The 72,089-nt window shown below is 40.2% G+C and overlaps 1 protein-coding gene, 1 long non-coding RNA gene and 1 other non-coding gene across 4 annotated transcripts; 1 reads left to right on the top strand and 2 right to left on the bottom strand.

Annotated features, from left to right (window-relative positions):
• Positions 1 to 25,573: 25,573 nt before the first annotated feature.
• AGGF1 (angiogenic factor with G-patch and FHA domains 1) lies at positions 25,574 to 50,773 on the top strand. 2 transcript variants are annotated; one of them, XM_035553569.2, is made up of 14 exons: positions 25,574 to 25,758; positions 26,306 to 26,402; positions 26,894 to 27,099; positions 27,899 to 28,045; positions 29,591 to 29,779; positions 40,570 to 40,924; positions 42,337 to 42,448; positions 43,630 to 43,681; positions 45,938 to 46,039; positions 46,387 to 46,552; positions 46,799 to 46,881; positions 47,805 to 47,932; positions 49,335 to 49,434; positions 50,047 to 50,773. In XM_035553569.2, exons 1-14 carry the CDS (start codon positions 25,588 to 25,590, stop codon positions 50,245 to 50,247), a joined length of 2,109 nt encoding a protein of 702 aa, XP_035409462.1. In that variant the 5' UTR covers positions 25,574 to 25,587; the 3' UTR covers positions 50,248 to 50,773. The 2 variants fall into 2 exon arrangements, with proteins under 2 accessions (XP_035409462.1, XP_050572360.1); XM_050716403.1 differs by lacking the exon at positions 40,570 to 40,924 and adding an exon at positions 34,050 to 34,119.
• On the bottom strand, positions 45,492 to 53,656 carry LOC118251454 (uncharacterized). Its single transcript, XR_004779820.2, has 3 exons — positions 53,568 to 53,656; positions 50,767 to 52,222; positions 45,492 to 46,527 (listed from the first exon to the last, which is right to left on the bottom strand). It is a non-coding gene; the product is annotated as an uncharacterized LOC118251454 (long non-coding RNA).
• LOC118251537 (small nucleolar RNA SNORA47) lies at positions 52,429 to 52,567 on the bottom strand. The gene has a single exon (XR_004779853.1). It is a non-coding gene; the product is annotated as a small nucleolar RNA SNORA47 (small nucleolar RNA).
• Positions 53,657 to 72,089: the final 18,433 nt, after the last annotated feature.

Here is a 72,089-nt window from a genome sequence, read left to right as displayed (position 1 = left end):
CATGAGACCCCCTCATCGAAATATCCCACTCACTTCAAAACTACCATCACAAAAACTGTAGCATTGTTTAACTCTTAATAACAAGATCACAAAAATGGATCATATGTATGCTCATGTTTCTTGTACAATTCATTAATCATTATGCATAATTAGTTATTGATTACTAGTGTATTAACTACTATTTTGTATACAATTTTCTACACAATTTCTATTTATTATTATATATGAATTATAATTATTATAATATCTATTTATTTTTCACATTATTATCGTTATTATAATAATATATAAAGTATTGCTATTTTCTATATCAGGACATTGTTTCATTGAAGGTTTCTAATAAACTGAGGTGTTCTATAGCATGCAATAAGCACAAAGAACTCAAAAATGCAGTAAAACTAATAGCAGGGTAACTTGGAAGGAAGGAAGGAAGGAAAGAAGGAAGGAAGGAAGGAAGGAAGGAAGGAAGGGTGGAAGGAAGGGTGGAAGGAAGGGTGGAAGGAAGGAAGGGTGGAAGGGTGGAAGGGTGGAAGGAAGGGTGGAAGGGTGGAAGGAAGGAAGGGAGGAAGGAAGGAAGGGTGGAAGGAAAGAAGGGTGGAAGGAAGGGTGGAAGGAAGGGTGGAAGGGTGGAAGGGTGGAAGGGTGGAAGGGTGGAAGGGTGGAAGGGTGGAAGGAAGGAAGGAAGGAAGGAAGGAAGGAAGGAAGGAAGGAAGGGAGGAAGGAAGGGAGATATCACAGCCGAACTAGCATGTATTTGCAATAAGAGCAACAGACAGAAGCAGCCTGGTCTAGAGGCCACAGTGTAAGGGAGGGAACTGTGGCCATGGAGAAATTCTGGTTCTTCATTTAAAAGCAAGGGGAGCCCTTACCTTAACTGAGATGGGGTTGAATGTGTAAATGCCAGCCTCTTGCTGGGATCCTTGCAGGGGTCCCCGTGGGTGACAGTTCTGATGTTCTGCGGCCTCCAAACTCACAAAATTGTTCTGGCTGGAGAGAACCTCAGAAGATCTTCTGGGCATGGGCTTCCAAGTTGCACTAGGTTGCTCAGGACCTCAGCTGATAGAGGCTGGAGTTCCCTACATACAGGGAATCCACAACCCAGGTGCTCCTCCTATGACCAAAACACCTTCTCCATCACAAGTGGACCTGGGAGAAATGACAAGAGAGGTGGGCACCCTGGCCAATGTCACAGATACCACCAGACAGCTGGCATACCAGCGCTAGTTTAGTATCACAGAGAGTCTTGAAGCAGATGGGCAATAACAGTGTCCCTGCTGATCAGCAGCTCACCCAGCTTCACTATAAACGGAGACTCAGTCCACCAGCAGTGTTGAAGAAGGCCTCCTAGACTTCTGGTGTTAACATGACCACTTTCAGTGGAATCTCAGTTCTGACAACCTGATGTAGGACAGTAACCAGATGATGACAGGGAGACTGTCACAACAGACACTGAACTTAAGCTGTAGCCTCCACGTGTGGGTAGTAATATACCATCTATAGTGACTAGTGAAGTGATGCTGTGACATGTGTGCATGTACACGTGACATGCAGGGGAGACACTGGGTATGTAAACACACAGGCCCAGGAGGTGTCCTCTGAGCTAAGACCTTCTCCAGACTGATCACTGAATGATCTCCATGAATGGAGCCATCTGCGGTGTCAGGACATTCTTGCTGGTCATAGGTAGGAGCATTGCCCAGGAACTGTATGGTTCAGACCTTCCTGAAGCAGACATCCCAAATGAATTGGTTGCCAAAACCCTGCCTGTGTGGCTCTATAGACCAGAGGACCCCTGATCATCACCTGAGTTGCAGGTGCTCTGGAGATCACTTGGCTACACCATAGAGATATTTCAAATTCAGGCAGCAGTCTTAAGTAACTTCTGCACAGCCAAAATAAATACAAGGGATTATTTTTCATTTCTGCTACACAGTTACTTTCGCAGCTTTAAGGAAAATGATTCTGGATTGAGATTTTTGGAATATACAACCTGAGGCAAACCCGACCAGTGAGTAAGAAATCTCTGAGAAGAAAGTATGGGAAATGCTGCCCAACTTGTGACTGAAGTAGTATCTTTAGAACGGGAGGGTAAATACAGTCCTGTGAGAAGAGAATCTTAAAGAAAGGGCATTGCGCATACATGGAACAAGAGAACTTACGTAAATTCAAAGCGATGTTCTATTTTTGCTGCTGTTAATTAAATGTTATCTCGCGTGCTTCATGCTTACAAATCACTTCAGCTATTGTCAGACCTCAAGTAGCTTCCCTTCATTTCTTCTTCTTCAATGAAACCAATTTGAAAGTCTCTTTCAGCGATTTGCTTTTAATTGGAAAGCACTCCCAAATGCAAGCCTGAACAATGTGGTCACTGATGTGCATTGATACTGATTATTTGTCAAGTCCGTATTTAAAAGGGAACATCTGACTGGAATCTGTAGTGTGGTTTATTTTCACCATTTTGCTTTTTCCCCCCAAGACAGGGTGAGCCTCAGGAGCGGTATAAAGATAGGCGACTACTGGGAGTCTGCCAGAGAATCACAGAGACCCCAAATCATTCAAGACGAGGTGCCGGGAGCCTACACAAACACATCAGTAAACAAGGCTGACGGGTGGGTTTTATTCATCTCCTCATCATCTCCTCATGGTGGTGGAGACAGGGGGAGGGAGGGTTTAAAGCTGTTTGTTTCATTCTCTGAAAATAAAAGAAGCCAGGAAACAAGTAGTCTTTTACTCTCACTAAACATGTGGCTCCTCTGCTGAGCTGTCAGATGATGGCTGTGGCTGAGGCTGGAGTCACACCGCTCCCCACCGTGTCCCCTCCTCTTCTGCTTCCTCCTCCTTCTGCCTTCTCCATCGTGCTCTGGACTCCCCTTTGTGCCACTCACCTGGCTGTCAGCCACATCAGTCCTCCGCTGAGCTAGGGAAATGACCCAGCTCAGAGAAGGACCCGGTATGGCAGTGCAGGACGGGCAGGCACAGGCAGCCAGGGCAAGAAAAGGGTGGAAACGTGATCTCCCCTTTCTCGCAGGGCCAAGTCACTGCTGCAGCTGGAGACATTCATGGCTTGTTGGGAAGAACAGGGAACGACAAGATGATTAGCGATCTGCTAGTGCTTCAGGTTCATGAAGTGACTTTTGCTTTCAGGGGACAACCCATGAGATAGAAGGGTATAGATGGAATATCTTAGAGGAGAGGATTTCCCTTTGCAAACCTCAGAGCACAGTCTGTGCATTAGACATCCCTTTTGTTTTCTTTGGTATTAGTATGTAGGAAAAAGATTCAGAACTGATATCCCTCTCATCTTCTATTTAAGTGGCCTTCCCAGGAAAGCTGGAAAAACAAGGTGCGACTTGAAGATGTAAGCTGCAGGTTCCATAAGGAGAATAGCTTCACTGGTAAACAGCGTGTTAAATCTGTCCTCATGTTGCACACCTTTAAAAAGAGATATCAAGTGGCACTATCTTAATTGAGCATTAGAAATAGGTCTATTTCTCTAGCTAATATTTCTCCTGGCTTAATAGCCCTCTTGAATAGGTTATCTGGCTTTTTACGATGAATGTGTAGTGAAGATTTTTTTCTTTTTTTTTTCAGGTCTGCCAGGCAATGTATTTTAACCCAAATAATACGTTAACCAAGGATAATTCTAATTACACAGATCGCTTGGTCAGTTTTAATTAGAAATTAAAGCAATCCCTTTATTTGTCATGACATCTAAATTGTTTTTATTAGTCCTTATCTTCTTCATAGACTCCAGCACATGAAGTATTCATGTCTCATGTAGGTCCTCCCTGACCGTAGTGACCACTGCTGGGGAGCAGAAAACCTCAGCTCCTCACGGACTTGCTCTGCACCCACTGAGACCTCACTCTGACTCAGCAGCAATTACTCACTGTTGAGGGATTAATCCCATCTCTGGTTTACCACAGAGTTTTCCCACTGCTACCTTCATAAACCATTTTTATCCCACTGGTATTTGTATTTTCCACATTGTCTGTTAAATAATGAAAAGCAAATTGGTCTTTAATAGGGACCCTGGCAAGGGTCCAAAATCTCCCACCCTTCGTCCCTCAAGGCTGACTTAAAGAGAATGAGCTAAGAGATACAAAGTGAGATCATCTCTTAACTGTAATGGCATTAGGCTTTTCAGTCCATTTATTTTAGCTGATACTTGGATAAGGTTGAAGGAGCCGGTACTTTCAGATGTATGTATGAACAGAAATCCACTGGTACATGACTATTTTTAAACAAAGGGCAAAAATGTTTCAGATAGATAACACAGAATTAATCCAAGCCAAAACATGAGTTCATATACATCAAATAAGGTAATTACAACATTGGAGAATCTATAGGCTAAAACTGTACGTTGAAATACAGCTATTCCTTGGTGGGCAAAACAGAGAGACTCCATTTTTCCCCTTTTATGATATACAGGTAAGTGAATATGCCAGGAGAACATGTGAATGGAATGGCACAGATCTGTTATCCTGGATGCTGACTCCTTGGATTCACTAGAAATATTTATGCTGCTGAAAAGGGGACTGTGAGGCACCAAGCCGGGCTGCCGAACCACCTGCTGCCCACACTGGGCAAGTGCTGCCTGGCTCAGCTCTAGACCAGATCCCTCCAGTGCAAAACCTGGGTGCATCTCAGAGTGCAGTTTTTTTGATTTTATTTTTGTTTTTGTTTTTCCAAGTATATGGACCAGCCTGTGATGTAACTAGATTACTCTGCCAAAAATGAACATCCAGCAGGGTTTGCACAGTTGTACATCTCTCCAATACCACATTTGGGAGCTGAAAAGCAACGCCATGACTACCAGCCAGACTAGCATGCACAGTACTAAACCAGAAAGTGAATATGTGGGTGATGGTCCTCATCCAGCAGAGGCCAGTGAGAGGTGTTGCCTCCATGCAGCCCCATCTCTGCCGTTCCCTTTCTACTAGCCTTGCTGAGGATGCTGTGGGGCTTATGTCCCATGCTGAGGCATGCATGTAAAATGTGGTGGAGGTGTACCAGGTGCACTCTGGAGAGGGGACTGGGCCTCAAGAGCTGGAGACCCATGTGGCCTGCTCTGACCTGGGCACTCCCAGACCTGGGTGGCCTCAGTGACCAAACAAAGCTGCCCAGAAATGGCTATGGAGGTCATTAACATGCTGCCAGCTCCTGTGGATACAGCTATGACCTCAACAGGGTGAGAGGTCACTCTCCTCTGCACAGATGTTTTTCTTTTTCATGTCACCTTTTTTTTTTTTTCTCCTCTGGGCCTGCCCTGGTCTGTATCTTTCAACCAATGGCTGAAAGCCTATGACCCATCAGTCCATAAGACAAGTGGGCTAAAAAGCTTCATGTAGGCTTGTGGGTTCACAGAAATTCACAGAATCACAGAATCACAGAATCGTCTAGGTTGGAAGAGACCTCCAAGATCATCTAGTCCAACCTCTGACCTAACACTAACAAGTCCTCCACTAAACCATATCACTAAGCTCTACATCTAAACGTCTTTTAAAGACCTCCAGGGATGGCGACTCAACCACCTCCCTGGGCAGCCCATTCCAATGCCTAACAACCCTTTCGGTAAAGAAGTTCTTCCTAATATCCAACCTAAACCCCCCCTGGCGCAACTTTAGCCCATTCCCCCTCATCCTGTCACCAGGCACATGGGAGAACAGACCAACCCCCACCTCTCTACAGCCTCCTTTAAGGTACCTATAGAGAGCGATGAGGTCTCCCCTGAGCCTCCTCTTCTCCAGGCTGAACAATCCCAGCTCCCTCAGCTGCTCCTCGTAAGACCTGTTCTCCAGACCCCTCACCAGCTTCGTTGCCCTTCTCTGGACTCTCTCGAGTACCTCCATGTCCTTCTTGTAGCGAGGGGCCCAAAACTGAACACAGTACTCGAGGTGCGGCCTCACCAGAGCCGAGTACAGGGGGACAATCACCTCCTTAGACCTGCTGGCCACACTGCTTCTTATGCAAGCCAGGATGCTTTTGGCCTTCTTGGCCACCTGAGCACACTGCTGGCTCATATTCAGCCGATTATCAACCAGTACTCCCAGGTCCTTCTCTGCCAGGCAGCTTTCCAGCCACTCATCTCCCAGCCTGTAGCGCTGCTTGGGGTTGTTGCGCCCCAGGTGCAGGACCCAGCACTTGGCCTTGTTGAACTTCATGCAGTTGACCTCAGCCCATCGGTCCAGCCTATCCAGATCTTCCTGCAGAGCCTTCTTTCCCTCGAGCAGATTGACACACGCACCTAACTTGGTGTCATCTGCAAACTTAGTGAGGGTGCACTCGATCCCCTCATCCAGGTCATCGATAAAGATATTAAAGAGGACCGGCCCCAGCACTGAGCCCTGGGGGACTCCACTAGTAACCGGCCTCCAACTGGATTTGACTCCATTCACCACAACTCTCTGGGCCCGGCTATCCAGCCAGTTTTTAACCCAACAAAGCGTACGCCAGTCCAAGCCACGAGCAGCCAGTTTCTTGAGGAGAATGTTGTGGGAAACAGTGTCAAAAGCCTTACTGAACTCAAGGTAGACCACATCCACAGCCTTCCCCTCATCCACCAAGCGCGTCACTTGGTCATAGAAAGAGATCAGGTTCGTCAAGCAGGACCTACCTTTCATAAACCCATGCTGACTGGGCCTGATCGCCTGGTTGCCCTGCAAGTGCCGCGTGATGACACTCAAGATAATCTGCTCCATGAGCTTCCCTGGCACCGAGGTCAAACTAACAGGCCTATAGTTCCCCGGGTCTACCCTCCGGACCCTTCTTGTAGATGGGCGTCACGTTTGCTAGCCGCCAGTCGACTGGAACCTCCCCTGATAGCCAGGACTGCCGATAAATAATGGAAAGCGGCTTGGCCAGCTCCTCCGCCAGTTCGCTCAGTACCCTCGGGTGGATCCCATCCGGCCCCATCGACTTGTGTACATCCAAGTGTCGTAGCAGGTCACCAACCATTTCTTCATGGATAGCGAGGGCCACATCTAACAGGATTCTAACAGGATTACGTGTTTCACACCTGCATTTTGCTTGCAGTGAAGCTGAGAGCCGAAGAGAATTGTCACCAGCAGCGGAGCTACGTTTTCTCTCTTTGCTATTCTCTTGCACACTCTCTGCATGCTCATCTTGTCTCAGTCAAAAGGATACGTCAAGTGCCACCCCAGCTTTTCCTCCAAAAACACCCAGCATCAACCATACTACCGCTTCAGGGAGTGGCCAACAAGGGACAGTTCTTTGGTAAACCTCTCCAACTGCTGTTTAAATGAAACCAATACTTGACATTTCACATGCCTTTTACTGCAAGAGATGATGGGAATGAAAAGTGTTCTGCATCTTTTATAAGGAAGCTGTTCTTTAATAGCAATTGTTTTCAGACTACTGAGCTGGTAGAGGTCTTTACTCAAATCCTTAAATTTTACTTATCTTTCAAATGAGATGACCATGTCAGGCTAACTTATCTTATTGAGACACATTGTTGTGTCTTGTCCCGCACCTGATGAATACAAAGCCTAGGACATAAGAACAGAGACAGCTGACAGTTGTGCTAACATTTTGAGCTCCTGCATCCAGTTCAGCTACTAACATAGTTATAATCACAGCTATGACCAAAATGTTTTTGTTTGTTTGTTTGTTTGTTTTTTAACTAGCAGTGAATATGCTTTTATTTTAAGCTGCAAGAAAAACTTAAGTTACTACCCAAACACTCCATGTTTATTTGACTACTTGGGAGTCATGGAAATAGTTTTTTTTACTGAATTGGAGTGAACGAGCTCCAAGCCTGCACAATCAGCAGCAAAAACACTGAAGCACATTTAAAACTTGTGTTTCTTCCTCACCACCCCCCAGTGAATTTCTTAAGAAATGTGGTGGGAAGACACATTTTGAAACTTAAAAGAAACAAATACGTTTTGTGTTTGGGAGAAGGAAGGAGGATGGTATTCAGTGCATCTAAACTGTTATTTCAAATGGCTGAAAGATATTTTATGTTCAATTAGCTCTAATTTTTTCAACTTAAGATACTTTACTTCTGAATTTGGCTGTGTATGACTTTTCAGTGTCAATTTATTTTATTAATTATTTTAGTCAGAGAAGGAGTTAAAAAGTCACAACAGTTAGGTCAGCATTAAAACATTTCCATGTAGGTTTAGGTATGGCATCATTGCAGTTAAAGCCCCATGTGAAAACCACTGGGTTACTGATCAAGCACCAGAAATCACCATTATTATAGTCAATCTAGAGTAGACACGGAACAGGATACAGATAACCCATACACTTGTAACAGGAAATGTTGGTGGTGGCCTTGACTTTATTGACAGGAAATCAGTGTTTTTAATCCTCCATCTGACCAACACCTCATCTTCCTGCATTGCAAACCCACCTAGCACCTGGTGAAAAGCACTTGGCAGTGAAGAGGAGCTAATTTTTTTTTCATTATGACACCTCCCTGAGTAAGGCAACTTTGAGGACCTGCTGTCTTCTGTACCTGAAGTATATCTTAATGTACACTTTAAAGCTGAATAAAATTAATTTACTGAACAGGCAGGCAAGTTTTAAGGAATCAGGGGTGGTATTTGGACACAGCTTCTGAGAGCTGAGGATTATCATGTTCATCACATTCTTCACATTCATCATGTTTACCGTGTTCATGATGTTCATCATGCTCATGATGTACTACTTCCCAGCTTCTCCCCAGCCACACAAGGCCCCTGGGAGGTTCCTCCCTCACCACCCAAAAGCAAGGCAGGCTGCCAGCTCCTGACTCCCAGCTCTGGTCCCTGATATGCATAGTCCCCTGAGCTGAGAGCTTTCCTTCACATGGCTACGACCACAGAGACAAATCCTCTCCTGGGAGAGATCCTGGGGAACACGAAGCATTCTGGGGCTTCCTGCAGCCATCTGCTCTGATAATCGTTTCAGCCATGTACCTGAGCTCGCGCCTAACTGCATCAGAGCAGCAGTGCTTAGGACAAACCACTCTGAAGTCCCCTCTTCTGCTGAGGGAGGGCAGGACTGGGTTCATCATCCCTGACATAAACCTACAACATTCCCTGGAATGGACATACTGGAGACCTCTCCCAGTTGCTTCTTCCTCACTTTGAGTCTTCTCCCCACCCAGCTGTGTTGACACAGGTTTTTGTGGGGCTGCACTGTACAGCAGAACAGGGAAATGGGGCGGGATAAAAGCAACTGTTTTTTCCTTTATCAGAAAAGACCAAATAGACTCACATAAGGGGAGCACAATGGGATGAGAATACACGGCTTCATGTGGAAGGTGGAAACGCTTTATGCTGGCATTGCAGTGTCACTGGAAGCTATGACTGAACCATAAAGACCTTCCAAAATCCAAATTGATTGTTTCACTGTAGGTATGATGAAGGCCTCAGACCCCATCTGAGGTCTTTGCATTCTCTGAAGCATAAATGACTGATGAAGACTGACGTGAAATAACATTCTGCAAATATAATATGAGCCCACTTCTCCTGTGTCATTTCTTGAATGCATCCAAATGTTCACAGCAGACTAACCATTCATAAGTTATTAGTGTTGGCTTTGTATATCTGCTTCTTTCCTCAGGTGCTAGGACAAAAAAAACTAAATCAGACTAGTATTTATTGATATTCAGGCATTCTCCGTCATCAAATTATGCTTGAAACTGGTCTGTTTGATTTTAGTTCTCTAAAGAGCCAAACACAAACAAATGCATACTGGCAGTATACACAGCAGAGAACCTTCCCCCAGGAGAAATCAATGGAAGTGTATTGGTAAGACATTTGTGAGGTTCCCCTGAAAAGACCATTCAAAAGGAAAATGCAAATTCCAAATAGTCATTATCCCCCTGGCAAACACTTTCTAAATCCTTTTATTATTATGTGGAAAAAACAAACAAACAAAAAACACTTCTTTGCTTACATGAAAAAATATGCTAAGGAAAAACTATGATTTTGTCAGCTACTGTAGTTAAGATTTTAGCTTTGCATAATAGAATATAACTTATAACTTCTACAGATGACAACATAATTTACTCACCTTTTGCCCTGTGAACTCTTTGGGTTTAGCAATTGATGCCTTAAAGGTTGAAAGTAACACCAGATGAAGGAACAGGGAGAAAGAATGGAATTTGATCAGTTCAGACTGCAAAGAAGAAGGTATAGAACTCATACCAGGAATGCAGACTTTTGCCTTATTTCTCTCTCTTTTTTTTTTCTTTTTTTTTTTTTGGGGGGGGGTCCTTCTTACTGGTTTATCCCAACAGCTACTAAACACATCTTTCATTATCTTTCCTTTTTGCTCTTTTGTATCAGAATCTTGCAATTCTACACAGCAAAATGGAAAACTGCTACATACATTTGTCAGCTAGTCTGAAATTGAGCTTGTTTTCTTCAGGTTTAGATAAGATCTTGCACAGTAACTTTCAATTTCCACATAGAAAAGCATTTAGAAAAAAATGTAGTGTATTTCTTGGCATGTAGCTGTCACTTTAATATGAATGTCTCCAAAGAAATATATTTTTTATATAACATAATTACATTTTATCACAGTATCTGCTTACGAATTCATTTCACATTTTTGCTGCAGTGCTACCTCCTCTGCTGGCCCAGGTGATAACTTTGTGATGGCATTGGTGAAGCAGATAAGAGGGGAAAAAGGAATCTCTAAAATGTACAGGTTTTGAAAATGATTAGTTACATTTCTGTTATCATACATATTATGTATGGGTTTCTTTTGCAAACAATTATCTTAGTCTCCAGAATTAGGTTTCAGCTTGAATCCTGTATGATTTATGGTTCTTTTTTACCCACTGTATGGAATAACACAGATTGTTTCCACTTCAAATTGTTATTTAAATGCTAGTAGAAGCTGGATTTTATGCAAGGATTTCTATTAAGTTTCTCAGGTACCCATATATAGTGGGTAGTGAAATACATCATGTTTCACTTCTTACAAATGAGCAAAGACAAAAAAACTCTTCTTAACTCTGATTAGGGGAAAAAAAATAGCATTCAGACCCTGATGTTCAACCCAATGAACTGTTCTAGCAATTTTTAATTTTTTTATTTTTAATTTTTAATTTTAATTGCTTTATTTATTTTTTTTCTGGATTTTTTTTATTTATTTTTTCCCCCAGGGTGGTGTTTCTATATTTTATGTCCTCAGGGAATGGTGACAAAAGGCCATGTTCAAAAGCTCAATGGCAAGTGCAACCCACCACATCTCCCTACACCAGCCTGTGACCCCACACAGCGATGTTGCATACAAGCCACCAGCCTAACAGGAAATGGCACAGGCAGCTCAGTGCTGCAGTGGTCTGAAAAAACCTTGCAGGGCCTGTAGGTGTTCAGAGTGATGACATCATTTAAAGACAGTCTTTAGATAAATACAGAGAGAAAGTGATGGCTTGATAAGATTCCTGCACAAAAGGATGGCCCTGTCAACTCTCAATGATTGTGGTCTGCAGAGAGGTAAATGTTTTATAGAAGGCATCCTGCATGTTCTTCTTGCACTAAGTCATTCTAGGTGTATTTTGGTCTTGTCCAGATCATATTTTAGTTAGCCCTGAGTAGGTACACAAGAACTGAGATTTTCCTCTAAAAAACTTTGAAAACTCCCTGACATCTGGTGGAGGATAATGATTAAGACTCATGAGGATCTTGAAATATTTCCTCACATAGGTCTGAGTCATACTTTCAGACCAAGAGGAGAGTGTGCCTGGTATACAGAAGCTGAAGAACAGGCAAAATAAGTTATCTGACTGCTTTCTCCTAACTTCTTGCACGGGTAACTTTTTGCAATGTAACATTTGCACTGGGCCAGGAGCTGAGCTCCTTGCTTTGAAGTGGACTTTGAGAACATCCAGGATGCTTCTGTGCAGAGCTCAGTCTGCACGCAGATCAACTCCTGTTCTGACAGGAAGGACTGTTGTTGATTTAGAAATGTTTCTGCTGGTATTGTGTTAAAGATGTATCATCTGTAGCTTAAAAAATTGAGATATCTCTTTGAAGGCCCCAAAACTATAAAACCATCTGTTTTAAGATCTTTCCAATCAAAATTAATGATGTAGCAGGCTCTGGTGGAAATAGGGTATTGAATTCAGGCAGCCTTGTAATCAACTGCCAAGCTGGACTGTGGTATCCACAACAGACACCTCTGATCACATAGAAAATAAACTGGAAGACTGCATTTGGGAACATAAAAAAAAATACACATGTGAAAGAGCTGTCAAGCCAATTGCTCCAGACTTGCCACCGGTGTGCAGCTCAGAATTATAATTATGCTGTATAAATATATATATATTTCTTCTGAGACATTCGCATTAAAATGACAGCTACATACCAAGAAATACAGTACATTTTTCTAATTTTTTTTTTTTATGCAGAAATTGAAAGCTGCTCTGCAAGATCCTGTCTAAACCTGAAGAAAGCTGGTGAGGCAATTATCAAACCTGAGGATGAACTGAGCATAGCTAAATAGGTATGAATGAGCACAGAGGCAATTTGAACTGTGCTTTCCAGTATCGTGCTAATAAATATATTCAACATGTCAGTGCAAAATTAGAAGAATGCCTTGTTAAGTGTAAGATCTGCACAGGATCCCCAGACTAGGCAGGAGGGAAAGAGGCAAGGGCAAAGATAAAACCAAGGCTGAGCTGGAAAAAAACCTGCTCTCGCAGACAGGTACACGTGGGAGGAAGTGGAAAAAGTTCTGCATAACCTGGCGTGGCCTTGTGGCTGACCCTACTCTGAGCAGGATGTTACACTAAGGACCTCTGGAGGACTCTTCCAATGTGAATTGTCCTATGACCTTATGGTCACACACAGACTGTATGGGTATTAGTGCTCAAAAGTGGAGAGCATCATAGTTTTCTGAAATAATTCCTCACACTCAGTAACCACTTAATTTATAAATGTGATCTCTATGCTCATCCAAGCATCCACTACACTTCTGAGTAACAGTGATGACTTCAGTGACGGCTTCCTCAACAGACAGCATCGTGCTAATGTTGGAGCTGGAGTCAGATTTGCATTCAAATACCATACAGCCCATTAGTACCTGTCATGGCTTGACAGAAAGAGGTTTTACCACATCACAGGATTTTAGGCATCTGACTGCTTTTTAAGGATTATTTTAAGAAAGGAAGACACCTACATTTGGAATCCTCTTTGTACGACATCTTAATTTAAGTTACAATTAAAATAGGCAACTGAGAATTTAGATAGAGTCGTTATAAGCTACAGCAGTGGCCTACCTGTCATCCACAGCCTCGAATTCACTCGTGATTGGAAGAAAATCTCCCCTGCTGGTCTTTGGTTCAAACAGACTCAGCACAAACCGGCACTTTCTTTGGTCTTCCTCAGAGAAGGCAGTTCCCAGCCTGAGCAGCTGGCGTTGGCCTGAGGCCAAAAAAACGGCTGAATGGATGGATTTGGGGACAGAGTCATAAAATGACTAATCAGAACCTCAGTACCTAACTCTCTCAATAGTCACACGCTGGGCTGACATTTTCAGGCAGGTCAACTCTAGATGGCCCAGTTATTCCATGGCATTCAAATCAAACCTTACAATGTGTCCCTATTAGGGGCAATCATTAATACCCAATTTTGCCAATGCTAAAACACTTAGACGAAACACCAGGTGACTCTGCAAGCTCTTGAGACAAAAGCCAGTAATGAATGTGTGACCTGCTGAGTAATGAGCCCATTTCTAGGTAAAGATGAATGTTTATTTGGGAGCAATCTTATGGTTCACTTCACCTGAAAACCTTCTCAGAAAAATGCAGATGCTGCCTTACCAAATTCCAAGGGGAAACATCATATAAGGAATGCTCCAGGGGTCTCAATTTAAAAATGCTTATTTAAAAGGATTTCACAGAGAAATCACTGGGGGAAAGAGCTTTGTAGACATCTGCTTGATCAGATTTTTCCAGGACGTCTATGAAGCCTTTTATTCACAAACTTGCTGAAGTCATCTTCTTAGCTGTAGAAAAGAACACATAACTTATGGACCACTAACATGTATCATTACGGTGGTGACTTATAAGATGGGTTAGGCACTCATCACATCATGGAGCACTGAGCACTAATGATTTGCAGCTTCTCATAGCAAAGCTGGATTCCAAGATGCCCTGCACTTTTATTTTGAACACAAAACCAAACAAAATCAAAAACAATCTTGAGCTGGAATTTTAAGCAATGGAGACAAATGTTTTCAGTGAGACTTGGAACATACAGAATTGTTAGCACTGGGTATGTGGGCTTGCACTAGGCATGTAGTGACAGGCCATGTCTTATCTGCATAGCACATACCTTCTTTCAGCTATGGACACCTTAACTCATCAGCAATGAATTCTTCCACAGATAGCTTTTGTCGGGTTTTTGCCAATCTTCTGCATCTGTTGGGCATTTCAGGGAAATTGATCCTTTCCACAGACCAGATTTCTTGTGATCAATGAAATCTTTGCACATTGATTATAGAAATATCAACCTTATTTTTCCTCCACCTCCTGCCCCAGCCTTCTTTTTTCTCTTTCAATCAGTGACTCACAGATTTTCTAGCTAGAATTGAAAATACAAGCCCAACTATCAAATGACGCTCCCTGCTGTGACCCTATTAGAATTGCTTTGGTCCCACTGGGGCTTACAAGTCACAGCCCAGGGACTGGAGATCCCCTAGGTGCACCAAGCAAACCCAAGTCATCTTGGAAAACCATGCTGCCTGCAGCATGTGCTTACAGTGCAGTCTGCCAGCACTTCATAGAATAGAAAGGTCTTTCTGAACAGCCTGAAGTGATAACATTTCCAGCCACTGTAATCAGGTGTCACAGAGGTATCTTAAGAAATATTGTGTACTTACAGATGAGGCACCCTCTTTCACACACTAATGAAGTTTCTGTGCTGTTTACAGGGCAACTCTGAACGTGAGACATCCACGACCATTACCACATTTATATATCAACTCTGCACACTGATAACATAATCTTCTGTTTTAAAGAAAAGGAAAAAAATTCAAAGACTGCTTAAACTAGTAGGCAAAATAAGAAGACAGACACACTGTCTGTCACACATCTCCCACATTTTAGGGAGGGTTTTCTCATCTGATTAGAGAAGCAACTGAAAGGCAAAGGCGTCTGTTGCCCATGTGCAGTGGATATTCTGTAAAACGTGCCTCTGAAGCTTTATCTGCACTGTGCAGTCAGTCCTGAATTAGCAGTTTATATACTGGTTTCTAGCAAGCAGGTTCATTTACGAAGTGCTAGCACTGTTGACAGACACTAGCCTGGGGTCTTAGAAGTGGCTCAGCTGTGTTAGTGTGATACCTAGCTAGCAGCAACAACTAGCTCTATCTTAAATCTGTCACTAAAGGATATGGATTTCAGCTAAAGGGAATCTTTTTCATCCCTGGAAGAAGATCTGGAGTATATGTGTGTGAGACTAATTATTTAAAGCCAGTAAGTTGCTGGTTATGTCTGTAGCATTTTGCAGTTAAATATATGTATATATATATATATATTAGGAAAAAGTACAGTTATTCATTTAAAAGCTGGTGTTAGTCAGGGATGAAGAAGGGAGACCAAATACTTTCAGAGCCCAGCCACACAACCTTGCAGTGCTAGAATCTTACTTACTTCTTCCCATCGGGCAACCTTCTAGTGACATTAGGCAACCTTCAACCTTCTGTCCTGCCGGATTCTGCACATCACTGTACAGCCAAGGTCTTGCAGCTCTGAGAAGCAACATATTTTCCTCTGAGAGACAGAACATCTCAGCAGCCCATGTGAGTCCTCAAACACTACCCTGCTATATGAGCAAGAGGCAGCCAGAACATTGTGCCTGGGCTGGGGACTGGGGCCAGACAGGATGCAGCCACCACTGCAATTGTAACCTCGGCCTGCTGTGCCAGCTGCCCCACGGCCACTGCAAGAGGGACTGCTTTTCTTTGCAGGCACCTGCCTGGGCCAAGGTCAGTGAGGAGGATCTTGGTCTTGGGCGGGAAACTCATGCTCTCTCTTATGCTAGCTGTGGGCAAACCATAAAGTGGTGGGGAAGGTGGCAATTTTCCCCATGCTGTAGCTGGTTACTGTTCTAATCCTTTCTCCTGCTCCTTCTGCTTGTTTGAAGGAGTAGCAAAGAGTAGCTAGAGTCCCCTAAAGAACATTTCTCGCCTCCTTTTCGCACCAGTGTCACCAAGGCTTTGACCCCAGAAGAAGCCATATTCCATCTGCAACCTCTTCTTCCCGTCTGCCAGCCTCAGGCCCATTTCTCACTCACCAGACCAAGGCTTGAGGGCTAGATTCTTGATTGCTGACAATGACTTTCAAAGAGACAAGCCTCTAGCCCCAGATATCAGCCCTGAGGAGTTCGAAGAATGTTCTTTCCCTCAGCCGTCACCGCCTGCAGTCTGGCCTGGCCGTCCACCTCTAGCTCCTACACACAGCCCTGTAGGGCACCACAAGACTGAAAAGAGATAAAGGATCAATATGGTCAAAGAAAGCTTCACCACCCAGCAACACAGAGTGGGCTGTGGGGCTTGATTACGAAGAAAAAAAAAAAGAAAAAAAAAAGTGTGCTGTGAATTTGTCCAGATTTCTCTGGAGATTCATTAAACAAAGTCTCAGACCTTTGCTACCAGTGGCCTGTTTGGCAGCCATCTGGCCCCTCTGAGAGTTTTAATGATTTGAAAATGTATTTCTTTCTCAGTACACTATAGCTGTTGAAAAAACTTCCTAATTCTTACCCAGTTTCATATTTGAAATTGCCCAAAGAGTAAAGCAATGCTTTTGTACCTCTGTCCCTAATGGCTATTCTGGAAAACACAGACACTTCCTATTCACATACCCTGAAAAAATAAACTAGCATAGGACAGGATTTTTTTAGCTGAAAAGCTATTATTATATTCCTGAGGGAGCAGGCAATTATTTTGTATGTGCAATGTAGTAACAGAATTCTCCCCTAAGCCCTCTCATTAGTCAGAGCAAAATGTAGAAGTTTTACCCCGAATTATGATGCTGGGACTAGTTAATGACTAAGAAGTCACTTGAACAGAGACATGACAATGAATAGCATTACACTTTTATGCTACAACATTCATGATGTGAGTAGCAGGGCTAGGAGCATTGTTACAGATATGAATAGCAACTTTTAGATGTGTTTGTGATCCATTTGTAGTGAAAAAAGGGGTTGGTGAAACATCCAACCCAGTCAACACGAGCAGCAGGGACCAGAAGAGTCAAGAAAGAGTGAGGAAAAAAAAAAAAAAAAAGTTGTTAGCATCACGTATATTTTAGGTCTTGATTCAGTTTTGGTACTTTTTCAAAGTTGTTTCATCATCACTAATTCAGCAGCTGTATCAGCTATCAAACACACCAGTAATGGTGAGAATCCTGGTTTTATTTCAGCCTCACTTGTAGCCAGTCTGTGAGCAAACATACGTCTTCAAAAACTATCCTTGCAAATTGGAGCTCTGGGGTTTAACTGATAGGTATCTTCATGGAAATTTTCTGGTAGACACGTGCATGTGAGTATACATACATAAATTGTAATGAAGGTTTAAGAGAACAATACAATAGAAAACAAGCAGTATAGGTTATTCATTATAAAGATCATTTTAAGAAAACAGGAATATCTGGTAATTCTGTAATGGAAAACTGGGGGAAAAAGGCCATGACCACTGGGGGAAGCTTTTAACTTTCTCCTGTATATTCCTTTGTCATCCTTGGACACAGTTGTTACATTCCCCTCCCTGTGAGCTTGGAGGCTAGTGAAATAGCCACTGTGAGCTACTGCACTGTACATATTTGCAGGAGAACCATAACAAGTTTAAGTACTAAAACAAACAAACAAACAAATAAATAAATCTACATATGGAATATTCATTACCTGATGTAATAGATTCGTACAGTTTCCATTTACCACCTTTACATAGAGCAACAAGCCTCTGTTGCTCTGTCTCCACTGTATGTCACCAAACGAACAGGATGACAAAGAAAGATTTAACCAGGATTATAAAGTTCTGGTGCAATGGATCCCACTACAATCAAGAAAAAACATCCAAGAAATACCACTTAAAGGTAAGGGTCTGAATAAACCAAAGGTTTGGAAGCAACTGGTTTGCAAGAAAAGTCTCAGGGGAAAGAAACCATTGTTACAGCTTCAGAGGAAGAGAGAAAAGGTTTGATCTGAGAAATGCCTTAAACCCATGGTCTTGGGAGAATTTTCACTGCTAACTTTTCAGCTTTGGAACACAGACACATTCCTGTTTACTTGCAATGCTATTCTGACAGACAGCAAGAAGAGAGTGCCTTCTCTGAGGGAAAGGTAGAACATCTACCTGTGAACTGACAAACTTGAAATGCTAATTTCTGTGGTTTATTGATGTTTGGGAAAACAGCTAAGCAGGGTGCTGGGAAAATAAAGCCATGAGTTTCACCACGATGCAGAACGATCCCTCCAAAACCATGGTATCATATCCCCTGCTACACCTCCACTCTTGTTTTTCAGAGACATCTTCAGAGGTGAGCTGAACCTCATCTGTTGCCCTCACAAATATAATTTTAAAGTTTATACTGAAAGACTCCATTCCAGAAACTCTGAATAAACTACAGTCCAAATGCTTTCTTCCAGTGCACACCAGCCACCAGAGAAGAAGCCACAGGAGAATCATAGGGGCGTAACTAGAAACAGGATATCATGTTGAACATTGCTTATTTGACACAACTTTTGTTCCCTTCCAAAGAGATGGAGGCTGTTCTGGATGTGAGGAATGAATCAGACTCAAGAGGCTGCTGAGAATGATGAAGAGCTAAAAACCTGCAATCTGAAATGTTACTTTACCCCAGAATAGAAAAGATAGTAATTTTTGCAAGGAAAAAAAATACATACTAGATAAAAATCAGATGTGTTGCCTATGTCTCAGCTCAAAGAAATGCAAAAGTTAAAAATTTGGCTTCATATCAAAACTGCTGACAGCCTGGACATTGATTTTCATATGGTCTCATTTTATTCCCTAATAATTGATACTGAATATTGAGAAATAGTTGTTCTGTGTTTTAACTAGATTAAATCCAGTTTGGCTCGTATACAGAAAATAAATCTGCTGAGACTATCTAAATACAAGAAAATTCCTGTGGACTATCAGGTAATTCATATAACACACTTATTTAAAAAGTTCACACCTGATTTGCTCTTAATTAGAACCTCAGCTTAATGCATCGCGATATGGAAGCTTATGTGTCTCCCTTCATGGCTACAAATGCCTACAGCAGTTTCCTGATCAATCCCCCAGTTATTTGTTAATTAACTGATAATAAACCTATAGAATTTCTCATGAAATATGAGTCTGGGGAACAAAGCTGCCAGTTTAATTAACCTGGTGATAAGGAGCTTTCTGTTTCTTCCACAAAACCTCTTCTATATTTTTGCTTGTTTATTTGTGTTCTGTCACAATAACCAAGGTAAAAAGGAATGTATTTGCAAGAAAACAAATTTTGAAGGGAGCCTGCTGTCACCAATTTGTCTACATTTGCATTAGAAGTTCACATCTGCACTCTGCCCAATATTGCTGTGTTCCTTTTGATTTTTAATCAAAACAAGAACTCAAAAATTATGCAACCTGTAGTATGATGCTGCAGGGAGGAGATGGGAAAACTGCAACTTACACAGCTACAGCCTAAGTACTGCAGATCAGCTAGGTGGAACACCCGCATGTTCACCATGTGATCTGCATCATGGAGAAGTGGGCACGCTTTCCACCCAAGCATACATGATAACTCAATCACAGGCAGGTTTTTGGCTTTTTGGCCCATGTGACTGCTTCTCTTGACATAACAATCACAGTCATCTTGACTTCTGGGACGTGCTACAGGCAGAGATGTGCACAGTATGAAGGCAAACCATGTGCCTATGTCATTACCCAGCTCTTGTTGGCTCAAGGTTTGCAGAGGCCACGGTGAGGAGCAGGAGGAGCATCAGCACAGCTGGTGGAGAAGTGCAGATGTAGCAGATGGAGTTGGGATTGAGAATTGGTACCTGGAAAGAGTGGGAGGGCATCTTCCTTGGGTGCAAGCACATGACAGGCATGGGCCACTGTAATACCTTGCCCCAAAAAGAGAAAGAGCAATCTGTCCTGCTGCTTCACCGACAACAGGGCATGACACAAGCTAACAAATCCACCTTGATGGTTATGCTGGTGGAAAAGTCTTTAGAGCTGACTCTAGCACCCCACAGGAAGAAAGCTACAATAATTTTGGCATCATTAGCAGTGGATGCTCTTCATTCTGGGATCTCCTTGTGAACCCCTGGGACTAAGCACTGCGCTCCTCAGAGAACAACCTACATTTACCACTGTAACACTTGCCTGAAATAAAGTTTTTGCCTTTGCAGCTGAGCAAATTTATTTGTAATGGCTAAGTGAAGATATCAGATGTTTGGCAGCTTTATGCCACTGGAGCAAAGTGGAATAGCTTTTGCAAAATGTGTAACAAGGGTTAGCACCTAAGCCAGGAGCTGAGGTTGGTGTTGCCTCTGTGACCTGCCCCTGCATGTTGGCAGATGGTGACACTGCTACAGCTCTGTACGCAGGTGTGCCTTTGGGGATGAGCTGATCAGGGTGTAATGAGAAAATGCAGGCAATGCAGTCACTTGCACAGCAGGAAAGAGGCAACCTTATTTGTTCCTCTGCAACTCACACCAATAACAAGTTCAAAGAAGAGGATCCAAAACGGAGCATCTTGGGTGCCTATGTTAAGGTGTCTGTTCACTGTATGGTACTAGGCACAGATATCTCCCACTGGCAGCAATTCTTAAGGAGAAGAGTACAAAGATGATGACTATCTCAGACACAGGTGGGTGACTCACTCTCTCTAGGGTCCCAATTACCACAGAGACAACAGGCAAGCCTTGATCTACCACTGTGCTAGCAGCCCTTAGATCACATTATCTCAAGGGACAGCAACAAGCTGGTTTTGTTGGCTGTCTCCAACAACAGTTGATTCAACAAAGCTAAGATTTGCTATTTTTGTCATGCACTGCTTTGCTCAGCTCCTTAAGAAACCCTTGGCGAAGATGGCCAAGGAGTAAGACTACAAGGAGTGTAAGGCCGGCTTCCACAACTCATTCAAGTCAGCTTTACAGTACTGCTTTTATACCTCTGTGTCATTAACTTGCTTGCATGCCCAAGCCTAGGCTGTGTGAGGAGAAGAAGAAAACTAGTTTAGAAATCTATTATTCTGCCCAGATAGGCAGTTTTCAGGGCTGGTTTTCAGGGCATTTAAAAAAAAAAAAAAAAAAAAAAAAAAAAAAAAACAAGCCTTAAATGCCATCTAGTGGTAAAAGCTATTTTCACATTTCTGTTTTACAGAGAAACGCAACTGGAGAAGGAGCACTGTGCAAGGTCATAGATAAACTTGTTTGGATAATTAGAATTTCCTTCACTTTCTTATCCTGGAATTTAGTAAACTTAGAAGGACTGTGAATAGAGGACATATGTTCACAAGACTTCAGCTCTGCACTGTCTTACTTTCAAGTGAGCAGGATCCCTAGTTGTGAACCAGGACCCTGTCCTTGTAGGAGTCAAAAAGGTCTATCTCATATGTGCAAAAGGTCTCTGTCTGAAACCAGAAGCCTCAGCATGCTGGGTGTGGAGCCAGCTACACTATGCAGGGACAAAAGTTATCTCTTATGCAGAAATTTTGCAGACAACATATTCCATAGTATGTTAAACCTAATACTAAGATGCTGCAGCAAGGCTGTAGCAAGGAGTACCAAACAAATCACCAAAATGTAGTTTACTGATTCTATTTTAAAAAAACTTGCTGTTTCAAAACAAGCTGTCAACATGAGCTGAAACAGTTTATATAGCATGACTTAGAACTAACATTACTGACCTCTTAGTAAGTACCTTGCATGTCTTGGTACCTTGCAGTCTTTTGCATACACTTCCTGGTCCTGCTTGCTAAAAACCATGTGCCCCAATGTTCCCAGTGCCCATCAGAAGAGAAGTCACTGACCAGCTGCCTACTGTTTGGAGACACAGTCTTCTATCTGCAGAAATACTCCTTGTGCCTCCAAGAAGATCCTGCTGGAACCCCTGGCCAGCCCAAAAGCAGATCAAGACTGGCCCAGTGACTTTGAGGAAAAGGATGGAGCCCTCTGGCACAATGTAGACATACTGCCCTCCTGTACTTTCAACTCCACGTTACAGCAAAGGAGTTTTTAATACATTCCCAGGTAATTTGCCTTCTCCAAAGCATTACCATGGGAAGAGGGTAGGCCACTGAAGCACCAAACAAAATTGTAAACACCCATTTCTCTTCAGAGATTGCTCAATTTTCCTCATCACAAAGCAGCATAGGGGACAGACATCACAGCTATGCATGAAGTGATGGATATTCTGATGCTGTGTACGAAGTGCCAGATACTGCAGGTAAGCTGTCTGCATCTGCACAAGTGAACAGGACAGGTGGAAGGACAGTAAGACAAGAAAAGCAGTCACACTGCAAGACAGCAGGGGGATGTTGGAAAAGACAGATTGTAAAAGGAGTACAACAGCAGACAGCCAGGGAGGGCCAAGCAGGTCCTTTGCCATGGGAGCCTGGAGGGTTAGCAGGGCCATGCAGGAGCTGGATGGTCCAGTCCTGCTAAAGCCTGTCAGGTGGCAGCATCCTCATGCATGCTGTGTGACTGGCTGAGCTTCAACACAGAGGTATCAGGCCAAGAGCGTCCCACCACCTTGCAGACAGCTGGACAGATGCATCCTGCAGTCTGTCAGAGGAGAACATGAGGCTCTGAGCTGTCCCTGCACAGCAGTGCTCAGGTTGTAGCAGGTTGGGGACAGTTCAGCTCCCATTTTTGGTGACCTTGTCACACAAAAACTATCAGGAGGCCATGGGAATAGGTATGCAATATTTCACCTCCTTGTGCTGCTGTCTTTCAGGAGAAGCAGGAACCTTGAAATACCATGGATGAGGACCACATCCTCCACTGGGAAAGGGGAATGAGGAAGTAGGGAGAGCAGCCATGGAGCTATGCACCTGAATGTGCTTCTCCCAGCTGGCAGGGATGCACATCTCCACCACCTCTTCAATTTTCAGCCCCAAGGAACATGTGCCATTTTAAGTGCTGGCATCACTTTTCATCCTTTTTTTGCTGCTTAAACTTTGTGAACCATTATTTTAGAAATTGTGATCGCCATTCAAAGGCCCATGATTAGACTAACATTTTAATATGACGGTAGTGCAATTCTCTGCATTGAATACAATTTAATACAAGCACGTGCATGAAATCTCTGCTCTTTCATAAAGTGTCTTCCTCCAGCTCATGTCTATTCTTTATTTACACACATTAAGTGCAACCTTTTGGATACAAACAGAATAATTATCAGAAATGAAACAGTTTTTGCTACAGAAAATTCTCAGCACATAAGACATGCATTTCTGATGAGGAACTACTATGGAGGAGCAAAACTGAGGTCTGAAATTGTGGGTTTGGTTTAAACATATGTTATGCCCTACAGTCTATGCTGGAGCTTTATTTTCCCTTACAAAAAATGCTTTAAGCCAGACAAACTATATATATTTTTCCCCATTTCCTTTCAGTTAAGATATGAATAGATGCAGATTTGCATCTTGTCTGCATGCGTAGGGCAACCTGTAGAGTTCAAGCATTCGATTCTGGCATTTTCTGGTCAGAATAGTACTTAATGAGCTATGCATGACAGCGTGACCCAATTGGCTTTGCAGTATAAAGTAGTGTTCATGCTAAAATAACACTGCAGCACGGTATGATTTTCAAGCTTCCATGTCTTTGGGCTTTTGTTTACTGGAAATGAGTCATTTCTTCAGTGGCTGCAAGAAGCAAATGAATAAAGATAGCACTACTTCGGCTTCTAATTCACAGACAGAAAGTGTAATATCTGCTCTCCATAAGAGCTACATAAAACTTGTGCGGAGTGAGGTCTAATCGAAACCTATCGTTTTTCCCTGTTGCTATCAAGCTTTAGTAAGCAATGGCATGAGGCCAAACAAAAAACATTTCAGCTATGCCTAGATAGACTGCAGTGCCAAGAATAATCACTATTTTGAGTGCTGAGACAAAAGTTTTACAGACAACAAGCCATCCCATTGTATTCAATAGCCAAAAAGCAGGATACAGAAGCATGCCAGAACTTCATGGCTGCATCATTACACACTGCAAACTTTAAAGCCCTCATACTTTTGGAGAATCTTTCAGCAGAGCAAGGACCAGCAATCAAGGAAAGGACAAAAACAAATCTAAACTAAACTAACCTACACTGAAATAAAATAAATAAAATAAAATATATTTTAATTGCACCTTTTGTATATATGTAACTCACACATTACTTCAAGTAGTCAGATGAACACTTCCTCTAAAAGTGGTGCACCACAAGGGACACATCTGCTAGCAGGGTCACCAAATATATAATACTCTCATTATTGTCAGGTCTAAAATTTAGGGGCTATGACCTACCAACTGTGATGTAATTGTTTCTTGCACAGAAGTCACAAAGGCTACAAAGTTTACTGTTTATTAATGACTAGTAAGCATTGTGCTCTGCAGAGACAAAACACAGTTAAGGATCAGAAGCGTGTGAGGTAGAGGTTTGAAAATCAGTGCACTGAGATGGGGCTGTGGAAAAAAATAATAATAATAATAATAAATCAGAGAAACCTCTGCAAGTGCCTCTAGAAATCCCAGCAATAGAAATTGACAGAGGAGTGCAAAACTGCATTTCCTTGCACAGATTTAATGCATTAGCTTTGAACGCTGTGCATACAGCTACAATTGCAGTACTCTCAGCCACTGCAATTTCCAGACAGGGTATGAAGTGGTTGTCCACATTATAGGCTGAATAAAATAAAATAAAATAAAATAAAATAAAATAAAATAAAATAAAATAAAATAAAATATACTTATAGAAAAGAGTGTAAGTGCTAGAACAACATTTCACTCCCTGAGGTGCTGCAGGTGAAGCTCTGAAGTACCCTAACAAGCCCAGCAGCGGAGTTACGCGAAGGATAAAGACAAGCACACAGCTTTCCGTGCCACAACCACGGTCAGATGTTTATTTAATTGAGCACGCCGGGCCCCAGAACTGTCCCCACGCAGCCCGTCTCCCGTGAGCGGTGTCCGGCCGCCGCCCCGACGCCAGCCCCGCCTCACGCCGCGGGCAGCGCCTCGGCCCCCGCCAGGCCTCGCGTAGGCCCTGCCCGGGGCGCGTCGCCTAGCAACCGCAAGCCGGGGCCGGGCGCTAGCGCGAGACCACGGGAGGCGACGCCGCTTCCCGCCTCCCCTCCACCCCTTCCGGGCTTGCGCCGCGCTCCTGCCCCGCGGGCCGGTTCTCGCGCTCGGCGGGGAAACTTTTCGCGCAGCGCCGCCGCCGCCGCCGCCGCCGCCTGGCCGGGCTCGCGGGGGCGCGGACGCAGACGCGGGCGCGCGCGCGACCCCGCCGTTGGTGCCCCTCGCGCCCGGCCTGGGCGCCATGGCCGGGGCCGGCGGGCGGGGCCGCGGCCGCCGCTTGGTGCCGCGCGGCGGGCGGCGGGCGGCGGGCGGGCGCTGAGACGGGGGAGCCGCGTCGGGCATGGCCTCCCCGCCCGGCGGCGAGGCGCGGGGCCTGCGGGACCGGGTGGCGGCGCTGGAGGCGGAGCTGGGCTCCTGCCGCGGGCAGCTGGAGCGGGCGCAGCGCCGGCTGCGGCGCACCGAGCGCCTCTACCGCGAGGCGCGGGAGGACGGCGAGGCGCTGAGGAGACAGGTGGGGGAACCTCTCCTTCCCTTCCCTTCCCTTCCCTTCCCTTCCCTTCCCTTCCCTTCCCTTCCCTTCCCTTCCCTTCCCTTCCCTTCCCTTCCCTTCCCTTCCCCTCCCGTCCCTTCCCTTCCTTTCCCTTCCCCTCCCGTCCCTTCCCCGGCGGTGGAGTTTTCCCGTCACGAAAACTGACGCTGAGGGAGGGGAGGGAGGTCCGGAAGGCAGGCGAGGTGAAGGAACCGGGGGTCGTTGCTTGAAATTCAGCTTCTCGGCTTTTTTCAGCTGTCTTGGGAATGGTCCTGGTTAAGTTAGTCCTGTTCCTCCTAGTGTTTACCTTTATTAGTATACTCCTCGTGAGCAGAAATGATGTTTTTCATTGTGGCAACTGTTCGCATAGAAAATCATCTTCTGCAAAACAAAGTTCCACTTAAATAGCTGCAAAGCAGTTAAATTTTGTTAGAATTACAGAAAACTAAATGCGGTCTTTTTTTCCCCCCCCTGATGCAGACCTCTAAAACGTAGCTTTGTTGTCTGTAGCATGCTCTTTCTCTTTCAGGTGGAAGAGCTCACTAAGGAAATCTATAGTAGGAAGGAGAAAGATACATCTAGCGTAGAAGTACAGACAGAGGACTATGCTGCATGGTCACAAGCAGGTAAGAGAGTGGCGATTGCTCATCTAGAGCAAAGATGTTAACTGGTATCTTGTTTGGGGTGGTGCAGCTTTTTGCTTGTTTGCTTTTATATAAAATACGTTTCAAGTCTGTATGCTTAGCTGCATTAAATTTGGTAACCTCACATTTGCCTTTCAGACCATTTACAGTTTCTTCAAGCCATGCCTTTTAGAACTGTACAATAAAAAGTATCGTGGACAGTAGCAGAATTTGTGCTACAGTACTGTGATATATAGTAATCTCAGACATTAAACAAGTGTATGTTGTACAAATTTTTAAAGTACATTAAAACAAGACGTGACTTTCTCAGTAAACATAGAATAAATTCAGCATGGAGGCATGACCTAATAATGGGCTTTGGTTAGACTACTTATATGTATAAACTTCCTATTTAAGACTAAGGATCCTTAAACTGCTTTGTGTCAAATACTGCTTTGCTAATGTATATAACTTCAACTTTTTTTTTCCTTCAGATTATTACTACTATGAAAATTATTATAATCACACTGATACTCAGGACTGTGCATCCGAGCTATCAGTGCAGCACAATCATGGGACTGAAGGCACTGAGCAAAACTCCACAGAGGAGTTAAAGGAGGACATTAATGTTCCTGAAAGGGTGGATAGCACTGGAGTTGCTGAAGGTGGAGAAGAGGAAAATTTCGTCCAGAATTCACAGGTTATAGAACTGTTTGGGTTTTTACTGATCTTGAAGTCAGTAATCTGTTGATATATCATTTAAAAGGTACACTTTTGGTCTTGATGTCATTTTATGAAATGCTTTTTTGGTGGTGGTCTCATAAGGATGGTAGCAGACGTTCTTATGCTTTGAAATTAGTTATTTTTGTAACATTAGTTCTTTGTGTAACATTAGTCATTGGTTTTTAAAAGTGTGGACATTATAAAACATGTACAGTATGTGTCGGAAGCACTGAAAGCCTGGCTTTTTTTTTTATCAACAAAATATGTTTAATATGGCCATGCAGAATTTCACTTTTTTTATGGGATCCCATTTTTTTCCTCCATCAATAGAAGTAGGAAACATATAAGGAGAAATAACTTGTTAGGGTTTTTTTTTTCTATCCTGTTTTTTTCCCGTTATCTAGCCTCTCACTCACTTAACTGTTTTTGTGCCTTAGCATCTAGAAATTTAAATGGAACTGAGAGCAGGCACCTATTTTAGGTGCCTATTTTAGGAATGTACTGAGATATTCACTATGTATTTCTGATGTGAAACACATCTGAGAAAAGTCTGGGGGAAAATGAAAGGGATGGAATGGAATGTTGGTCCCATTAAAATCCATGAGAGTGTATCAGTAAATGCCAGCTTGATTTTTGTCTCCGTGTCTAATAGTCCAGGTAACAGTCCAAGTCCATGGAGCACTAATATTTTTATTTAAAATAGCACACTGTAAAATGCCAAAGAACTAAAGAGTTTCTTTTTAGAGGAAAACCAATTTCTTACTTTCTGGTCCTAGGAAACAGAAGATACATCAGTACCAGAGGGCTCTTTGGCTGAGAGCTTGAGAGCTGCTGCAGAAGCTGCTGTTTCACAAACAGGATTTATTTATGATGAAAATACAGGATTGTATTATGACCATAGCACTGGATTCTACTATAATTCGGTAAGGGTAGCTTTTGGAATCCTGGGTATTTTTCCTCTACTGCAAAAACTTAATTAGTAAAAGCTGGTATGAACAGCGAACTAAGATCTAAGCTGACTTGAATCAAAATTCTATAACAGTTAATTTCTGCAATACGTTTTCCATAACAGAGCTGTTTGGAGCTTTCTTCTTGTCCTATGAGGTGTGTGTATTTGTACATGCATGAATAGATAGGTGTATAGACTGTCACAAATCCTAGTGGAACTCCTTTGCTGAAAATAGGTTTTGTTTGCAGCATTACATTCAACTTAACTTAAAAGCAAATGTGCCTGTGGTAAACAAAAGTAGTTGTTTTCAGGTGTGGTTCTGTACTTTGTTACTTTTTTAAAGTCTCAAACTATATCAAAAGCAATGATATTACTCAGATATAGTTAACTATATAAATAGTTAAATATTTGTGTTTGGGGCTACAGATTCCAGTTTATGATACAATTGCAGAAAAAAAAGAGCAAAGAATATCTTCTTTTTCAGGAACTATTTTCTGTATTACAGGAAATGTTCTTGTGTGGGGTTTACATGTCAAGGTTTTGGTAAGAGGGCAGGGGGGCTGTTGGGGTGGCCTCACTGAAAATTTCAGGGACTGCCCTGTGCTGGACACAGCCAGCTCTACAGCGGCCACACCACAGAAAACAGATGAACCCACTAGAGATAGCCAATTTGCCTCTTTGAAAGCATGTTTGAGAAAGGGCAAAACAAAATAAGGCATAGGGGATGCCAAGAGTGTGTGGAAACAACCCTTCAAACACCAACATCAAAGAAAAAGGGTGAGGAGGATGTGCTCCAAGCACCAGAGCAAGCATGGAAGGCCATTCCGGATCAGATATCCACACTGATTCTGTGCAGAGCCCCATACTGGAGCAGGTGGATGTTCTCTTCAGAAACTGTGGGCAATGGAGAGACCACGTCAGAGCAGGTTCTGGCGGGAGCTGTGGCCTGTAGGGGACACACACTCGCGCAGATGTATCCTGAAGGACCACATGCTCTGGGAGAGGACTGTACTGGGGCACGGTAGAAGTGTGAGGAGCAAGGAACAGCAGAGAGAAACTGTTATGAACTGACCACAACCAGCATTCCCCATCTCCCTGCTCAACTTGGGCAGGGGGATGTTAGGTAGAGGAGCTGGGAATGAGGGAGTGAAGTTGACCTAGAGAAAGAAGGGACAGGGAGAGAAGTTTTATTTTTTGACTTTTTTTCTCACCCTCCAACTCTTTTAATTGATAACAAATTAGTTTTCACCAAGTTGAGTCTGTTTTGCCCCGGTGATAAATTGGTACATGATCTCTATCTTTACCTCAACCCACAAGCTTTTCATCATGTTTTATCCTCCTGTCCTGTTGAGGTGGGCAAATGAAGAAGCAGCTGGGTTTAGGTGTGCCATCCAGCCAGGGTCAACCCATTACAGATCTTTAGTAGATTTCAGTATTCAGTTTCTTAGCTGAGTGTGTTCTGTTGAGTGATGGGTCTGTCAAAGTAATGGCAACATTGTTCTTAACTTTTCTCATAAAGGAAAATCAACTGTATTATGATCCAACAACTGGAATTTACTATTACTGCGATGTGGAAAGTGGCCGGTACCAATTTCATTCACGAGTGGATCTACAGTCTTATCAGACTTCTGGTTCTCAGCACACCAAGGATAAAAAAGGGAAAAAGAAGAGAAAGGAAACAGAGTGGAATACTGCAAACGAGTATAAGGTAACTTCAGAATTGATAGATAGAAAATGCAGTGCCTGTTTTGTTTTATTTTGTTTTTTCATGATGCAACTTAGAGGTTGTGGTGTTTGGCTTTTGGAGGGCATACGCTTATTTTCTGAAAGATTCAAGTGTCTTTTAACTATATACAGCAGGTTGATTAGATGTAGCTAATGTTAAAATAATTTTCCCACTGAATAATTAAGGATCAAACTTTAAACTTGGATCCCCTCACTTTTTCAGTGTTGTTTTATTACAGTGCAACTGTGTAGATCTTTAAAGTTGATTATCAGTGAAGCTCTCTAACGAACACACTGGGATGAATTTGGGTTACTGTGTGGACTCGTTTTACAACCAAATTCAGTGTACCTTAATGTCTTGATTTTTGTTGCTTTTTTTTTTAATTCTTGTGATGAATCCGAAAATGAAGGAAGGTTTTGAAATTGTAGAGACACACCACTCTTTCTCTGTGACTATGTATTCCAGAGTTCATTCCACTGATGTTTTAATGTGTATCTACCATCATTTGGGTTTGATGAAATATCTGAAGTTCTAATTCTTGGACTATTATGCTCTTTATTGATATTTTTTTGGTCAATACATTTTTGTTGTCCATAGTGTGTAAGTGTATCTTAATAAGTGATGACTGTAATTAACTCGTATTTTAAGTTATGAAAAACGTAACTTTATTTGGTTTTCTGATTGCTAAGAAAACATACAATGTAGTACATAGTGGGTACTTTGAAAAACGTTGGTCACTCCTAGGTATTGTAAGTGCTACTGTCACACACCTATTAAGACACAAGAAGCCTTTGCCTACTGAACACTATTACTGATGTGGAACAAATTCAGATAATACTATTCTACAAATTTGTTTATTACTTAAGATTTATTGGAATGTATAGATTACTTTGTTGACCAGACCTCCTTAGTTTGTCTTTCTAAAGCTGCTGCTTTAACCATGGCATAATTTCGTTGTAGAGGCCTCAGCAAAGCTGATTTGTTGAAATCTGTAATAATTACGGTAGTGTACAAGCACTCTTAGCTAGTCATTACGCAACCTCAGTACAGAGTTTAAAAATTTTATATTGGGAGTTACATTACCTGAAAGACTTATAAGCAGATGGAAACTGCTTACAATAAGAACCAGTGAAGGTAAGTTAGATGGATAGTGGTAGTTGACTGTGGGTAATGTGAAAATTTCTACTTCTGGAGATAACTTCAAATCGAACGTTCTTTTTCAAAAGCCTGGGGTGGATACTTAGCAGTATCCACCCCAGGTGTGTATCTCTGAGTATAATGATCCTTTAGACTTAAGAAGGTAATGCAGTTGTAGCTAAGAGTGTTACCAGCATCTAAGTTGCAGGCTAGCTGTGTGCAACTAGTGAATTGGCATTCTGACACTCCCAAAAGGCATAGTTAATAGAGAATTTTATTCATTCTGTGTCAGGAAGACAACTTGGAAATGGGTCTTTATCATACTGTGCAATTAGTAAATCTCTTAAATTTAGTTATGTGTTGAACTTCTACATACTGACCTAAATTTGCAAATGTATTAAAAGTTTTGTGGCATATATAGGCCTAACCTAGAAAATAATGTTGGCAACTTTGTGGGATCCCATCCCCATCTGCTTTTACCATCTGATTGTACTGCAAATAGCTAGCTGTCTTTAGCTCATATTATGTTTAAAAAAATACTGTTATGTAGCTGGTCTTGTTAACAAATCTTTTCTTTAAGTTTGCACAGCCACAAGGTAGGAGGTAAACATCCACTTTTTAACCACTCAGTACATTGCTTTATTTGTGAGTTAATTTGATTAAGCAGCAAGCTAACCAGCAAAACATGTAAAATAGAAGAATAGATTCTGTAGCATGTAGGTTTGTACGTTTGTGAACAGTAAGTCAAAGGTGATGCCACAGTCCACAAGGACTTTCCTTTTTTTTTAACTTAAAAATGGAGAATATGAAGTGAAACTTAGAACAATTACTCTGCGTTAACTTTGAAAAAAATAAAAAGCCTTTGTGTCAGTCCACTTATATATAAATGCAATATTAGATTTAGAAAACAAAAAAACACCTTATTGTCATGTCTTATGTAATTGAGTTAAAACACATTATTCTTAGTGTACGGTTGTAACAAGAAATGCATTGATTTTTTTTAAAAAAAATTGCATTAATAAAAGATCAAGGTTTCTTAGAACAAAAGATTATGGATTTTTCTGTGTTCTGAAAAAAAGATAAAACAGTTTGTTAGCTGCAAAATCCAGTTCATAGGTGTAGAGTATCTCTTGGCAATATTGTTGTCCAGTTTTGTCTGGTATTGCTAAAGGCACTAATTAGTTCATAGTAATTATTGCACTATTTACATTCAGAAAGAAAAACATCTGGTTTTAAGTAGAATCTTTTAGTGTTCTTTATTGTGAAATTCTTTCTTCCACGCTTATGCTCATCCTTCTTTACTTTCCATTCCGTCTTACACTCTTGAAAAAGTAAAATAAAAGCTATCTCTGAGTACTGATTAAATTTGCAAAGTTCCTACAATTATTTTGAAGATTAAGTATTTCGTTATTGCTTTTCCCAGTGGGTTGCTTACTATCTTAAATTGTGGTGCTAGCTGGAAAAGTGTCTCTGAACATTATCAAGCTTTTTGTCCAATGTATGCTTTACTCTAGTTTTTTTTCCCCACAGCCATTACAAGTAGGAGAATGATTTTTTTTTTTTTTTATTTTTTTTGCCTGCTCTGGAGCTGCTAATGATAAATAAAAGTGATAAAGCAATACCATAGTCTAGTTCTGGGAATATGTCACAACCCACCTGAACATTATTATTCCCCTATCAAGATTAGAAGGTTTCTAAGAATGTGCATATGAGGCTGAAGAAGATACTGAGCAGTGGATATAGAATTTCAAGTACACAAACACTTGTTAAATTTGCTTGCTTTCTTTTTCAGCTAAGGGATTAAATATAAGCAAGGTATTGGTAGATACTCAGACTTAGTTAAAAGTTTTCTGTATCCAAGAAATAAAAGAATTTAGCAACTGCATGTGTAGATTATCACAGAAAATATTTCTATATACACAATACTGGTAGCTATACAGTTTTTACAAAAACTGTGAGTTTTGATTTACCCAATCCATTTAATCGAAAATTAATCTGTTTCTTAATTTAAAAAGAACTGTAACTGGGTCAAACAGTTAACTTTCTGTATCTGGTGACTGAAGGTTTTTTTTGTTGCAATTTAGTTTGTAGCCATTGTGAGAAATTTGGTGTGCTCAGCTATTTTATATATACACAGTCTATTTAGAAATAGTACATGGGATGTTTAGCACTACAGAAGTAATGAGTATTCTCCACAAATATCATGAAGGGTGTTCATGAAAAGACAATATATATCTGAGAATCTAAAGAATAAAATCATTTTAATGTTAACAAGCCAAATTACCAGTCAAGATAATTCTAGTGAACTTCTGGTGAAAAGAATGTGCTTATAATAGCACAAAAAAAGGAGATGAACTCAGAAGGTTAGTCCCCTGATTTATGTAAGAACTTTCTGTAAATACTCTTTCTTTCCAGTCACCAAACTTCTTTATTACAAATAGTTTTCTTTCAAATTGTGAACCTAAGCATGCTGCCTACATGCATGCTTTTAATAGACAATCGGGTTTTGTATTTCAGAGTACGTAGAATTAGCCCATATGAAGCTCTCTTAAGAAGGATTGGTGGAATAGTCTGGAATTCTAAAGCTTCAGTTCTTCTTTATGTAGTGGTAGGCCAAAAAATTGAGCAAGAATTACCGTAATTGCATCCTTCAAGAGAAGGACCTTTAAGTTAATTTGGAGCACTTTAAATGTTTTTACTTTGTTTAAAAAAAAAATTAATCACAAGGTGGCATAAATAATAATGTGATCCCTGGTCCAATATCTAGTTCCAGCTTTTTCATAAATGTTGGAGAATTGACTGTGTGCAGTGGTGATCATGTAGTTTTACTTGCTGGATTGGGACTGTCAGTGATACACAGTAAAATTTAGGTGCAGTTAGAAGGCTCTCAACTATGACATTTTACAGTTCACTGTTAATTACTGTCCAATAGATTTCACTTCAATGTGGCACTCAAAAGTCACTCCTACTATATCCTATTACAGGTGAATCCTAGCTACTCTGTACAAGCGATGAGGCTTTTGAAGTAGTATTTCCCATAGAACTCTTGAAGCAGTGATTTTTATTTTTTTATCATGTGTAGTTTACTTTTTGCTGATATTCATCCCATCTTTAGGTACGTCAGTTGACAGAAACCATGGCTAATCTGAAGATATCTTCTTTTGGATTGGCAGCTTCTGGTAAAGGTAGAGTAGAGATACCAAACACAATAGTCTGTGGATGTTTACCTTTAACCTTGATATACTTACTAAAGAAAAAGAAACTAGTAGTTAATGTCTAGATTATCTTATCTTCCTAAAGAAATTTTTTGCAGCTGCTTCATCAAAATCTGTTCATCTAGAAAGGAAAAAAGTAATATATATTTGAAACACTGTTTAAGTAAAACATCTGAAGAAAACTTTGATGGCATTCTGGAATATTTGGGGGAAAATACATGTTTGGCATAACTATATTAACATGAGGTGTCTTGATTAATCATGCTAAACATTCTTCAGGTAAGGCAAGTTCATGCTTCCTGTGTTTCAGAGCTCCCCACTACTGCATAAATTGACTTTTTTTATGATATAGGAAGAGCTTTACTCATTTTATGGCTTTTAATTATTTTCTCGTATTGAAAATACTAGTATAGTGAAGCTAGAAGACAGTAACTGGAGTACTTGTGAAATGTTGCTAGTAAGTGAAAGCTTGGTCATCTGAGCAAGAGAACTATTTTAACCTTTTTGGAAATGTTTCATTAGTAATATACTGGATTTCAGTAGTATTTCAAATTGAGAGATTCAGTGATAAAGACTTGACGTTCAGCCCTTTCTATTAGGGTGTTAAGTATCCATGATTCCATTAAATCATCTACTGAGCTTCCAGCAAAACCAAGAAGCAACAGATGACATGTAAGTGGAAAATTGTTTGTGCTTATGTTTTGTGTAAAGTAAACAGATTTGGAAAACAAATCAATTAAATGGTGTATTTCTTAAAACTGTTTATACACACAGTAATTTAAGTGCTAATTTGTAGGCATGCTCAAGAGTTGCATGAATGTGCATATAACTCAGGCATAATACAGAAAAAAGATGAAGTTGTTTGGAAAGAGCAAATGTTTGTCTCACTCTGTCACAATACAGCAAAAAGTATATTTAAATGCCTAAAATATTTTGAATTTGTTACTCAAAACACTTCAGTTACTATAGTTATTCATGTATATAAGCAGGCGCTTCTGAAGATCTTCGTCTGAGTTGGTTTGTGACCTATCCTTTAGAAAGCAAAACCATCAGTTCTTGTCAATATGAACATGATTTGTAGTTCTGAAAAGATCAGTCCTCATGAAATGCATAAAAATGATGTGCTGATCTTGAACTATTTCTCTAGCACCTATTCATTGTCTTTGTTAGGGATACAAAAATAAGAACCAGTTCAACCCTGTAGTTAAGAAAGTTTTATTACAGATCAGATTCATTCCACCTCTCAACTTTACTCATGAGTAGTGAGTGAGAAAAGCGAGAGATCATATGGTGATACCCAGTAGATACCAAGCTTTCTAAAAGCGGAATCACCTGGAGACAGTCTGTCCGGCTTAAGACTGTTGGGATTCATCTACAGACTGTTTAGGTATTAGGCAAAGCAACATACAAAGAGAAGTACGTGCCTGAGATCATGGTGTAACAACCGTAACTATAATAAGCATGAACTTGCATACTTTGTGTCACTAGTTTGGGAAGAAGCATTAAATATCCTGCCACTGAGAAATTAAGTTCATTGCTGGTATTTTTTTAAGTCATTAAAGATGATACTGGATATTCTGTTTACTGTTGGTTCTGTTTTTTTAAGGAATGGCTATATGGAGGCAACTTACTGCAGTTTTCACAGTTGCGCTTTCATTTACTTGTGTTCCGTTAGTAGTAGCAGTCATGTATAATGAAGAGGGATTTCTTCAGCAGAAGATCCCCCTCAAATACATTCAGCAGCCCCAGCCTTAATGTTTAGACCTGATCAAGGTGTGTGTTTTAATACAGACTTGCAAAATTTTAAAAGACTAAAAGTCCGTATCTTTTAGCAGCGCAATTTGAAAATCCTCAATTTCATACAAGGATTTATAAATATATAGCTAGAGTATTTCAGGAGTGTAATTGAAAACTTAAAGATTAGTAAATTCTTCAATTCCATCCTGTGCTGCTAACAAAACTCTTTGCTTCTGAGGTTCTGAACTTGCAAAAGAGTCTGTTACTGTAAATCCTTCCCATAAATACATTTTTGTGCTTGACTTCAGCAGAGCAAAGCAGATTGCTGCCTGTGGCATCAAGACTTCAAGGTTAAAAGAATCTGCGTCTTGCTAATTAAGTGTTTAAACAGGCTATATTTTGTGGATATTCACATGTGTTTCACTTAACTTCAGTGAATGGTATTTTTCCAACTTGATTGTAGTTGATCTCAACAGGAGAGATAGTAGACCCAGAATAGCAGTAAATGAATTCTAACATCATTTATGTTAGCTCAAATACAATTATCTTTGCTTTTGTAATAACTTAAATGAGTGCTTTGTGTCCTAATTAAATAGGTAAATGAGGTCATTACCTCTGACTTTTTTTTTAATTTCCACAAATGTACTGAGTCATTTTTGACTTGTTTGCTTGAGGCATGTAAGATTATAGTTTAGGCAGAAGGATGAGTATATGAAGATTACTTTTCTGTCTGTATTTAATAGCAGAACTGTTTATTGATTTGCTTTCTTAAGACCTGATTGTAGTAATAGTGGAAAAAATACTGAAACTGCTGAGAACAAGCTTAATGATTGTACTGGCAGAGAGTATGTTATGTACATAGCCTTTTGTCAATCTCTACACATTATTAAAAATTCCTGCTTTCAACACGCAACAAAGAGTATTGTCTATACTTTAGTAGCCAGGCTTTGAAACAGCACCTTCCTATTTTCTAATGTAGAACATCTGAAGAGATACCAAAAATGAGTCCCCTGGACTCAGTAGAGAGCAAGAGCTGAGTGTTTGGAGTGTTATGCTTGGGTTCCAGTGTGTCAGTCATCTGTTGCTTTGCTTCAGTCAAGTGCTTTGAGCAGGCTATTTATAGTTTCTGTGTTTTCAGACTGAATTCTTAAAATTTCTGTAGCTCATGGTATTATGGGAAGAAATACGTTTAGGGTTGCAGAGAATGTCAGCAGACTTGCTGAAGATGCATTTCACTCCTGCATCTGGATCATTAATAAAAATGTTGACCACAGCTAGCCCTAGAATTGAGCCCTGGGGAACATGGCTGGCAACTGGCTGCCAGCCAGATGTAACCCCATTCACTGCAACACTTTGAGCTCTATCATTGAGCCACCCAGTGGGGCGTTAACCTGTTTATCTTGCCATTGGACCATTTGTTTAGAAGGCTGCCATGCAGGACAGTATCAAAGGCCTTACTAAAATCCAGAAAGATTACATCTGCTGCCTTCCCTTCATCCAGTATGCGGGTGACCTTATCACAGAAGGAGATCAGATTACTAAGGCAGGACTTTCCCTTGATGAACTATCACTGTGCCTGATAATAGCTTTGTTCTTTAACTGCCTTTCAGTATCCCCCAGGATAAGCTTCTCCATCACTTTTGCAAGGACTGAGGCTAGACTGATACATCTGTAGTTTCCCAGGTCTTCTCTCATGCCCTTCCTGTAGATGGGTGTACTGTTGGCTGGCTTCTAGTCAGCAGGGACCTCCCCAGACTCCCATGACCTTTGGTAAATTGTTGAGAGGGGTCACACTATAATGTCTGATAATTCCTTCAGCATTCCTGGGTGAATTCTGTCAAGCCCCAACAATTTATGAACGTTGAGCAGATACAACTGTTCCTTTACAATCTCCATGACCACTGAAAGCAAGTCACTGCTTTCCTAGTTATGGTCCTCAAGTCTGAGAACCAGGCAGCACATATCTATCAGTACTATTAAATATTGAGGCAAGAAAGGCATTAAATGCCTCCATGTTTTCCTTATCTGTACTTGTTAGGTTATCCATTTCAAGTACCAGTCCAATGTTTTCCTTTGTCTTCCTCTTGCTGTTGACATACTTGAAAATGCATTTTCTGTTTTCTGACACCACAGTGGCCACTGTCAACTCAAGTTGAGCTTTGACTTTTCTTGTTTTCTCCCTGTGAATGCAAACTGCAGCTCCGTACTCTCCCTGTGAAGCCAGACTTGGCTTCTAGTAGCCATGGATTTTCTGCCCTAATTTCAGGAGATATTCCCTGTTCAGCCCGGATGGTTTTCTATTCCACTCAACTTCACTTGCAGCACAATGGTATTCCTGCTTCTAAGCTCTTAAAAAGTGTTTCTTGAAAAGTGACTAGGTCTTGTGAAATCCTGAACCCTCTGGAGCACATTTCCAGGGGACACTGCTAACTAACTCTCTGAAAAGCTTAAAGTCTGCTCTCTTAAAGTCCAGGATGGCCATTCTGCTAGCCTTTTTTCTCCTTACACCAAAAATTTTGAACTCAGCTATTTCATGATCTGTGTGGCCAAGACAGCCACCTACCATCACCTCTCCCACAGGGCCTTCCCAGTTCTCAAGGGACAGGTCTGGGAGGCACCTTTCTTAGCTGGCTCACACAGTACTTGTTACAGAAAGTTATCTTCGACATGCTTTTATGATATTTCTAGTTTATGTCTGGGAAGTTAGAATTTCCCGCAAGGGCAACTGATCCTAAGATTTCCTGTAATTTGCCATCCTTTCCATTGTCCTGGGTGAGCAGTTGATGGTGGACATCTGACTTACCTATTTTATCTGTCCTTTTAATCCTTACCCAGAAGCTCTTTACCACATTGTCCCTAACAACAAGGGTTGTACAGTCTAATCTCTCCATTACATGCAGTGCAACACCTCGTCTGCCCTGACTATCAGTCGGGAGACTCGTCCCACCAAGTCTCATTAAGCAGTGAAAACAGCTATGGGAAAGGAACAAAGCTTAGAGTTCGTATTTTGTTCCTCCTACTGCGTAAACTGATATACAAGCATTTCCGATGTACTTCTGAGCCTGCAGCACTCCCTGGAGCAGTATATGTGTTCCCATTAGCCTTGCCACCCTCGGATGGTGCAGTACCATCCCTTGGCTTAAGCTCAGTGTACCTAACGGTATCCCTCTCCCCCATCAATCCTCATTTAAAGCCCTATCAGCAGGTTATATAGGTTATATATAGCCTGTCTGTAAAAGCCCATAAACAAATGAGTGACGTGTATGAACTGTGCAAATCTTATTTTTGGCTGGATTACTACATCACTGAAAATAAATAGCATAGGCAGCAGCCTTGCAATCCTGTTCCTTTCTAGATACTGTACTTACAGGATACAGGGAGGAGAGCAAGTGTGAGCTTGTAATCATTCAGGTAAAACATGAGGTCATATAATACTTGTTGATTATTCCTAAGAATCTGCTGTCTTACTGAAAGTGTCTCAACAGTGCTCTCTAAAGTCCTATCCAATAGCTTGACCACTGAGCAGAGGGGAATTCTTGTGTTTTTCTTACAATTGTGCCACTGATGAGTTTTTACAATTTTGGTCAAATTTACATTTTCTCTTGGTAAAGTGAAAGTGCTTTAATTTCCATGGTATTAGCATTCGCATTAGTTTGTGTACCTTGAAATCTAAAATGCTCTGTGCAAAAACTTCCTGAAAAGAAGTAAAAAAATTTACTTTACCCACTGTATTGAAAATTTTGATATTCTTTAAGGCGATGTAATGCATCTATTCTGAATCTGAAAAGGCAAATAATTCACCAATAAAATCTGATATGTTTTTCATTTCTCTTTTAAAGCCATTTGTTTTCATTCTATCTTTTTAAAGTTGGTCATCAGGGTTGCTACATTCAGAATTACATTTTTCAAGGTACTCTGGCAATTGATGTAACATTTTAGAGACTTTTCAGTTCAAAAAATGTTGATGGTCTGTTTTCTGCTTGTGAAATCAAGTGACAGTGGAAAAACCTGCAATAACCTGTTTTATATGATATGCAATGGAGAAATTTGTTGCGGTAGAAAATGGATTTTCAGTAGAATCTCTTCTACACAGCATAAATTAAAGCTCTCTTACAAGTTCTCTACAGTATCTTGATGAAAGCCTTTGTTAAAGCTTCAGTTTTGAAAGGAAGAAGAGCAGGTCATTAGGCAAGCATGGGTGGGAATTCCAGGTACTTGGGACCATTCTGGAATAAAACAAGAAGACAGAAACAGGAGGAAGATGTGATGAAGATGAATTAAAGAACTTTAAAAGAAGTGGCAAGAATTTTGTAAGAGAGGGAGAAGAGTCATGAAAGCAAAACTGGAAAATACTCAAGATGGTGTTTTATAAGTCTAAAAGTAAGGACAAGAATTTTAATGTTTTGAGAGAAAAGTGCAAAGAGTAATTGAAGGTTAGAAGACAAGTGTAGTCACACCTTCCCAAGTAGGAAATTATCTTAGTCACATCTAATAGAATGTGAAATTTTTTCTACTGAAATGTTGACTGCATGCAGAAAACTCTGGAACTGTAAGCATTTCTTAATAGTTGTAAATTAATTCCTAGTGAAGAATTTAATTCCAAGCTTATGGTATATTTTAGAATAACTTGATCTGTAAAGAATATAACTTTCCTCAATTGTGGTTTCTGTAACTCCTCTCCAGGATTTGGACGCAGAAGAGCAGAAATCATCTAACAGTCTGAACTGTTTTTCCACTACTGAGCAAGTAAGTTCTACTGAAGAAGAAGAGTCTCCTAATGCAAGAAAGAAGACTAAAATGGACACAAAAATACGAACCAGTCTAACAGCCAAAGAATCGTTTTCCACAGACAGTATAAATTCACATTCACGCAAAAGTACACCAGATACTGCAGCATACATAGATGACAGTAAAATAGTAGACACAGAAAGTGAGCCAGAAGAAGGTGAAATTACAGATACTGAACATGAAGTCTACAGCAGTGAAAATGAAGTAACAAGTGAAGAAACCAGTGATTCACAAGACTCAGAAAATGAAGGTGAATTATTGTACCTTTTATGTATATTAATGTATTTTTCCAAGAACCCATTAAGAAAAAAATACAGAACAGTTTGGGTAATTAAAAAAATAAATAAAAGCATCTTACTTGAGATACTTGAGTTTAAAAGTGCTGTATGTTACTTGTATGTTTCTTTTCACTTGCCCTGTAGTTGGAACTAAGTAGTGATGTTTCTGTAAAAACTGTTGAGGGTATAATTTTCTGGGCTCGTGGAAACCTCAGTGGTAGAATAAATGTTTTTACATTAGGAAAGTGTCAGGAGAAAAAGTCTTGCTTAAAATAAAGATTCTAGTACAAAGCTCACAGAAATTCTGTTTACTAGCTCTTCAATTAATATATAGTATTTCATGGAATTATGTAGGTTGGAAAAGACCTTCAAGATCAAGTCAGGCCATCAGTCTGTGCTACCATGTCCCATAACTAAATTCTTTTCCTGATGCTGTTCATAAACAATCATGTATAATTCAGTGTACGATTAAATCCATTGTGGTGAAAAGGATTACTCAGTAGGATTTGAAATCGTATGGTGTATTTATTCCAGTGCAACATGTAAGAAATTGGGATAGAGAGGAAACGTATATGCTCTTTTGTATCCAAGAAAGCGTTATCTTAGGTTCTTGAGACCTCCTCAAGAATTTAATAGTCTCTTGAAAAAAATGGTGAAAAAGTTAATGCAAACAAAACAACTGGTGCAATGTACCTGCAAAGGATATCCTAAATCACAAAATGAAATACAAACTATAGAAGTTAGAAGTCTGTACTGCAGCCTGGACCGTGCTCACAATTAAACAGTCAGTTTGTTTCTTCTGCTTTCGTTCTTTCACTTACTCAGCTACCCTGATTCTGATCAGTTAATGCCAGTTGAAATGCCTGAATGCCTGATGCTAGCAAGCATACAAACTCAGCAGTAATGCCAGAATAATAAAAACTGGAGACAGTTTCTGTCCTCCTACCTTTTGAGCAAGTGTCTTCCCATCTTGCCCATGTATTCCTACCTGAAACTGTTGGAGACTGTTGATGCAAATGGACATTCAAGACCAGAATTCATACAGCTGTTGGAATATTAACAGATACCAAGGCAAAAGAGAATATGTATACATCTGTATGCAATGTTAGTAAATTCTATGAATTTATTTATATTTTATTTCTGTAAAGAACCAGCTGTGTACGTGTAAGCAGTGGGAATTAATAAAATATTTTTTGATTGATAGTTTCATCAAAGTTTTCTCTCAGATGTGTTTATATTTCTTTTTCTGAATGTTGCATATGATTCAGCTAGATAATTGCAGAATGTGTATCAGTTATTTGAAAAATATGGAATATAGGAGTAAAACTGTAACTTGCTGTTAGTAACTTTTTTTTCTTTTCTTTCTTTTTTTTTTTTTTAATAGATGAAGAAAGGATTTGGCCTCCTTGTATCAGAGTCATTGTAATAAGATCACCAGTTCTGCAGACTGGATCACTTTATATTATCACAGCTGTGAAACCTGCTACAATTGGAAGGTAAAACTGAATGGAATTTGTTACCTATATCTGAAACTATACCTGGCTTTGAAAGTAGCATAAGCCACGCAAGATTGTTTGTCCCTACTGTTCATGCTAGTCCCCCTAGCCTGCAGCAATTGCGAGATTTTCTGACTTTGGTTGACTGACAGTAAGAGACTTCAGTCACATCACGTAATGTTGTGTTTGCTGTGATAACAGCATAGGTACTTAATATAGCTCAGTGCTCATGATTTTTTTTTATTGACAACTTGATCCTTTGTCTAAATCCTACTGGCAGCGTAGTAACTGGAAGTCAAGAAAGTACTTTTTTTTTCTGGGCAACTAAGATAACTCATTTGGAAATTCAGTATCACCAGAAAGTATATACTGGGCTTCTCATGCAAATTCCAGTAAGGTTGATTCACCACTTCGAAATAATAAGTTAGGATTTTTGCTACCCTATATGCATTCTTTCAGTTCTGATATTAAAAATAAAATAAAATTCTGGTTTGTTCATTGTGGATGATAAATGAATGCTTTCTTACCGAAATCTCCACCCCTCTTCAGCTGCTTTTAACTGATGCTGATACGTGTTCTGATTTGTTCTTACAGCTGGAGTGTTTCAGGTACATTTATGTGAAGTTTAGCAGTTAAAAATTCTCCTTGTAATTTGCATATAGGTCCTATAATAGCTGCATTGCTTCTTCATCCCCTAGTGGAAGAACTAATACATAAATTCATTCCTCTTCCCTCCTACTGCAGTATTTTTGATAGTAAATATGTATCGATTACTCCTTCATTGCTTGTATTACCTACTTAATGCTACCAAGAACTCAATCTCAGCCTTGAAGACAGATGCCAAGACGCACTGAAGTGCTTGAAGGATGCAGAGTTCAGACTGTTATTTACAGCCCTTGGACAAGATTAAAAGTTCAGATAGAAATATCAGGTTTATATATAAAAATTTCAAAGTACAGCTTTACTGTGTGTTCACTGCCTAATTTATAGGATGAAAGCATATGAGGCAAGTCTCCACATTGTGTATATTGTAACATAGTACTTCTGTATCTACTGTAAAGGTCCAAGATACTGCAGAAGGGAAACACAGTATTGTGGCTCAGCTGAAATACATGTTTTGAAAGCCATTATTAAAACTATTTCTACTTTCTCATGATTTATGTATCAACTTGCCTTTTCAGAGAAAAAGATGTTGGACACACACTTCAGATTCCTGAAGTTGGAGTCAGTAAGGTAATTCTTATTTCTGTTTGCTACAAGGGAGATAGATCTTTGTATGGATAAAGCTTTAGATTTCATAGCTTTAAATTTTGCCAAATGTTAATTTTTTTTAATGAACATTCAGAATGAGATGTGCATTTAGCCACTTCTTCAAAGTTAGAAAAAAGAAAGCATACAGTATTTTACTGTATTGAAATATAATGTAAACACAGTGTGATTTCTAAGTCTAGAAAAGCTAAATTTTTTTTTTTAATTGGAGTTTTAATAGTCCATGGTTCAATCCACAGTAAATAATTACGATCTTGAATTTCTTAGTTATTGAACTTGAGGAAAATGAATGGTTGTGTTAGGTATCGATTGTATTGTAAAATATCGATATCAACTAGTTAGAACTTTGTCATTAAAAAAAATCCAGTCCTTATAGCCGAGCTTAGAACAACAGGTTGTGTTTTATTTTTCTATAAGTTTGTTGTATGCATGTGGAAGTTATGTATAGAGAGTTCAAAAATATAAAAATATTTTAGTGACAGATGGAATTTTTTTTGTAGTTAAGAGAGATTAAAGATAAATTATATGCTCAGTTTTCCTAACTACTTCGACATAGACCATAAATACAGCACTCTAAATTGAAGAAAATGTAAATTGACAGAGATGTCATCTAAACAAAAAAGGTGATAAAAGCATCTGCAAATGCAAGTATGTGAAATAAGCTTTACTGTGTCTGTTCCAGATGATAGCTCTGATTAATCAGCTGTGTAACATATTTTATACTGAACAATTTCTAGACACATTTTCTTCCTGCTGTTAATGATATTTTCAGGCATGTATTTGAAGTTGGTGTTATAAAGCAGCAAAAGGTTTTTTTATTTTTCTGCAATAGTATCATTTATTGTGCTTCTTTGTATGGCTAACAGTATCTACCAGTACTTCATGGGTACCTGAGTTGCTTTTAAATATGTTTCATTGAAATAACTGATCGTCTACATAAATTATTTCACTTTGCAGATAAGGGAGCAAAGGCATGAAGATAAATCACATATATCTAGAAACAAAAAGTTACTACCAGTTTATTTATCTTGAAACTTATAACTGATAGCTGTGGATCACTTTGTCTTTCGCTTATTTTAAGGGTAAAGTGAGATTTAAAGAAATAGCACCCTGCAGGTTTCCAGATTTAGCATCTTTAGAATAAGTTTGGGTTCATCCTGCTCAGTAAAACAGAGGTAGAATTAAAAGCATTAGCAAATGACCCAGTCAATCTTTCTACCATTACAGGAATGTTCCCATTGTAAATTTATGCTATCCAGTCTACAAAATACTGTTTTTTTTGTAGACAGTTCTTGCTTAAAGACAAGAAGGTATTTGGTTTCAGATGAGCACTTTCTTCCCATGATGATTGTTGTGGTTTTTTCACTACTATAACAAAAAAGATCTTTGCTTGTCAAATTCGAAACTCACTTTTTTAGATTTCTGTTTTTTATTGGGAATCTTAGTTGGTTGCAGAAGTTGATAGTTTAGTTTGCTTACTGGCCATTTTTGGAGGTAATGTATGTGTTTGTAAATTGGCTGCTATGTTTCCAAGACTATGGATTTGTTTTCTCTGTTCTGTGTGGACTTGGGACCATTACCTATATGGAGTTGCAATAGATTAAAAAAATTGATTTGTTATTATCAAAATCAAAGCAGATATAAAGAACATTAAATAATGGATAGTGATTGTGTCCTGGGCATTAAGGTGCAAGTGAAAGTGAATTACATGAAATTTACAAAAACATAGCACTTTAAGCTATTTCAGATATGAAAGACCAAGTAACCTGAAGCTGTAGAGATTCAGATTTTTTATTAATTGCATTTCTTTAAGTATCTTTTTTGATGCCTTCCAGAAAGGGGAAAATTGAGATTGCTATAACATACCTTACAAGGAAAAAATATCATGTATTTATAAGAACAGCTAAAAATGCTTTATTACTAGATCTTGCAATCCTTTAAATAAAGTATACTTTCTATATTGAAAGTACATACACTTTTTCAGTGTTGGATCAGTTTATGGTAAAAATAGTTGTATTTTTAATGGTACGCCTTATCTCATGCTGTTGCTGCCCATTCATTTACATTTCAAATATATAAAAGCAATTTTTTAATATTCTATTAACCGAACCCATTTGGTTAAGTCCCCAAAATATATTCTGAAATCTTACTTTAAAACAGCATGTAAATTGTGAAGTACATGCTTAATGAGAATATTTCACGTAGTCTTCTCTTTATCAGTTCCATGCAGAAGTATATTTTGACCACGATTTGCAAAATTATGTTCTTGTGGATCAAGGCAGTCAGAATGGGACAGTTGTTAATGGAAATCAGATTCTTCAGGTAAGTATTTGCTGTAGTGTTGCAGAAAACTGTAGTCATTTTAAAATACGGTATGGCAAATCACTAGCAATGTCATTGTATGGCTTTTTTCATACAGTAATTCCTTCCTTGATTCCCTTCAGTTTTCAGGGCCACTTGTAATATTTCATGTTTGTGTTATATAATGAATTAGGAAAAATCCACTACAGTTAACAGTTGCTAGAGTGAAATACCTCCCATAGTTTAAATATTTGTCTGCATTTGAAAGACCAAGCTGAATCATTAGATTATGAGCAGCATTCACAAAATATTTGGTGTGCTGCTTTAGGAGCTAATAACCATGGCTGCCAAACTTTCTTTTGCTATAGCCAAAAACGAAATGTGATCCCTACATCTTGGAGCATGGTGATGAAGTGAAGATTGGTGAAACAGTACTTTCTTTTCATATACATCCTGGCAGTGATACTTGTGATGGATGTGAACCAGGTCAAGTCAGAGCACATCTTCGCCTGGATAGGAAAAAGGAGTCCTCTGGTTAGTCATGTTATCACTGGATATGTTTTTTTTATTATTGGTCCTTACTTTATAAATTTCATAATCACTTCAGATAGTTTTCTTATGATTTTCTTCTCAACCAACGACAGTTTTACAATACATGGTACTGCATTTTCTTCTTGGTATGTATGTCTATGTATAAAAATGTTAGAACAAAATTATTTTATGTTTTGAAAAAAAATTACATTATTACTTAGAAATTCAATCTTGCGTTCTTCCTTTTAGTTTGCCCAGCACTTAGCAAAGAAGAGAGAGAGTTAGTCAGAAGAAAAGCATTAAAACAAATCCGGGTAAAATATGGCTTACAGGTGAGTTCACTGTAGAAATTAAGAGTTTGAAGGTCTACATCTGCTCTGTGATTCCTGTGTTAAGCCATTAATGTCTGAATAAGGGAAGCTTTTAGAGTCTTGAGTGGTGGTTTAACTCAAGCTTGTCGTTTGTACAGTAAATCTTTCGAAATTTCTAAGGAGACAGATGATAACAGGGCACGGAAGTTCTGTTAGAATTTTCGAAAAAGATAATCAGTTCTAATGTGTACAAGATTCCTCATACTGTCAAGGTTAACACTTCTTAAGTCATTGCTATCCTTACTTCTGAAAGTTAGGTTTGTACTGAATTGCAGTGCACTCTTTTATTTAGAAAAGGAAAAATAATGAGCAACTGAAAAAATGATGAAAGGGAGAGAGAAAAATTTTAAGTTTTTTGTTAAAGTCTGCTTTGTGGTATAAAAATGCCAACATGAATATACGACAATATTAGAGATTATTCTAACTATGGAGTTGCATCTAGCATTTGTAGTAAGTGTTCATGTAGAAAACAGGACACCATCATTTCACTTGAATTCTTCACCTGCTGGAATAACATCAATATGGAATCTATACAAGTAGAACTTTAATCTGTTCTGAAGAGCAAGTTCTTGAGAAACAGGTTATGTGTTGTAACAAAAAGTCAGTCACATGGTATTTCCAGTGGTTTGTCCACATGGTTTTGTGCTTAACATGGAGGAATTGATTCTTATTACGAAAAGAAGATTCAAGAGAATCTGCTATTTTACAGACTCCATGAAATTATTTACTTTTGAAAGAGAACTATAGGTTTTCGGTTACAAGAGTAAAAATTAATAGTAAGACTTAATATAGGAATGAAGTAGGATTAAGCTGCTTTACTTTTGGAGGCAGAATAAAGAATTTAAAAACCATCTGTCTTGATGGAATTTAATCTGTTTGTAAAGAACACAGAGTATGAAGACAACAAAGCAGTGAACAACCCAAAGTACAAAGACAGAGCAGGAAAACGCAGAGAGACCATTGGCAGTGAAGGAACTTTCCAGAGAGATGATACTCCAGCTTCTGTCCATATGTAAGTGTTTGGGGGAAAAAAGTCCTCTGTGTCCTCTATGGAATCTTACAAAACAGGGATACAGTTAAGTATCAGTTAGTTACTAGGATACATTTTGTTAGATTACTAATTATCTGTATACAGTGTGTTAGGAGAACTACAAAATAATTGTTCTCACTTCCCAGTTCATATGATATTTTTTTCTCCTCACCTTCCATACAGAATTTATCTTTGCAGTAGGATGTTTAGATCACTTTTCTTGCCGACTTAGAAAATCATGGAACTGACTAGATGTACTATTGACACTTTCAACAGCCTGTTTCTATTTTTTTCTGTCCACTCCCAGCAATAGTAAAAAATTTTTCACCCACATCATTTCTCTCAACTGTCAATATCCAGCCTATCATAGCGTGTGCGTGTACACTCTTAAATGACACTTACTTTAAACTTCCTCTTGAATTATTCCTTTGCTTCTTTAGTTGTTTTTTTTGTTTGTTTGTTTGAAACATGACCTTGTAGGTGCTTATAAGTTAGTAAAAGGAAATGTGAGACAATGACATGAGATTCTAATGTGTGTTGGAATGCTTTAGTGGTGAGGTAGTGATACTGCCTTTTCATTAGTGCAGTTGATTCGCACTCACCTACGCTGTATCTTTTAACTCCTAAAAGTCAGCAAGTAGTTCAAAGGGAGTTCTAAGAAAGTTGGTGTTGACCAGAGTCTTAGGATAGCTTTGGTAACCAAAGATATTTATGGGAAAATAAATGTAGAATCACAGAGTCATCAGGATTGGGAAAGACCTACACGATCAAATCCAGCCATCAGCCTGACCTACCCAAGACCTTTCACTAAACCATGTTCCTTAGTGCCATGTCTGCACATCACTTAAATACCTTCAGGGAAGGGGACTCCACCACTTCCCTGAGCAGTCTGTTCCAATGCTTGACCACCCTCTCTGCAAAGAAATTCTTCCAAAGGTCCAATCTAAACCTCCCCTGGTGCAACTTGAGACCATTTCCTCATGTCCTATCATGTGTCACCTGAAAAAAAAAAAAGAGACCAGTACCCTCCTATGCAACATCCTTTCAGGCAGTTGTAGAGAGCAATGAGTTGTCCCCTCAGCATCCTTTTCTCCAGACTAAACAACCCCAATTCCTTCACTAGCTTCATTGGTTTCCTCTGCACACACTTCAGCAACTCAATATCCTTCATGTAGTAAGGGGCCCAACACTGAATGCAATATTCAGGAACTTGAAAAAGTTTGCACTAGGGCCTTTGAGGTAGCTCATAGAAGTAGGAACAACACAGTAGTTGGATCTTGGTTTCCACAGTTGCATATGCATGCACGTTTTTGTCCTTGTATATTTGATTAGCATTTGCTTTGTATTAACTCTTGCTTATTAATTATCTTAAAATTTCTTTAAGTGAAATCAGTGACAGCAACAAAGGACACAAAATGTTGGAGAAGATGGGATGGAAAAAAGGGGAAGGCCTGGGCAAGGATGGTGGTGGTATGAAGGACCCGGTAAGTCTGTCTGGTTTTCACTTAGAGGACAAAGAAATAAAAGTGCATTTGCATTTGAAAATGCCTAATGATAAGCCATGATTCACTGGAAACATTTCAAAGTTCAGTGTGGGAGGGAATAATCTCAATAGGACTGATCACAAATCAATTTTACTTTTATCAGTGAAGTATTCTGAAATTTTACTATGATTTAATCACATCAGTGGAAAATGACAGTAAGGTGGTTGTTAAGAAACTGAACAAGGGAAAAGAGACATTGGATTAATAATTTTGTGTTTGTATACAAAGTCTGTCAGAATAAATTAATTAATTTAAGTGGTGCGAATTCAAGATGGGCATATGATGTAATCCATCACTTTAACAAAGACAGCTGTAGCACAAAATTCAAACTACATGATGAGCCATGAGAAAGGAAAAACTGGCAAGTCACAGATCTTTGGATTATAGATGTCAATTTAAAACCTTGGCAAAACTTTAAATGTTTGTGTATGATGTAGGTATAGAAGAGCTGTAAACAGAAGTGCTCAGGGGAGAGGGGGAATAGTATTATAAAATATTAAGTATTTAGAATACCTAACCTGCAATTACAGTAATATTTCATGTATTTGACAGATCCACCTTCAGTTACATAAGCTGAATGCAGGTTTGGGTACAAGCAGACCAGCCTCAATTGAAGATGTTCAGATCATCCAGAGCAAGAATAAAAAGAATTGGGATAAAGCAAGAGAAAGGTTTGCTGAAAACTTCCAAGAACCTAAATCACAAAAGGATACACCTAAGATTACGCCTTGGGTTAGAGGGACTGCAGAGTGAAAAAATGTGGTTCCACAGCAGGGTAATTCCTGTGTGTAAATAGTTGGAAGAGAATTTATTTTTATTCTTTTTTTTTCTTTTGCTAAAGCGGAGGTTTGGTGATATGTAAAATACAGTTGTGGAAAAAATTATGCTAGATTAACTCTAGTATGTTAATTGGTTTTCTGTAGTCTTCACGCTTTTATAAAAACATTTTTAATAGGAAATGAAAGAAACCTAGGGGATATTCAACTTCAAATACTTGAATGTGATTCTCATCACGAGCAGGAAGTTTCTTCAATTGTGTTTTTAACACAGAAGTTCATGAAAAACCAAAACACCTGTTAAATTTCATAACCGTAACTTTTGAACAGTGGTTTAAAAGCAAGCTGAAACAAACACCCCACACCCCCAAAGAACAGAACATTGTATTGCCTTTTCCTTTCTTGTATGTTTATTCATGATTGCCATGAAATGCTCAGCAAGAGGTACACGACTCTTAAATTCATACACTTCACTACCGGTCATGTCTCAGCTTACCTTCAGTAGAAAACAAAAATTGTTTTTAATGATCCATCAGTACTGTTAAAAATAGATAATGTACTCCATGAAATAAACTACCAGCATTGGTGAAGAAAACAATGTTCGAAGAGAGGACAGCTTGTAGCAAAATTTTCTTCTGTGAAGAATTTGCTTGAGACTTGTTCAGTAAATCTGTATCACGCCTTTTAAAAGAGGGGGTATGTTTAGAAAACTGCTGTCTGTGTGTATTGTTTATTAATTTCATGTTCTGATGCATCCATTGCTGGCAATGGAGTTTCTGCCAGAAAAAAAAAAAAAAGAAAAAAAAAACACATTTTGGTTGGAAAAGTACTGCCAAACTGAAGCTAACAGCTTGGTATTTATTCACTGTTCCTAAACACAATAAATTATTGTAAATTTAAGCAGTGTGCATCTTGATGCTATCTTGTGCATATGCTGGAGGTGAGCACTCTTCTACAATGAGAAAAATTTAATCCAGTTTTAGTCAAATTACAGTTCTGATAGTTGCCCAAGTAAAGGAAAATTGATAGTCTCACGATCTTCCTGGATCACGCAAGCAACTGTCAAGCACTGTGGGGTAAAACCAGGACAGGTTGCTAGCTATTTATCTTACTCTATCCTTAGACTCTCATAATATAAAATGAAATATTCATTCAGTGCTGTTTAAATCATTAAAGCACACAATTTAAACGTAAGGGACTCTTTACTTCAGTAGCATACAGTTAGTGATACAGCTACGAGTACCCTGAATGCCTGTAGTGTTATTGCTTAAAATCGGTTCACAATTCGCCTTTGTAAGCAGCTATCTCTTCACAGTTTTAGCTAGTCATGAATTACTGGCTTACACTGCCAATGCATTCCTTTTTGTTAACAACATTTACGTTTTCAAAGGATACCTCTTTCTAGCTGAGAAAAAAAAATCTGTATTAAACAGCAGTACAATAAGTTTTAAGTTTACCAAGTATCTAAAAAGGGACTAATGCTACTAGGAAGAAACAAGAGCCTGCAAAAACAAAGGGTTTGTGTATACTTTTTTTGTTGATGATGTTAATTTGTTTGTTTTAAAATTGACCTCTATGGTCTTGAGAGTAAATCAAACTACAAATATTAATTTGACAGGATAAGAACACATTTTGTATGTATCTTACTAGGAACCTTAGCGTTTGTTCTCCCCAGTTATTCAAGTTACAGCTCTAAGAAGTCAATCACTGGTTCATTGTTGCCATGCAAAAAAAAATGAGATGTTGAATGATTTAACTTTAAAGACTTAAAGTTTGTATCTCATAAAGTTTGTGAAGTAAGATTTAATTTGCTGTGAGAGAGGTACAGTCTCATGCAGTCAAGCACGGTCTTTGGTACTGCAGCTTCCTCTTTTAACAATTCCGTATAAAGGGTCGAAGCTTAGTCTCAGTTTAGTGTTGGCATGACAAATCCCATTAGCTCTTGGTGCTGCCTGGGAAAACAGAAAAAGCAGTTCCATTAATACAAAGCACTGCCAACAAAACAACTGGAAATAAGGTATGACTAATCCTCATCAAGCAGTTGTGTAGCTTTATTGAGAAGACTTTCATTGAGCTAAGTAAGACTCTTCCTCCCCTACTCGTCACCCCTTAGTAAGCTTAAGAAAAATGGAAGGTGGAAGCCCTCAGTGGTATGCAAATTTTATGTGCAAATGCAGTACTGCTTTCCCTCATGTCAGGAGGAGAGCATGAGCTGCCATTGCACTATTATAATTTTGGAGGCTATAACCAGTAAGATACAGCATGAAGTCTAACTGTCTTACCTTCTCAATCCTCCAATCATCTTGTTGACTTTTCTAACTTACGCAGATTGTGTAATCTTTATATTCATCACTTAGACAAAATTACTTCTCTGCACACCCCAAGTCAAAAGTTTCATTATTTACTGTGTATACATAAAGTAATATTGACAGTGTGTATCATCTTAAAACTGTTGACAGCATTACAATAATCAGTTTATACAAACAATTTTCTATAGTCCTAGTAGGGAATTTTGCAAAGCACCAACTTACCAAACATATTGTAAAATCTAAAATAGACTAAGAGGGGGTAGATATGTGCATCTCTTCAGTGCTGAACACCCTATCAGTCAAGTAAAAACACAAAGCACATTTATCACTGCATGAAAACCACTGGATTAAACCAGAAGGGGCTCTTAAGTACTGTAAGCATTTGAAATACTTTTCTAAGTCATATCACAGATGAAACTCGAGTTTCTGTTCCAGCAAGAATGGACCCTTTGCTGCTGCAACCATTTGTATAAAATGTACTTGGCACGGGCTTTCAGCTTGTAGATAACAAAGCCACAACAGCAGGAAGAGATGTCAAAAACAGCTTTCTGAACACACGGCGTTTAAGATAACATTTGCATAACAACTGATGTTGTTTTTATATGGACTTTGTATAAATGCTTCTTATCTTTTTGACCAAATTCTCCAGCCAGTTGCCTCTCATCCGAATTTTATTTTAACCTGGCAGTACCTCTGTTCTTCCGCACACACGTGTGCTGGTTTCTGTGGCACAGCTAGAAGAAATTAATTTATCTGGATACAGCGCTACAACGCAGCAGAGCATCACCCGTTTCTTCTGCTGCTACCTCTCAAGCTCCTCGGTTAAAGCAGGAATAAATAAATAAATAAAATAAATAAAAACACCATTAGGGAAGCCACACTTGTGAGGGAGGCCTGCGGCGCAGGGAGAGCAGCTCCCGCCGCTGCCTGACCGAGCCAGCCGCCCCTCAGCCCCCCGGACTCGCGCCCAGCTCCGGCCGGCCCTTACCTCCCCGCCGCGCCCGCCGCCATCTTGTCTCGTCCGTCCCGCGCCGGGGCGGCTGAGGGAGGAGCGCGGGCTGGGGCCGCGAGGAGGAGGAGGAGGGAGAGGGAGGGAGGCGGGCAAAGAGTGGGGGTTTGCAGCGTTGGGTGAGCTGCTGCCGTGCTGCTCTGAGGGACCAGAATGAGTCAGACACACTATATGTATTAAAGTGGCTTTTTGAATGTTTAGGATCAGAAATGATCCTGAGAAGAATGGGTGAAGTCTCAGGAATGGTTTCAAAAGAGAAGTGCCCGTTGGGAGCCAGCACAACCAGCCAAGGGGGCAGGCGCAGAAGTAGCCTCAGCCTGGTCTGGGACCAGCAGCACATCTCATCAGTTGGCAAGCTGACTCGTAATGTGCTATCGGCTGCCCCTCCACTGTAAATGGACAATTCTTCTGCCTCCCCCTGCTCGCCCTCTGTGTGTTCCTCCTTTCCTAATCGAAGGAGTAGGGTGGACTTCCCTTGCCTTTTTGTTCTCAGGCCAAGTCTGGATGCTACTGCAGGAAGTATGCTTTGGCAGGCCATTAGCAGTGTGAGTCCAGAAAGTCTCTGTGGGTGTTTAGACTAGAATTTGCAGCAATGGGAGTCTCACAATGAAATCTCAATGTTCAACCATTTCCTCTGCAACCCTTAACTTTCTTCTTTCTTTTTTTCCCTCTGGCTACTTTTGTTTCTCTAGATACTACTGTTTCTCTTTAGATACTACTTTAGCAACTAAACAAACAAACAAACAAAAACACAGATTACCGTGATACCAGACTTCTTACCACCATCAAACTGGTCACTGGATTTGTTTGTGTGTTTGTATGTTTGTTTGTTTTAACTTCCTTTTTTAAATTTTTTTTTATTATTATTCAGCATGTAACACAATAGGGCTGGATTAAACACTAAAGCATTTAGCAGTGTCGAATGAGGCTCACTGTGAGTCAAATTTATAGTATCAGCTTTTTAACCTCAGGCTATACCTTGAGTATTGTGTCCAGTTCTGGGCTCCCCAGTACAAAAGAGACATGGACATACTGGAAATGGAGTTAAATCCAGCTGGAGGCCGGTCACTAGTGGCATCCCCCAGGGCTCAGTACTGGGGCCAGTCCTCTTTAATATCTTTATCGATGATCTGGATAAGGGGATCGAGTGCACCCTCAGTAAGTTTGCAGACGACACCAAGTTAGGTGCATGTGTCAATCTGCTCGAGGGTAGGAAGGCTCTGCAGGAGGATCTGGATAGGCTGGACCGATGGGCTGAGGCCAACTGCATGAAGTTCAGCAAGGCCAAGTGCCGGGCCCTGCACCTGGGGCACAACAACCCCAAGCAGAGCTACAGGCTGGGAGATGAGTGGTTAGAAAGCTGCCTGGCAGAGAAGGACCTGGGAGAATTGGTTGATAGTCAGCTGAATATGAGCCAGCAGTGTGCTCAGGTGGCCAAGAAGGCCAATGGCATCCTGGCTTGCATAAGAAGCAGTGTGGCCAGCAGGGCGAGGGAAGTGATTGTCCCCCTGTACTTGGCTCTGGTGAGGCCGCACCTTGAGTACTGTGTTCAGTTTTGGGCCCCTCACTACAAGAAGGACATGGAGGTGCTCGAGAGAGTCCAGAGAAAGGCAACGAAGCTGGTGAGGGGTCTGGAGAACAAGTCTTACGAGGAGCGGCTGAGGGAGCTGGGATTGTTCAGCCTGGAGAAGAGGAGGCTCAGGGGTGACCATATCGCACTCTACAGGTACCTTAAAGGAGGCTGTAGTGAGGTGGGGGTTGGTCTATTCTCCCATGTGCCTGGTGACAGGATGAGGGGGAATGGGCTAAAGTTGCGCCAGGGAAGGTTTAGGTTAGATATTAGGAAGAACTTCTTTACTGAAAGGGTTGTTAGGCATTGGAATAGGCTGCCCAGGGAGGTGGTTGAGTCACCATCCCTGGAGGTCTTTAAAAGACGTTTAGATGTAGAGCTTAGTGAAATGGTTTAGTGGAGGACTTGTTAGTGTTAGGTCAGAGGTTGGACTAGGTGATCTTGGAGGTCTCTTCCAACCTAGATGACTCTGTGATTCTGTGAATCCACTTGAGGGCCACAAAGATGCTGAAGGGATTGGAGCACTTCTTCTGTGAGGTAAGGGTGAGAGAGCTGAGACTGTTCGACCTGGAGAAGAAGAGGCTCAGGGGCATCTCTTCAATGTCTATAAATACCTGAAGGGGTGGTGCAAAGAGGAAAGAGCCAGCCTCTTTTCAGTGGTGCTCAGTGCGAGGACAAGAGGTAACGTGCACAAGCTAGAACAGAGGAGGTTCCCCCTGAACACCAGGAAGCAATTCTGTGCTGTGTGGGTGACCGAGCACTGGCACAGTTTGCCCGGAGATGTTATGGATTGTCCCTCCTAAGAGATCTTCAAAAGCCACCTGGACATGGTCCTGGGCAACCTGCTCTGTGTGTCCCTGCTTGAGCAAGGGGTTGGACATGATGGCCTCCAGAGGTCCCTGCCAGCTTCAGCCATTACATTATTCTGTGATCTTGTGAACTTCCTTGGCAACCTCCTGATCTTTCTGTTAATTCTTTATCTGCATAACGGGAATAATAATACTTCTCCACAAAGTGTGCCATGAAGAACTGATTGGCAGTTGGATATTACAGAGATGGAGGCTATAAACATATCTAGAGAGGCAGAAAGTAGTCTTGAACTAACAATTGCAAGAAAACCAAAAAGAGCTTACATGAGAGTGGTCACTTGAAGAAATAACATGCCATCCAGCCTTTGCTACAGGAACTCAATCCTGCCACTTATTCTTGAGGTTAGGATTCATGACCCAGAAGAGGCTAAGCTGTGAGAACAGCAGGCATCTGAAGAGTTTGAATGGTAAGTGTTAAGTAAGAATTTTAGAAAGTATACAAGTGTTTATTCTTCAGTGTAAATGCCAGCCTTCAGATTAGAAAGGTTAGAACAAAACTCCGACAGACCTTCCCTTAGGCTGTTTGTGTCACCACTGAGGTACAACACCTCCCTCCGGCTTGGCAAGCCCCGCATTCTTCTGCACAGCAACAAAGGAATGATTAGTTAAAAATAAATAAATAAATAAATACAATACAATACATAATGCACAAGTAAGTGGCACATCACTGGGCCATTTCAACTTTTTAAAATATTGTCATGTGCTTTGTAAAGGGCGATTCTTCATTGCCTGATGTTGTGCAAACTCACAGTGTTACCAAACTCTTGCTCTGAGGCAGGTCTGAATGGGACCCTCTATTCTTAGGCTATTGCTTTGTGTGATGAAGGCATGTTGATCTTCCAGAAAGGCAATGGCAGGGAAAATGCAGCTGTGGTATTTCAGAGGTGTGTTTTATGTTCAGAGTTATTGTGAGAAGTTTTCTGACTCATGCCAACACAGTTTTTGTTTGTTTTTTGTTTGTTTGTTTTACTTGGTGGTTTTTGTTTGTTTGTTTGTTTGTTGTCCTGATTGCTGTGGGAAAGCAGAGGTTCTAACTGGTTGGGTTATTTGATCATGGAATGCTGCTAAGCTTTCTATAGAGGTCTGTGTGATGTGAAAATGATAAACAAGAAGCATAGAGATGGAGTCCCCATTTTTGTTCTGGTTAAGGACAAAATAATTAAGTAGGCAAGGTCTCTGTCTGGCAATTTCAAGCTTGTTCAAAGCACTCCATGAGAGGTCGAGTGTAGTTGGAATGTTTTTGGAAAATATCATTTCTTTGTGACAATTGTTCCATTTTTCAGTTCACCATATAGATACTTCATTTCAGGCATCTTCTGTCTTTATATAACAAAGACATGCAAGGGAAATTGATCAAAGTACCCATCAGGAGGAAATTACAAGTTCTTTAAAATAACATTACCAAGTACACATCTTTAGTGTCAAATTTTGGAGGGATTTGAAGAATGATAGCTGTTCCGGTGAATTTGCAATACTTGTGCTTTGTTGTTTTTTTTTAATGGATTGAGATGTTTGGCATATATTTTGACTTGACTGAGAAATACATGTGGAAGATGAATGGGAGCTTCAGCCTTATCTGCTTTCCCACGTGTCTGTACATGTGGCACCCTGCAGAGACCTTGCCATCGGGCTGAGCATAGAAATCTGCACCTGACTTGCTCCAATGCCCACTGACTTGGAATTTTGCCATAGCAAGAATCGAGTGAAAACCAAATGCAGTTTTAAGCCGGTAATCATTCTCACATTGAGTAGCCACAGCTTGTTCTTCCTCACACCCACGAAAACCAAGTTTAACCATTTTCTCCGAAGGCTGTATATTTGGAGTTATAGAAAATGTGATGTGAGCCTGACGGGCTTCCTAGCTGTCCTGTGACTTGCTTTCAGGAATGTTTTTCCTTTCCCCTAGACGCAGCTAACATCTGGCAATGGTAATATTGCAATTCCCAGTATTCACCATTAAAACTAATGAAGTGTTGAAGCCTAGATAAATCACTTTAGTCGTTACAAATAAAGATTAAGAAGGCTTGACTGATTGTAAGGCTGATTTTAAAAATGCTGGAGTAGGTGCATTGTCAGGAGACCTTTAAGTTTCAGATTTCAGTACACTTGAAGAGGCCTCCTGCAACAGCTGGCAGGATTATTAATAGCTGCCACAACTGATTTAGGTAAAGAATTGTTTTCTTGTGGGATTTTAACTAATGAGTCATGTCATTTTGTTCACCTTAGTTTTTATTTGTTTTGCTTTGAAAAGAAGTTTTTGTTATGCAGGCTGGATACAGACAGTGTGTCCTGTTTTGAAAGCTGGGAAAATCGTCCCACAAATTCTGGACTCTAATCCTGCCCGTGGTACTCATACTTACATTGTGTTAGTAAATGGATAGTGGAGTGAACATTGGTGTAGAAATCCACACATACACATGCCCTAACTCTTAAAACCTGAGGAGAAATTAAAATGTTTATGTCACATGTCAGAAGAATAACACAATCCCAAACTCAGAGATGTGTCCTTATTTCGCAGCACCACTTTCTGCATGTAATATTACAGCAATTAGCTGAGGAAGATTTTTCTGCTGTCATTCATTTAGGAGCCATGGTATGTTTGCTTACCTAAATGAAGCATTTACCCTCTGCTCGTATTCAGCATTTTGGATGGCAGCTGAACTAACAGTTGGTGTAATCACGCTGTCAGCCAAATTGTAGCAAAGTTACGGGTGTCAGGGTGCTTGCTTATTTTCAAAACACTGCACATTTCATATTGCGCATTTCTAATTTTAATAATTATGTTTCATATTCCTTTTATTGTTAAAAATAGTCCAGAGCCTTAAAATCTGTAACTTCCAGAGCCTTAAAATCTGTAATTCTGACAGCTGCAGTGCTATGATTTTTTTATTGGTTTCAGCTAGAGTGACTTAATCATCTGACAATTAGCAATGATTTTACAAAGCATATTTTGGACTCTAAAAGAGTCATTTGGAGTAAAAATCATTTTCTGCAAAGTGAAGATAGGAGTCTTCACTTTAGGCTTTTGCAACAGTATTTTTCACCAGGTCCTTGCTGATTTAAGCTTCTGTTGATTATGTCAGAATAGGATATAATTTTCATTTGCATCTTTTTTTTTTCCTTTTTTTTTTTTTTATGACAGTGCCTCTTCTAAGTGCAGTTACTTGGAATTTACACTAGTATTAATAAGAAGAAAAATATGTTCCAAGCCCTAGATCTCCAGAATGGGAGGTAGTAAAAAAAATATGTTGGAGCACCCTGATGTTTATATCGCATACAAAATCAGCATGGTAAGTACATTGTTAACATTGCACTCAGGCCCTCAAGTGTAGCAGAAATGCAAGAACTACAGTTGCCTGAACATTTATCAGGATTTCCAGCTACTGAATGCCTAACTTCATGGTGCTAACAGTGTTGTTTTAATGGAGTTTTCTTGCCTCATGATTTAATGTATAATTACATTCTCATGCTCTCTTTACTTCCAAAGGTCCTCTACAGCTTTTAGTGCACAGGAGGTAATATGCTTAGCTAGCAAACAACTGAATTGGAGTTTTAACTTCACTGTCAGCACTCACAACTCTTCTTCATGAATTCTGGCCTACACCAAAAATCCCATGGTTCTCCTGTGACTATCCCTTCTTTTCACCATTGGGATTCCCACGTTGCTTCCACCGCACCATTTGCACTACACCAGTACAGTTACAACTAGAGCATGGCATAAATCTGAAGTCACCACAAGTGGTGCTAAAAGCTGAATCTTTTTATGATTTCAAGTTAAAGCAAAGAGTCACCTGCTGTTTTCAAGTTCATTGTTCAATCCACACTTCAGTACTCTGAAGTCCAAAGCAAAGCTTTAAATGGTCTGATCAATACATGGCCAGTGTCTTACTGTGCTGCTGTCTTCCAGAAGAGATGAAAAGCCAAGATCTTAAGAGGGCTGTTACAGTTTACATGCAAGTTTCAGCACACACAGAAGTATTTTGACCAAATTCTGACCTTGAGAATCCCAACTCCATGTGACTAAGTTGTCCCTGCGCTTTCTGATGGCTGAATTTTCCCTACATGTTCTATTGTTACTTCTTGTCAGAAGTTGTCATACAGTAGCGGTGCACTGGCATACCACTGCTTGATTCCTGTAGGGCAGTGACAGTATTACCGGGAGCGCAAAACATGGAAATAACTTTATCTCCAGCATGGCTGTAACAATGGGAATTGTGATCAGAGCGGTGGCAGGGAAGCACAGCTGTACAACATGTCCCAGGCAGAGAAGAGATTTCTGCATTGAGCTGTCATGAGATGTTACAGGGAGCTGAGCCAGGGGCAGATTGAAGGGACACCAGGAATCTCTTCTCACCAGTCTGGTGGCTTCAGCACCCTTCATAATTGCATGGGCAGCTGGAAGTGCAGCTACTTGTTTAGCTGATGGTCAGGGGAACAAGCGACCTAGGTTTCCACAGGTTGGAAGAATGTCTTAAAAATCTCTGCCCTCGAGGTTCTGCAAAACCAATGCCCTTGGTTTGCATGTAGGAGGAGTGCTAAAAATTCTGCAGAGATTTCACCAAACGAATGGCAGTGGTTTTCCTGCTCATTTACGGCTTCATCTAAGCAGCCTTATCATTCACTTGGACTCCAAAAACCTTTTCCTCTGCAACCCCCCCCTATCCTGTACAGTGCCAGAAGTTGGAAATGATTTGGAAGACCACAGCAAAAATGGCTAGAGGACTGGAAAACATGTCTGGGAGGTCCAGCTGAAGAACTGGATATGTTTACTCAAATAAATAAATAAATAAATAAAAAGGAGTGAATATGCATTGATACAAACTTTGGAGCCATGGTGTTGAAGAGGTTGCTTTTAATCAATTATCTAAGGAAAAAAAAAAAAAAGTAGAAATGAGCCTAATATACAGTAAAAGATATCTGAATTTGGAAAACTTTCCCCTTCTATGGGCCATGGTGGTGAAATCTCCAGGCAGTGTACAAGTTTGTAACAGCGAGTTGAACAGCTGCCCCCAGGGGGTCCTCGTCTTATACCAGGTCCAGCCTCTGGCAAGGCAGCAAGGACAGATCTGAAACCTCTTCTGGCCGTACCCTCTCTGCTATATCATGTTGTGGGGAACATGTACAGGAACAACCTAGTGATGCTGTTGGATCACTCAAGTAGGGATTAGGTTGTGGGTCAGGTAGGCATCAGGCTGTTTCATCTCTTGAAATGCTATCTACCATTAATAGTAAATTTTCAAACATTTGTGTGGGTTTGGTTGTTGTTGTTGTTGTTGTTGTTTGCTTGTTTGTTTGTTTTAATTTTGCACTTCATTCTGTTGTTGGTGCCTTTCTCATGCTCTACCAGTACAGACATTTGCAAAAGCTATAGACACTTTTACTTTCCTGAAAACTTTTTCCAAGTAAAATGAATTCACACAATTTCACTGACTTTCATACTGAACAACCTTTGCATCTTGATGGAGTCAGACTCCCTGTTTTGCATTTCATTTCAGTGCTTTCCATGAGACCAGCTAGAACTTACTAGGAAATTGAATTTTTCTGAATGATTTTTTTAATCTATCTCCCTTGATCATATTTTCCGTTTCTTCTCTGATTTCACATCTCTCCATGTTCTTGGTCACAGTCTTTCCTGCTGAGTGGTGCTGACTGCTGTGCAGCATACATTGTTCTTGCAAAAACAGAGTTAGAATGGTAAGCATTTATCTTCAGTCTTCTCCTTGCATTAAAAATAAAAATAAAAAATAAAAATCTGTCTTCATATTTATCAAGAAAGAACGTGTGTCCAGCAGCCTTTCTTCAATCTAAGCTGACATGGAGGTTGATCTAACAACCTGCAGTACTGATTTAAGTGCTGCATCTGTTACTGAGAAAGAAAAACCTACTAAGTAAGCATCCATCTCTGAAATGTTAACCCTTTTGTAAATACCTATTTGCACATCTAAAACCTCAAAGCTGCTTTTGGCTGATGTAAACCAGCATAAACAATTTGAGGCTGGGGGAGCAGAGTGTCTCCCACTGTAAGCAAAGAGCAAGTTCAGGACCTCCTGACGTAACTTAACAACTACAAGTCTATGGGTCCTGATGACATGCATCCCAGGGTCCTGAGGGAATTGGCTGATGGAATTGCCAAGCCTCTCTCCATCATATTTGAAAAGTCCTGGCAGTCAGGTGAAGTCCCTGGTGACTGGAAAAAGGGAAACGTCGCTCCCATTTTTAAAGAGGGTAGAAAGGAATACCTGGGGAACTACAGATCAGTGAGCCTCACCTCTGTACGTGGCAAGATCATGGAACGAATCCTCCTAGCGGCAATGTTAAGGCACATGCTGGACAAGGAGGTGATCTGAGACAGTCAACACAGCTTCACCAAGAGTAAATCATGCCTGACCAGTCTGGTGGCCCTCTGTGATGGAGTAACTGCATCAGTCAACAAGGGAAGACCAACCAATGTCATCTGCTTGGACTTCTGTAAGGCCTTTGAGACAGTCTCACACAACAACCTAATTTCTAAATTGGAAGGACGTGTATTTGAAGGGTGATAAGGCATACCTGGGGGATGAGGAATTGGCTCAATGGCCGCACCCAGAGAGTTGTGATCAATGGTTCTATGTCCAGGTGGAGACCAGTGATGAGCAGTGTCCCTCAGGGGTCTGTCTTGGGACCGGTGCTTTTCAATATCTCTATCAATGACATAGACGACAGGATTAAGTGCACCATCAGCAAGTTTGGAAACAACACCAAGCTGAGTGGTGCAGTTAATACAAAAGAAGGAAGAGATGCCATCCGAAGGGACCTGGACAGGCTGGAGAAGTGGGCCCATGTGAACCTAATGAGGTTCGACAAGGCCAAGTGCAAGGTGCTGCACCTGGGGCGGGGCAATGCCAGACATGAGCACAGACTGGGAGAAGAACTCATCGAGAGCAATCCTGCAGAGAAGGACTTGGCAGTTCTGGTGGACAAAAGGCTCAGCATGAGCCAGCAGTGTGCACTTGCAGCCCAGAAGGCCAACTGCGTCCTGGGCTGCATCAACAGAAGGGTGGCCAGCAGGTGGAGGGAGGTGATTGTCCCCCTCTGCTCTGCCCTTGTGAGACCCCACCTGGAGTACTGCATCCAGGTCTGAGGCCCCCAGCACAAGAAAGATGTGGATCTGTTAAAGCCACAGATCAGAGGGCTGGAGCACCTCTCCAATGAAGATAGGCTGAGAGGGCTGGGGCTGTTCAGACTACAGAAGAGAAGGCTCCAGGGAGACCTCATTGCAGCCTTTCAATACTTAAAGAGGGTCTTATAAAAAAGATGGAGAAGGACTCTTTACTAAGGTAGATAATGATAGGACAAGGGGGAATGGTCGTAAAATAAAGGAGAATAGATTTAGACTGGACATTAGGAGGAAATTATTCACTGTGAGGGTGGTGAGGCACTGGAACAGGTTGCCCAGAGAAGTTGTGGGTGCCCCATCCCTGGAGGTGTTCAAGGCCAGACTGGATGGGGCCTTGGCCAACCTGATCTTGGCCATACCTGCCTATGCCAGAGGGGTTGGAATTAGATGATCTTTAAGGTCCCTTCCAACCCAAGCCATTCTATGATAACCCCAGCTATACGGTTGTACACCGCCTATTCTGTTTTGTGCCAGCCACTTTATTTCCCATTGGCAATCTTGTCTCTAACAATGTAGAACTATAATCAGTAGATCTGTGGTGCCTGTGTCCAGACTGACACCCATGGATGTGGCCAAGCAATCCCTAGCCAGTCAAAATCTGTGGATCAAGATCTTCCGTCCTCTTTCTCCAGACATACCCTTTAACATTGCTCAGTTTTGTTGATTAGTCTCCTAACATTTCTCAGAGTGAACAAACTGAATAATTTTACCTCCTAATAAAGCTACCAGTACTCCTGTTGCTGAGGTCCTCCACGAACCTAACACCCCATCAGACAGTTTACAGAAATATGGGAGGAAGTGAATTACAAGAGTTTTGCAGCTATGGTAGCCTGAAGTCCATCATTTCTTTCAGACCTGGGAGCACATCCTGACTGCACATAACTGAGGTGGGTTGGTTAGAGCACTGTGTAAACCTATATGCAGACCTTATTTTGGTCTGAATGGCTTATTTCATAATAGGCTTGTGCTTGTCTGACCTCAACCTAATAAAAATAAGCTGGAGTTAAACTAAAGGAAGGCTGATTTTCACTAGCATTTTCCACTGAATCAGCTACACCAAATTTTAAATCACACTTCAAAAGAAGCCCCTATGACTCCGCATACAGGCAAGCCTTTAAGCTTCAATTTGTTTGTATGATATAAAGTCCAGAGAGTACAAAGAGCATCTTTGTTCCCCTCACAGCTCTGAGCCACATGTCTGTTTCTTCATTTGTTATTTTCTGCTGGACCCATGAGGTCATCACAGTTGGACTGTTCGTTTGTGACTGCAATAATAATTTTTTGGAAAACATCACCTGTAGTGAAAATACCCATCCTAATACTGTTAACACCATAGTGAAAGACAGTCAGATCCTTATCTGGACAGGGCTGGAGGCAGGCTAAAAGTGCTATTTTCCTTACCCGGGACGCATTTCAGTCTCAATCCTGTTTGCCAATGTGACATGCCATCAGCTCTCCCAGATACCCAGAGGAAAGGTTTACACTTACAGCTGCACACTGAAGAGTGTCCCCTTCGGTTCCCCTCCCCCAGTTCATTAACATGCATGTCTTCCCTTATTAGTGTTCATCATTATGTGAACAGCTGGTAACTGTTCTGTTTTCCTTCTCTTCAAAAAGAGGGCTTCACAGCCATGAGGAAAATTAGTAGTAGGTAAAAGCAATTTTTAATACTGACTCTAGGTCCATTAATTTTTTCATTATCATAATCATCATCGTCATGGCAAGGGTGGGCAGGTAGGCTGTGGGCCTGATTCTCATGTCACTCAAAGGAGTATAAAGGGAGAGAAACTCTTCTGAAGGCAGCCGGGTTACAGATGCAAACCCAGGGTAAATGTGGATCAGGGCCTGACTCTCATTATATTTTTAATGTCTGCCTTTAAAATGTGAGCAATTTCTCTTCCAAATCCATTTTAACTGTAATTAACTGTAATGAAGATTTCTTTTTCTGCTTGTATTTTTCAGATACGTGCTCCACCAAAGATTTTGAATGACCCCTCTGGCTGTGTGTCTTATGATCAAGGTAAGAATTATTCCTCTCATGTAATGTAAAGAGATGAAAAAGTACAAGATAATTGCAAATTAGACATATTTGCTAGGATCTTCTCTTCCATTTTTCCCTCAGTAGATATTTATTTAAGACAAAATGTGCATTTTTAGTGGATTATGGCTGTATTCTGGACCCTGAGCAATAGTCAGGTCACAAAACTTTGTGGACTCTCTGAAACATCCCGGAATTAAGATCTCCATATCCAAGTTGAAGACAGTTTTGGAATGATATTTCATCCTGGATTTTTTAATTACTTAGCACAGGAATTTTCCTGCATACCTTTCATCCAGGACATAAAATCTATTCCATTTTCCCTTCTCCCTGGAAACTTACTTATTTTCCATAGGAATCAACAGCAATGTATTTTTCTACAATTTTACCCTGATATGGGAAACTCATTTACACAGGGTATGATGGGAATGGACTGGATTTTCCATGCTCCCTGTGGAAGAAAAGAAAAAAAGAGGGGGGGAGGCAAGAGTCCTGAAACTGATGACAAAACCCATTGAGGGGAAGGGATGTCTTCAGTTACATGATTTAACAGCAATGTGTCTCCATCCACATGATTTCACACAGGACAGAAGCACTTGGGTTTGTGATCTGACACAGCTGCCTTCCACCTTCTGAAGTGACCAATTTTTCGTTGTTGCTAGTCAAATCTAGTCACTTTTCAAGCCAGGTACCAAAGACAGGTATCTCACCTTTAGTAATTTATTTACAGCAATTTATTGTCCAAACAAAGTCAAACAGACACTAAATCTTAGGCTTATTTTTTCCCTGTGGGATCATATTTTCTTCTCTGGAGCTGTTTATTCCCAACTATAAACCACTAGAGGGTGCTCAGATAGCATTATTACTGGGAATTTATAAATCTCTGGGTGGTTTCTGGGTTGTTTAGAATTTTTTGCTTCTCTGCAGGTCATTGTGGCCTCAGTTCTCATCTTCCTAGTCGCTCTGGCTGGTCTGTTTGCTTGTTTTCCCTCTCTCTGTTTATTTAGAGCTTCTGCAAGCTGAGAAACTCCTTCTGAATGAATTAGTAGTTCATCATCTTGATGCTATTTTAATGGCATTTGTCAGCACAGCACAAATAGTCTCACTGCGTCTCTCCTCACGTCACAGCCAAACATGACTTACCACACCACAAACGTGAAACCAGCATTAAACAACAGCTTTCAAGTGATTAAAATAGATGTGGTAGAATCCGGGAATCCAGGATTGTTTCTGGGTAAGCAAATCTGTAGTACTTGGCCCACTCCCTCCTCCATTCCCTCCAAAACTACACGTATTTGTATTCTCCAGACTTACAAACATCTATGTCCCATACAAGGAGACACTCCATGTCCTAAAGTTGCTCATTTAGTCACCCGTACTAAAAAGCCTAATCAAATACACAGCGCTTGCATAAGTCTCAGGCATGATGCATGTCACAACTGTTACAGTAAGTACACTTCACTGTGCTATGTAATATATCCAAAAGCCTTTGTAATTACCATAAAAAAAAAAAAAAAAAAAAAAAACTTGAATGCACACTGTTTATAAACCTTCCAGGGGCAAGGAGAGGAAATTCTTAATTCTTAATCGGAAAAGCTGAATAGCTAGCAACCAGCCTTGTTGCTGAACTAGGTTTTAGTAGTAGTAGGTGATCTGTGGAACACCACATATACCTACACAGTACCCAACAAAACCCCAACAACATTATTTTTTTCTGTTTCTGCTCCAGTCTCCAAGACATGTCAAGACATAGTAAAAACCAATTATTTAATTAAAGGTAGGTTTGTGACTTTATAACTAAAACAAACAAACAATCAAAAACATCTTTCTTTTAGGGGATTCATAGAATAAATTGATTGGAAAGAAAGAATAGCAGATAAACAAGAACAAATGCATGTGTAACTGTAAGCCATTTGCAATATTCAGAGATAGGTGGAAAAAAAAAGGAGATAAAGCTTCCATAAAAAAAGAGGTCAGGAAAAGTCTGAACAATTTTTGGATACAGAGCTAAGTGTTTCTGCTCTATACAGTTCTGCAGGCATGTTGCAGAAGAAATTGCTCCAGAGTCAACCATAGTATTTACTTACTTGGGCTAAGAATACACTCTTTCAGGGACAAAGACAAGGAGTTTTCTTAGAGGTTCAGTGAAGTCATTCCCCTTGATGTTCAACTGTGCCTCAGATCCTTTTCTCCATTGGAAAACATTATCGTTGCTTTTCTGTGGAACAGGATATTACATTTCTGCTGAAGCAAACATATCTATATAATGGTGGTCTTATTAAGTACAACCTGATGCTGAACAACTTATAGAAAGGATGATAAACACAATCCATCTGCCTTCAGTATTTCCTATGAGTCTCATTTCAGAGCTATGTGAGTAAAAAGCAGCAGTAGTAGTAGGTGATGATCTTGCAATGGACGGGGAGTATCATACGAATGATACTTCTTAGATTAGTTTCAGATTTATTGACCTGCCACTTCTGGCCTTGAAGTAGTTTGAACATGGTATGGTGGTCAAAGAAAGAGGCAGAACTGCTCTGAGATGGTTTTCCGCTGTTTGTTAATTTTTTTCATTCCTTGTTTCCAGATGGTCTTCATTTTCCTGTATTTAGAATCGTATTCAATGACTGTGCTCAGATGACTGAGCAATCCCAATTACCCTGTGAGTGAATGGTCACTGTCACTACTCTTCCAGCAGAATGGGGGATTCAGATAGATGGATAACGTGATCAACCTTTAAAAGTGCAATTTGATGGAACAGAGAGAAAGCGTAAATCAGAGGCCTGATTTAAAGAGTCACCACTTAATTACAGGAAAATTAACTAGAGAGAGTGAACAACATAGTCCAAGATTTTGGAAGTGAGAGAAGAATGTGTGAGAGAAGGTAGAAGTTTGAAAAATGGTTATTAGAGAGAAGTCTTTTTTTAGAATGGAAGACAAAGGTGTATCCCTCTAGGCAGGTGGACAAAAGCATAAAATCTGTAAGAGAGAAACTGCTTAAAAAGAGAAAAGGAAAAAGATATGAGTGACAACAAGTAATGGGATGACTTTGGAAGTCTGGAGGCAAACAGTCAGGATGGTTTCTGCAATAGCACATCTCTTTTTTTAATGAAAATTAACTGGTACTGTCATAAGCCTAAGTCAGCATGATTTTTCCTGGAGTTTGTTTCCTTCTTTAGCTGAAGTTGTGGTATTCATTATCATAGGAAATTACACGCTATACAAGAAAAATCATTCTCATACAATGCGCTAAGAAACCCATTATGTCGTTTTAAAGGTCAGAATTTAAAATGAATTTGAATTTGGTTTATTGATATAAGCCTGGAAATGTTGCACACAGTCATTCCTGACTGCGAATAAAGAATATTTTACCTACCTGACTTGTGGGTGAAGGTAGTCTGGGTCAGCAAACAAGTTGCAAATGGTGTTGCATGCTGGATTACAATAGAGGGGAAACAAACAAACAAACAAACAAAAACCCGTTTTTTCACACTTGGAGTTAGTTACTTTTTCTAGAAGGAGTTTTCCAGAAGTCAGTAGGACTGTGTGTCCTCTGCCCTGTGATTTCATATCCTCACATTGTTACTAGATGAGAGATTTATGGAGAAGTCGTAGCTTTCATACCCTTTGTTCTTACATCAGAAGCCTTCGTACAACTGAGTAGTGACTTTGACTTTCTCTGTGACTTCTGAAATTTTAGAACCCACTGCAGCCTTTTATAATCTGCTCTTGTTTGAACTGCATGGAAGACTTCTCTGCCTTCTGCGCAGATACCATTTTTACACCCTTACTACCACAGTTGGGAAGAGACACAAATATTTTGAATATTTTTGTTGTGGCTAAACTGTAGTAGAGATTCCTGAATACTTCTTCACAACACGAGTCATTTTCATTGCTTATGGAAATGAGCAGATTAGAGCTGTGGGAAAAAAAAAAAAGTGTAGCTCTGCCACCATATCCTTTCAGTAACTGCTATGTTTTCTTATGGTTTTTATTTTCAAATGAAATATATATATATGTATATTGCTGCTTTTCTGTTCCCAGTCTGGATTTTTTTTTAATCCAAGCTTTGCATAACTGCAGCTAACTTTGTAGGCACTATGAAATAGGCATAAGTATTATAATAAATGATACACAATTTTATTGTGTTACATAGTAGAACGGTTCAGTAATTTTTTCTGTCAACTGCTGGATCTAGGCAGTCGTCACAAAATTTTCTAAAATTAACTTGTTCTAGTTATTCCTAGAGTCATGTTATATTACTGTTTCTTGTATGTGGTTACACTAATTCATCCATGTATATAATTGAATGCAAAAGGGCCAAGATGATGACTGAATGTTCTAAACTGAGACTGTTTGCAGATAGCCATGATGTGCAGGTCTGAATACCAGTGATACAGTGGCTCTGGGTTAGACTCTGTGGCATGCAAAGAAAAGGATTCTTCTGCTGCATCTGTCTCCTTATTTTTTCAGGAATGATTGTATTCATAGAGGTACTTAAAATGACTGCAAAGAGATGAAAAAATCAGAATGTAATTTTCTAAGATGAGATGAGTAGTGGTTTCTCTGTTGGAGAGATTTTAAACATTTGTATTCATACATATAACATTCAAGAGATTTAAAAATTTGTATTCTAGCAGGTGCAGAAGCATTCATATGTAAGTATCACATTAACACTATTTTGCCCAGGCATATTGTCTTTTGTCTCATAAACCCGATGAGCTTTACAAACACTAATGACTCATGTGCAGCTTGTACTCATCATAGCTGCTGTAGTTCTGTGCCTGTCCATTCAGTCATGGGTGTTTCACAAATGCACAGTCTGTGATGTAATCTATATATTTGATTGCACAAGTGTGATGCCTGTGATGTAATCATTGTGTTTGACAAAGGGTTGCTTACAACATAGCCTGGCTGTAGAGTGATCTAAAATAGTGGACTTCATGTTTGTGTGTTTAAAGCATTACCCTGACAGTTTATAGGCAGAAAATTATTCCTGTTACTTCCTTCTTTTGTGCCCTTGCCAAGTAATGGGGTTCTGCCAAGTATCATGGTTCTTGAAAGCCATGCTTTTATCTTTCCAGGGGGACAGATATCTTCTGTAAGCACACATTCTGCCAAAATGATTAGAAAGGGGAATTTTCCTGTGACACCTAAGATGAATATGCCTAATACTATGTTATAGCAAAATATATGTCAGTGGCTATTAGACAGCGAACCCCCAATGCCATTAGTTGATATTTGTTTGTGGGGGAGACAGCAAGAAGAGCAGAGAGCCATTGTTTGAACTAGAGAATATTTTTGTTTCACAATGTTTTTAGTATGAGTTTGCTCTGCAATGACAAATTTCTGAAAAGTGCTTTATTTTATAAAGACAGAGCAGTACGAATCAGGAATTACTGTTTTCCTTAAAACTGCATTCCAGTTAGAGAATGCATCCCTCATCTGATTTGAGGTGTGTTACATTTTATTCCAGAGTCAGGAGAGGACTGTAAGATCCACAAAAGCCCTCTGTTTCCTAATCATGAGAGAACAAGACGATGTCTTAATGTGAACTTCAATGGCAAAAGGACCAGCCCTTATGAGTCCTAAATTTACTCTAAAGAGCAAAATGGAGTCACTGCCTCCTCCAGCAATCTCCAGCAATTTGAACAGCATTTCTGACATACCTCCAGAGGTGTATGTTCCATATTCTAGCTGCAAATGACTTAGTTCTCCTTAATTCTGCTAGACTGGCTCATTGAGTTGAGTGTTTCTGTATCTCTAGTTCTTCTTCAAAGTGTAGTGTGGTGTTCTCTTTTAATTTGTGGTAAGTCTATAGAGAAGTAATGTCTCTCATGATTGTTTTCTTTGTGTGATTATGTGCTTTGTGGCTTTCTGGGTCGTAGTTTACAAATCTTCTTACACTAGAGTGTTTTTACAGTTCATTACTTTTTATTTATCTCACAAGAACATAAAGGAGACCAATCAGACTTTCAGTTGAAGACACACTTAACAATAAATTGATTGTCTACCAACCAAATGAATCGTTCTAAGGCAATACAAGAAGCTACTGTCAGCTTACACAATTTATAGCTGACCTAAAATATTATAGCATTGACTGCATACAAATATTACACTTAAAAGATTAACTAGGGCAAATTAAAAGCAACTGAAGTACTTGATGCACTTTGAAGCCCATAGATAAAAAATGGATTAATGCAGTATCTTGCAGCCTTTTCCTCATGCTAGCAGTCCCAGCAAAGCCAAAGGCTATCAGGGCTATCTAAAGCCTGCTGGAAACTCTTTGAACTGAGACCTCTTATTCACCTGCAAATAGTGGCCGTTTCTTGCCATCCTCTTGTTTCTGCACACCAGACTCAGGAAATGGGACCATGAGTTACTCAACTCTTTTGTGCTCATTTTTTTTGCCCCAAAGTCCATGGAGGTGTATGTCCGTGTGGGACAGAATTAGCCCTTCATTTCTCATGAAGGCTTTTGAGGCAGCATCAAGATGCGAAATAGTCTGGAAATATGATGTATATCCATGAGCCAGGCATATAAAATGCAGCATAAAGCCCTCAATTTTATCAGCTTTATCTGTGTCTTCATACGAAGTGGCAATTAACTGATCAGGAGTGCAAATCTGTTACTATTGTTGTTCTTATTGCTATTGTTATTGATAATTGTTATTACTACTGTTATTGAATGATGGATGCTTCCTTCTCTGAAGAACAGTTCTTTCTTAGCTAGTGACAAAAGCAATGCTTTTTTTGAGTACATGTCACATGACATATCTCTGTCAGGCAGTGTCTTATTCTCCCAGCTGTGTTCTGGCAGAGTACTGTTAGATATTTGCCTCAGTTTCTAATGTCAACCTTCAATGATT

This window comes from Cygnus atratus, chromosome Z (assembly GCF_013377495.2).
Source record: "Cygnus atratus isolate AKBS03 ecotype Queensland, Australia chromosome Z, CAtr_DNAZoo_HiC_assembly, whole genome shotgun sequence".
NCBI lineage: Eukaryota > Metazoa > Chordata > Aves > Anseriformes > Anatidae > Cygnus > Cygnus atratus.
This window is presented reverse-complemented; position numbering and strand designations above follow the sequence as displayed.

Bases quoted from the DNA above. Each gene is read 5' to 3' on its own strand.
- AGGF1 (XM_035553569.2), top strand. From the start codon at position 25,588: ATGGCCTCCCCGCCCGGCGGCGAGGCGCGGGGCCTGCGGGACCGGGTG. The intron at 40,925-42,336 runs GTGAATTATTGT...TTTTTTTAATAG, and splicing joins ACAAGACTCAGAAAATGAAG to ATGAAGAAAGGATTTGGCCT. The intron at 42,449-43,629 runs GTAAAACTGAAT...TTGCCTTTTCAG, and splicing joins AAACCTGCTACAATTGGAAG to AGAAAAAGATGTTGGACACA.